At 34.0% G+C, this 57,919-nt stretch overlaps 4 protein-coding genes and 1 long non-coding RNA gene across 5 annotated transcripts; 2 read left to right on the top strand and 3 right to left on the bottom strand.

Moving 5' to 3' along the window:
- Positions 1 to 3,623: 3,623 nt before the first annotated feature.
- Positions 3,624 to 21,605, bottom strand: LOC138304651 (UDP-galactose translocator-like). Its single transcript, XM_069244831.1, has 3 exons — positions 21,289 to 21,605; positions 17,342 to 17,679; positions 3,624 to 13,344 (listed from the first exon to the last, which is right to left on the bottom strand). Exons 1-3 carry the CDS (start codon positions 21,389 to 21,391, stop codon positions 12,694 to 12,696), a joined length of 1,092 nt encoding a protein of 363 aa, XP_069100932.1. The 5' UTR covers positions 21,392 to 21,605; the 3' UTR covers positions 3,624 to 12,693.
- Positions 21,606 to 23,721: 2,116 nt separating this feature from the next.
- Positions 23,722 to 38,869, top strand: LOC138336012 (urocanate hydratase-like). The gene is made up of 21 exons (XM_069285272.1): positions 23,722 to 23,864; positions 24,974 to 25,104; positions 25,261 to 25,414; positions 26,440 to 26,568; positions 26,980 to 27,041; positions 27,304 to 27,370; positions 27,736 to 27,792; positions 28,278 to 28,364; positions 28,710 to 28,861; positions 29,325 to 29,433; positions 31,861 to 31,931; positions 32,457 to 32,554; positions 32,771 to 32,879; positions 33,059 to 33,147; positions 34,632 to 34,702; positions 35,016 to 35,114; positions 35,305 to 35,404; positions 36,012 to 36,093; positions 36,489 to 36,537; positions 36,951 to 37,001; positions 37,431 to 38,869. Exons 1-21 carry the CDS (start codon positions 23,739 to 23,741, stop codon positions 37,572 to 37,574), a joined length of 2,037 nt encoding a protein of 678 aa, XP_069141373.1. The 5' UTR covers positions 23,722 to 23,738; the 3' UTR covers positions 37,575 to 38,869.
- An 81-nt stretch (positions 38,870 to 38,950) lies between these two features.
- Positions 38,951 to 42,936, bottom strand: LOC138336013 (mediator of RNA polymerase II transcription subunit 20-like). The gene is made up of 4 exons (XM_069285274.1): positions 42,832 to 42,936; positions 41,785 to 41,927; positions 41,065 to 41,336; positions 38,951 to 39,756 (listed from the first exon to the last, which is right to left on the bottom strand). Exons 1-4 carry the CDS (start codon positions 42,843 to 42,845, stop codon positions 39,544 to 39,546), a joined length of 642 nt encoding a protein of 213 aa, XP_069141375.1. The 5' UTR covers positions 42,846 to 42,936; the 3' UTR covers positions 38,951 to 39,543.
- Positions 42,937 to 43,078: 142 nt separating this feature from the next.
- LOC138336089 (small nuclear ribonucleoprotein F) lies at positions 43,079 to 47,328 on the top strand. The gene is made up of 4 exons (XM_069285386.1): positions 43,079 to 43,228; positions 45,618 to 45,746; positions 46,087 to 46,151; positions 46,599 to 47,328. Exons 1-4 carry the CDS (start codon positions 43,223 to 43,225, stop codon positions 46,663 to 46,665), a joined length of 267 nt encoding a protein of 88 aa, XP_069141487.1. The 5' UTR covers positions 43,079 to 43,222; the 3' UTR covers positions 46,666 to 47,328.
- Positions 47,329 to 48,719: 1,391 nt separating this feature from the next.
- Positions 48,720 to 50,429, bottom strand: LOC138336090 (uncharacterized). Its single transcript, XR_011210388.1, has 3 exons — positions 50,288 to 50,429; positions 49,290 to 49,499; positions 48,720 to 48,949 (listed from the first exon to the last, which is right to left on the bottom strand). It is a non-coding gene; the product is annotated as an uncharacterized lncRNA (long non-coding RNA).
- Between the last annotated feature and the right edge of the window lie 7,490 nt (positions 50,430 to 57,919).

The following is a 57,919-nucleotide window of genomic DNA, read 5'->3' as shown; positions in this document are numbered from 1 at the left end:
GCTGTTTTACGGTCACTCAGTGATAAGCAAAATATTTTTACATGTATACTTTAGATACGTTAGAGTCAGTTGCATATTGTATGCTATTCAGAATATCCGATTTTTTATCTGCGCTCATGGTTATTTTAGGGGTCAAAGGTCAAAGGGTGAAAATTCACATTTTCATTGTTTAAATTCTAATTAACTAAATATCAAAATAGAGATGATATTTTTTTTAAGTTTTTGCATGTAAATATTGGGTTTGTGAAGTTCAGTTCAGAAAACTGATAAAAAAACTAAAAAGTAGGTCAAAGGGACCTAGTTAAGTATCTTTCCCATTTTAACGTTAAAAACTTAAATATTTTTGCTGGAAACTAAGGATTTTTCAACGATTTTGATGATATGAGCTTATTACAAGCAACACCTTCACTGCAGGCAGGAAGTTATGATCGTAAAAGGCGACTAAATTTGGAATCTTAATTTCGTGGGTACTGATATGAAAAATAAAACTTCTTTAAGTTTTCAACCATTTCTAACTTTTCTGGCACTAGATTTGTATTTTGTCACGATCTATTTTAGATAACTACATCCTAGGTTCACATTTGTGGGGTCACTTAAAAGGCAAGCATAATAGCAGTCCGGTGTTAAAACATTGCTTTTAGTTTTAATTTTTCAACACAAGTATGACATATATGTGTGTTTCGAGAAGCTGCATACAACTGAAGTAAATAGTTGCATTTGAAATGACTGAGCTGTTTCAAAGAGTGCATTGAACATTCCGTAGAACGCATACCACTCGTCGGTTACATTACACAGTACGAAATCGGTAGAGCAAATTCCGAAACAGTTGATGATATGACGAGTGAAAATTTGTTATTGTATCAAGAGAAGCAGGTATGCATCTTCCCTCTATCGCTTCAGTTAAAAGTCATTGTGTTTTCATAACAAGAGGCCCAAGAAGGCTAACAGACATCTGACTACCATGGCAATAGCCGTATAGGAAATTAATTAGATATGGTTTCATGGTAGCCATCTTCGATTTAGGATCAACCAGAGATGAAACAACTCTTCGTCAAGATCATATCAGGGCCATTCCAGGCAAGTTTGAACCAAATCACACCGGTAGTTCAAAATGCGTTTGCAACAAAACAAAACACTTTTTCGGGACCATGTAAGGATTATTCCATGAAAATTTTAGCCAGATCGCATGAGTAGAACTTAAAGAAGTTAAAAATGTGTTTTCAAAATGGCGGCTTTGACGAAAACAACTCTTTGTTGGGACAATGTCAGTATCATTTCACGCAAGTTCCAGCAAAACCGCACTGGTAGAACTTGAGAATAAGTTCAAAATATATTTTCAAGGTGGCGGGTCTGGCGGCCATCTTGGGGATTTCGGATCGATATAAGATATAACAATACTTAGTCGGTGCCATGTCAGGATCATTTGATGCAAGTGTCAACTAAATCCCAGTGGTAGAACTTGAGCAGAAGTTCGAAATTCAATATTTTAGAATATTTGATTCTCGTGCTACTATCAAGGTCACTCATTTTCTCAACTTTGGTAACCCTTTATCTCAGCATGCTTCTGTCTAAAGAATAATACCCTGGGTCTTCCGGCTAATTAGAAGAAGTGGTTAAAAGATATTAGCCTAATTGACACCTGTGACCTCGAAAGAAGGTGAGGTCATTCATTTTAACAACTTTGGTAACTCTTCATCCCAACATGCCATAGGCCAAATATGAGTCCCTTGGAACTTTTGGTTAGTTAGAAGTCATTCAAAGAATTATGCAAGTTCAAGGTCAGTCATTTTCACAACTTTGGTAGTCCTTCCACCCAGCATGTTACAGGATTAATATGAGTACTCTGGGCTTTACGGTTATTGAGACGAAGTCGTTCAAAGATTTTAGGTTATTTGACCCCTATGACCTTGAAAGTAGGTAAGGGTCATTTATTTGCACAAATGTGGTAACCCTTCATTCCAGCATGCTACAGGCCAAATTTGAGTGCTCTGGGTCTTATTGTTATTGAGAAGAGGTTATTTAAAGATTGTAGCCTATTTAACCCTGTGACCTTATAAGTAGGTCAAGGTCATTCATTTTCACAAATTTGTTAGCCCTTCATTCCAGCATGCTACAGACCAAATACGAGTACTCTGGACCTTTCGGTTAGTCGGAGGAAGTCTTTCAAATGTTTAGCCAAGTTGACCCCTTTGACCTCGAAAGTAGGTCAAGGTTGTTCATTTTCACAACTTTGGTTGCCTTTTATCCCAGCATATCACGGGCCAAATATGAGTACGCTGGATCTTTCGCTTATTTAAAAGAAGTCGTTCAAAGATTTTAGCCTTTTCGACCCCTGTGGTCTTGATAGTAACTTTGGTTGCCCTTCATCACAGCAGACTACAGGTCAGATTTGAGTACTTTAGGCCTTGCGGTTAATGAGAAGAAGTCGTTTTAACGAAAAATTTACACACGGCGCACGGAGAACTACGGACGGCGGACAACGACGGACGGTGCATGATGACTATGGCTCATCCCGAACCTTCGGATCCGATGACCTAAAATTGTACCATTTAACAAAGGTCAGAAAATATTGCAGAAAGAAATAAAACCTTTTTCTAATAAAACTGCACATATATTTCACATTACAACAGAAAAATGCCGATTTCTCTCTTGAAAATTACCACAATAAAGCCATTATGTAAGATTATAATACAATTGTATTACAATCAGAGACTTTGGTAATAAAGCATACCTTATACCATTATATTGCTATCTTTCTGTTTAAGAGAGGTGACGAAATGCAATCTAATGAAGTATCGAGTGTAGAAATAGATATAGGTATAACCCAAATCAAGACGAAGGAAACAAGATCCTCGCACAGTGGCAATTTTATAAGAGTCATCTTATGAAAAGGGGTACCAACTTACATTATCAATCGAATGTATGTTTATTGGAAATACCGCCTTTTCACCCAAAATACAACCGAATGATGACAAAACGACATAGCACTATATGCCATAACACGTCTCATGAAAGACAAAGTCTGTCCTAAAATGATTAAGTTACAATGATAACACAAGAGCTGTTCCAGAACAACAAAGTTCGTCTCTAGCAACCTTAAAGAGCGTTGACATGTGCATGTATGAATCGTGTTTTCTCTCTTAAAATCTTTCCATGTATATATACAAACAATTCCTGAAGAACAACTGCAGCTGGGAAAACGTTAGAGATCGATCGCAGATTTGTTTTAGTTTAGTTTTTTTTTTCGTTTTAAATTCCATCACAAGGATATTCAGCATAGCTTGCACCAAAGCATTAAGGTTATAAATTTGAACCATTTGTGCATCTTGAAATTCTCAAAATCCAGCTTTTGCTTCCTTAAAACGAATGCCGATGCTAAACACAATATAGTCTATATTAATGTAAAAATAAATGCCAGTTGTATTTAGCATTTCACAACCTGCATCAACACTATAACCAATGCCTAGGCAAAGGAGATACCATAACCCAACTCTTAGAGAGGCTGCATACGGCGTCAATTGTATATAGCGAAGTAAATTCATTATATGTCGTCATAAGAACATGACAAAACATTGTCGTCAAATAACATTAACATCGTCTCCAGAAAAAGACAAACTACTTCATAGTATTGTAATTTTCTTTATTATCATAAACCATCATGTTCCCCATGGGTTTCATCCCTTTCTATTTACAAATACAAAACTCTATGACAATAAAACGTGACTTCAATAAAAACAAGAAAATAAATAATATTTCATATATATTATTACTGGTAGCTAATCGTGTATTCTGAATTATATCGTTACCTGTGATGATCATTGATCACATTATCCACATGACGATGTTGAACGTTTGCTAATCTAAGATATAGTGGTAAATTCTCAGCAGCTGAAGAATCGGTAATTTGAAACCAAGTATGCACAACGGAACTAAACCATTCTGTAATGCAGTTATATATGATTTTTTTTTCTATGATATGAAACTGACCTTTATGTCCATGGTTTGCATAAAGTTGTAAATTGCCGAAATAAGATTATTAAACATATACTTGATTATATACCGTAGTCATTTTACTCCCCGCTAGGCTTCACCCCAAAAATAGCACACGAGTGCAGTTTGAATGAGAAATGATAAACGAGAAAACAGAATGATGTGGAAAGACAAAATAATACAGGTATTAAATCTGCTTAAAATAACTACATACATAGCAGCTAAACTATAACATTACTAAACTGTAAAACGTTTTTCTAACCCGTTAATAAACTGCAACGTCACACGCTTATTATATTAGCAGAGAAAAGTGCATTGTACTTAAATGTCATAACATAAATTGAATATGTTAGGCTAATATTGCAAACTGCTCTATATATGTTGACTCGAGAAGTTAAAATATATCAATATCTATCTTGATACATCCGTCAACAGCGCGAATTCGAAAGTACAAGTTATATTCAAAATACCACAAGGTTCTGTTGTGTACATACTGTAGTATAATATATCTAGTACATATAACTATGTCTCTTCAGATGTTAAGAGAAGACATGCAATGGAAATACTTTTTAAATGTTGCAACTAGACTGCACTATCAAATTTAGATTATACGATATTGAAGCGCTAGCTTATTGGTTATCCACATAACATGGCATTTCTATCTTTATACTTATTGTCATCCACATAAGCATGGCAATTTATATCTCATGCTTATTGGTTATCCACATAAGCATGGCAATTTCTATCTCTATGTATGGTTATCCACATAAGCATGGTCATTTCTATCTCTATGCTTATGGTTATCCACATAAGAATGGTCATTTCTATCTTTATGCTTATTGGTTATCCACATAACATGGTCATTTCTATCTTTATGCTTATTGTTATCCACATAAGCATGGTCATTTCTATCTCGATGCTCATTTCTATCTCTATAACGTGACTTCAACCAAAGTAGTTCTAATACTAACTAAGGCATTTACACAAATGACATGTGATAACTTCAAAATGTTTAAATTCAATCCAAATACTAATAGATGCTATTTTACAAAGCGTATATCATTTAATTTCTAGATGCCCTTACTGGGTTTTTTTAAAGCTGACACCGAGTGAACTGTGTACACCGTAGCGCATTCACAGTTAAACACATAACTGGCACGAAAAATGTGATTGTTTTCTTTTTACATTATACCCGCAAATAAAAAATGCCTTCAGCTCATCTTTAGGACTGACAACTTCATATTTGACGTCAACGTTGATACAATACTATGTCTAGGATGTGTTGTTGGTGATGAGGAGACTATATTGCACGGTATTTATGCAAATATCAGGTCCTTACCAAATACATTAAATGGCTTGGAAAAGTTAAACCCCACTTCAATACATATAACAATTACTGTATAAAAAACACATTAAGGTTGTATTCTTCTCAGGTTTCAGTCCCGTTGAAGTCTCGTTTCGACAAAGATCAAAGAAGTTATGAGATTTTCAAATAAAATCTATCAATATCTGTAGGAAGTTACCAGTTGCAAATTTTGTCAAAAAATTACATTTCTAGCTTTAGTAGATTTTTTTTATATGGGGATTTTAAGAAATGGCCCATTTGGCGGCCATTTTGAAATTGTGTCTTTTTTCGCTTTGAGTAGAGCCACATTTTACCATTTTTTACTGAAATTGTTTTTACTTAAATCATCACTGCGCAAGTATTTTTAGCTGTATCGAGGTAATTTTTGCTGTAAATCTCTACTGGGTTCGTGGTAATTAAAATATTTAGCATTAATGTGCGATATGATACACTTTGGCTCTTTATTTTTACATTTAATGGTAATTTGAGCACAATTATTTTTTACTCGAAAATACTGAAAAATAACAAATATTCAAATGGGGCAAAAAAGTAAGCACACGGACCACCCATTTTTCTGCCTGATTTAGAAAGAACAACCCTTTCTCTGTTGATATGCAAAATATTAACAAAAGATTAATACCAGAACTTTTTCTATAAAGGGCTAAATTTGGCAAAAATTGCTGAAAATGGTGCATTTTGAAGCTCAAAATTAAGGGGTAGGAGTAGCATATGTTGTTATTCTGAGAAAAAATGTAAGTCTTATTGGTCAAAACTGGTATATTTTTAAAGAAGACTACTAGAAAATAAATTCTACAAACATCTATACATATCAAACACCTCATTCGGAAATTATGGCTTTAATCTATTGTATATATGGTCAAAACGGCAAAATTCCCATAAAATCCAATATTTTGTCAATCAGGTATCTTTGAGTGACAATAGCTCAAAAAAGAGTACACGGACATATGTTTTTCCTTCTATTTTCTTTTATGGCATGAACTCCTATTTCCAAAAATCTATATGAGAAAAAAAGTTTAATACAAGAAAATTTTGACTTCTTAGAGGAGTACATCCTTAAAAGAGGGAAATACTATACGATTCATTCAATATGTTAATTAGTCTCACGGCCTGTATAATAGTAAGCGCTTCTCAACAAAGTTTGAATACTTTAGTTTCATTGATAGATCCCAATGATGATAGTGTTTGTATGTTAATACATTTAAGATCTTATTGTCGCCTTAGGTTATTTAATAAAGACGAAACAATAGTGAATCTCAAGAACGGAGCTGTCGACATAACTGGTAAGTATTTACACATTAATTCTCTAGACTACTAATACAAATCATAAGATAAGAAGTATTTTTATAATACTGGGAGGCAATAGAAAGCGAAACAAACCATAACTAATATACAGTTATCAGGACACCAAATCTAATACATGTTTATGAAAGATATTTCTTGCAATATTCTCCATGTAATTTTTGTGTCAATTTAAAATCCAAAACATGCGTACTTGCGTTGAAAGAAAAATAATAATTGTAAACAGCCAACCAAACACACAAACAAACATTAATAATTTTTACGATACTCAATCGAATTTCTATCTAAAGAAAACACTAATTACATAGTATTTAAAAAAAACAAAGCTTGTTTTGCTATAAAGCAAAACGATTAAGGACGCTATAGTCTCCATTCCTCATATGTCATGAGAAATTGTATACTTTAAAGTACATTTTCTTAGGTTTTTTTTCGTCCTACGAACGAGGTTATCGTCGGACAACCACGGTTCATTGCAAAATGCTACGCTATCTTTTACATACCTTTATATGTATAAAGGTAGCATAGTGTACGTGCATTGCAATGAACCGTGGGTATCGGACGCTGGGACGAGGTAGGATTTGGTCGTGATGTTGCTAGAAGTACCGGTAAACGTTAAGCGGCTTAATGTATACTAACCGTGTGACAATTTGTTGACTTCCTGGATGACATTCGTAAATTATTGCAATCGGTTTGAAAGTTAATAAAAGCAACTAAGACACATGTAAAACATTGCAAAAAAATTACATGTGATGCTCTAACTATATTTAATCATTTCATAGTGCAGAATTTTCTGGACATTGTAGTGCCATGTCATATATTTCGCGAAAAAAAACCCTTTATATTTGTAAACAAGCTATGGAAGAAATAATCAATGTATGCTCATAAAAGCAGATACTGGCTCACTCAGGATAAGACACAGTAAGTACGAAATATGTAACAAGTTATCTGGTGTTTAAAACGTGCATTTCATCCGCAACGTTTACGTACAAGACGACAGGGAAGTTTAAATTTAAATCCTGAAAAGACCTAAAAGATACCTTAATGAATTGTTCTTTTTAAGAATTCTAACCCCAGGTTTTTAAAACGTTAGCTTTGTATATGCATAAGTTGTAAACATTTGATAACGTAATCTTTGTATATGCAAAAGTTGTAAAATGTAAGGCAAATTGGATTTCCTATTATATGTATCTATTATCATTCGTTTCAATCTATTTGAGAAGTGATTCCAATGTAATGAAACGAAAGAGATTTTTTCAAAACCTAGATTTTACACAAGGAATACTAAATGCGTATCTCAATCTTTTTATAGTTTGTATGTATACATTGAGAACACATGTGATGATTGTCTTTCCTGCAATCTGAATACACATTAAATAAAACAGATAATAGCAGTATAAGTAGTTTAGCATTATGAATTAGTGTACAGAGATCAAACCCTGAACACAACAAAGTATGAAAAATAAAAAAATCAGATCAAGGAAAAAAATACAGAAAATATAAATAAAACATTTACAATCAAATCAAATTATGAAATCAAAAGATTGTGTTTTCGCTCCTTAAACATTATTTAGCTTTTAGTAAATGTAAGTTCATACTAAATTATAAGCAACAAAATGAAAACTAAAATCTTGATTCCAAACTGTCTCTAACTCGACTTGCAACAAACAGGTTATGATAACACAGCAACTACTTACTAATTCCTTTTTAGAAAGTTGACTTATATTTGGTATTCATAAATTCTAAAGAAGGCATTTCACAGTATTGCATTTTCATATCCGTTTTTGCTCTTGTGTTTAGAATATACTCAACATTAAACTTCCATACTTCATGTATTACAAATCTGAAAACTAGACTTCCCGTGAACAGTCTGTAGGCATGAACTATCATTCTGATTTTTTTCTCAAACAAATTAGCATCATGAAACAATTTGAAGCATACAATCAGAATGTTTTAACATTTTCTCTTTCTGCCGAAGTAATATATATAATATATATATAAGCAAAGTTACACTGTTGACAGTATTAACATCATTTTTTTCTGAAGTGGCCATGGCTGCTTGTAGAGTTATATAATTTTATGCATAAGATGTGGTATTACAATCATTGAACACGTGTTAGCCAAGACGGTTGTTGATGCAGTGTACTAATATTATGAGAACACCAAAAAGGGAGGAAAGTATATGCTCTTTACAGTTATCATATCTGTCAATAGTAATATCTAGTTTTGAGTTTTGCATGTTTACTCAAAAGATTGTTTGAAATAATTTATCTAAATTGAGGCCCTTATATTTTCACTTAACTCAAAATATATTACATCACATTCAGCACTGAAAATTTCTATTTGCCATGTAAACAATAAGACTTACACAATATATGAACATAAAACTATAAAAAAATAACATATATAAACAGAAACAAAGATATCAACTTGTAGCATTTTCATATACATTTCATACTATTTGACACTAAAATTTAATTAAAGAATATATAATATAATACGACAAATTAACAAATATCACTTATTCAACAGGGTAGTAATTATAGAGCATTTTGTAGATAACATATCTCTATAAAATTTGAACAAAATGCATTTCCAATCATACATTAATAAACAATAAAAACCTGGATTTCCTGAGACAAATCTTCGCTGTTTCAATAGATTTATAATTATCGTAATTGCTACATATGAAGATGCCTTCATTTCAAAACATTCATTGGTAATTGATTTATCCCTATATACACACCAGAATTCAATGTGTAATGTGCCAGTGTTGTAACATATATAACTTGCAAAATTAAATTTAATATTACTGTTTTCGACAGCCTAACTACAAAAGCAACAACATGTACACCATCTATGTTAATATGGTGTATGGTTTTAATATAGATTGACTATATATCTACATGCATATTCACAGAATATCTCAATTGTGGGGAAAGAAAGGGAAGTACATCTGTAACTCTACGACACCAGAATGTAGCCCTGAGATAGCAGGGAAATTGGATACTAAGGCACAGTATGAAACAAAATTAACTGCTTTTGAAATGTACAATTTATCTTAAGTTCCCTCTCTGTTATATCCTATATCAATTAGGATTTTTTTATTTATTTACTTTCATATTTACTTAATATTTTATATGCTTTCAGAATTTGTATTAAAAAAATGATGATACCAGAGAAACGTAGGATTCGTGAAATAAATTGTAGATCAAATTGAAATGAATTTAAATAATGAACGAAAAGGTCTGCATACAAAGATTGTCATTTTCACTCTTATCTTGAAGGAAAAAATAAACAGTAGAAAACTACTGGATGTAGAGCACAGTCGTTGATGCTTATGATACAAATATTAGGTACAAGCTTCAAATCAAGGACAACTATATATTGAAGTTTGAACTAGACTCACTAAGCTGTAGCTTCAGCTTAATGAGCCTAGTTCAATCTACAATATACATGTACTTTAGTTACAGACAGGGAACATTAATGCTACGTTACACCTAAACTTGCCATAGTTTAAACAAAAACAAACGCATATGCATATGATTTTTAGTTTAAGTGTTGCCATTTCAAATCAATACCATAAGCACAATCACCAGGATTCTTTTTGTAAACTTATCACGTTTATAATAGCGTATACATACAGTATTTGACCTAATAAGCGCCCCTCACCCATTTTGAAGCCTTGATTTTAATAGCCCAGGCATGAATAAAGACCAAAACTACACAAAACAGTATAGATTTGCAATATTTTCGTTTTATTAGCACCTTTTCATTCTTTTTAATTTGTTAAACGCCCTGGGCGCTTATTGGGTCGAATACGGCACTAGTAAACTTAAGCTTCATGTAGTCAACTATCAGGTATGTTATTCCATCTAGATGTTATCTACCCAAGTTACCAGGGTAGAAATGTACTCTTTAGAGTAATATCCAAAATAATGGGGACATAATTAGTTGGTACTTTGTAAGTGACAAAATATGGGAAAATATTGAGTCTAGAAAAAACTTGCATTGGGTTAATTTAATTAGTTAATTTTCACATGTTTTGTTTCCATCTCTGGAAGTGTTATTTGGGCAAAGCATTTTTTTATCTTGTTGCCGATGTAGAACAATTACAGTATAAAATAGTCTAGACCAAATAAGATACCAGATACGAAAGATAGCATGTGGTATCATTGTAACAAATAGAAATACTAGACTTTTAGTCTAAGACATTAAAATAGCTAGACATGTTGAGTTTTAGCAGTAATATTGATATAAGTATCAATCAATTGTACTATGTTTTTAAATGTTAGTAATTGATGAGAAATTAACAAAAGTGTTAAATAAACAAATGTAACGAACAACACTGTAACAATTACAAATACTAGAAGTGCCATGACAACTATAAGAGGAGTAATGTTACATGTACTTTAAAATTATTAGGCGATAGTTTGAGGAGGAGGGACATGGATTTACTAAATATTCTATCTATAATTGAAATTAAAAGCAAATCAAAATTTTATATCGATCTATATAATATTTATATGAGTGCACTACTTTCAGTCACTTAATTTAATTCGAAGCAAAACACAAAACATACCATAATATAATTATATGATATCAATATAGTACATTGTGTAATGATAATTACTTGAAAGTTTATCAGTATATTGTGCATCCATCACCATGACATTTCAATATCTGATTTTTATGCACAATAATAATTGTATATGGTATATGATATTTATTAATATTGATACGTTGCTACATTATAATAGCATTAATTTCTCTGATACATCTAGTGTAGAAGGATCTCATTTTATCCGTTATTCATAACAATACAAGCTAAATGCTCGTAGCCAAGGAATTACATTTTGAGACAATTAACATGTTTGCTGTAATATTGTTACCCTTCAACATTTTGTGATGACAGCAACATTTTTTTTTATCATTTCTTGGTTTTATGTAATTTTAATTATGTCACTCTAGGGAAGAATTGAAGTAATGAATAACTGTAATTATTAATATGACTAGGAATTTGGATCATGCATCACATTCATTAATTATTGTCATAATGCATGCTTATCTTTATATATTTTTTTTTTGTCCAGAATTTATTTTTGCCAATTTTTAACAAGCATCGCCTGTGGATCAATATTACAGCTAACACTGTAGTAACTTAAGTGTGTCAACACATTGTTGTTGTAAAAGGCTTATGATTATCTTCTCAACCTTATACATAGTCTAACAATCAACTTTAACAATTTACCAACTTCAATAAATCAGCTGGCACAAAAAGATTATCACAAACGATATCTAATAACAAAAATGTTCTAGACCCAACTACTGTAATCACACTATGTGTACGGAAATGGTTTGATTTATAAACTTAATAAACACAACTTGTTGTGTATTATTCTTGATGATATTATATTTACTCTAAATGCAGATTTATGTATCAATACAAGTGAACTTTATATGTGTAAGCTTGCCTAGTTCTTTTTGACCTTAAAGGCCCACTACCTTTCCGGAGCAAAATTTAAAGGTTTCTAAAAATCATAGATAACATAAGAAAATATATATCGATGGCCTAAGATGAGGTTATAACATGAAGCTTATGCAAGTTTTCCTGCGTAATATATGATGACAGTTGAGTTTCATTTCACTGTTTTGCCTTCTGGGGCAGTGATAGTCAACTACCGCGCGGCATTTAGGACGACGGCGGGAAACATAAGACGACCCGCGTTATGAAAATTAACATTTTATTTATTTAAATTAAATTGTTCATAAGGTGATGATAAGTGTAGCATTACCAGTAACTTGATAACTTTTGCGACTCTACAAAATTATCAATCTCGTTTTACATTTCTATTTTAAAAATTAAAAGCCGTTTTGGAAAGCTAGTGGGCCTTAAATATATATAAAATGAAATAGCATAGCTGTAAAACCTAGAGGCAGTACAGACTTGTAGTTTTATTCCTAGGAAAGGGAGAGACTTAAAATATATACCATATGTGAGATTTTAGTGAATATATAATTTTTTCAGAAGTTCTAGAAACCTATGCACTTGTCATTTTAGTGGAAGGTGCTGGCACAAATTTACTATACATATAAATAGAAACCATTACTAAAGATGCTCCAAAGGCAAACTGAATTGAGACATGGAAATCAAAGAACAATACCGACATGAGACATGAGATGATGATGGCCGCTGATGTGGCAAACCCCTTCAGAATATTGTCAGCATACTTCACCACCACTGCAACAAGGAGGCCGCCAAAAGCTTGAATGAAGATTACAATGAAAACTATCATATCATAACCAAAGAAGAAACCCTTCTCAGCTACCTTGTCGCCATCTTTGAAGTACATGGCTATAAGTCCAATGACAACACCAAGGGAGCCAAGCTGTACATTTCTGATCCATACCGACTGTTTGGTTCCCTTGAGTATCTTCTCGAAATAAACGCCTGCGAACCCTGACATGAGGCATGAGATGATTACTGCTACAAGTCCGATGGATGCGCTCTGCTCTACGACAGTAGTTCCTGTGGATGCTGGCTTGGATGCTGTGTTATCTGGCTGTGTCTGCACAATAGCTACCCCAATAAAGAGTACCACTAGAGATACCCACTGTAATCGACTCAGCTGTTTCTTCAGCATCGCCACCGAGAACAGGGCTGTTGTTAAAATTTTCAGCTGATAGGTGACCTGTAATCAAACAGAAAGTAAACCATCAAACATGCTCATTGAAATGTCCTAATGCAAATTGGTAAATGAATTAAAGGCTACCTTTCTGAAAGAAATAATAAAAGTTTCTTAAAAATACTAAAACATATGAAAATGTATATTGATGGCCTAAGATGATGCTACAACACAAAATAAACTCAAGCTCCCTGTGTAATCTATGTTAACAATGAAGATCCATTTCGCTGTTTTGCCATCTGGCACAGTGATATATCAACTAACGCGCTGTAATTAGGATGACAGTGGGAAATATAATATGACGCGTTATGAAAATTAACATTCAATTTATTTTAATTAAATTGTTTAGAAGGCGAAGCTAAGTGTAGTATTAACGTAAAGCTAATAAATTTTGCGGCTCTACAAAATTTTAAATCTCGTTTTATATTCCCATTTTAAAGATAAAAAGCTGTTTTCAAAGATAGTGGGCCTTTATGACTTTCAAACAAGTTCACAATGATGGTGACAAAGCAAAACTGTAAGTCAGATGCCAACTAGTTCTCCCTGCTACTCCTCATTTGAGACTATGGCAACCAGATGCCATGCTATTTTTGAAAAGCCAAATTGCATTAAAATTAGCTATTTTAATAGGCAGATTTTCATATACAATGTATTGTACTTTTGGAGTGTAAAATTATTAGTATAATTTCATCTTGTAGATCTATCTTTATTTTCAATTCAGGATTTCTCAAATGCTTTTTGTGATTTTTCTTTTTTTTTAAATTGTCAAATTCAAGATGATGCATTCTTGGAACAATCCATTAATAACAATAAAAACATCTCAATAAAGTGTTGTGTTGTGATAATGAAATTATGTTTAGTAATACAAAATAATCATCACCTATATATTATGAGGCTGGGAAAGAAAATTCTTCAACACCTCTTCAGGTGTCTTGCCATGTTTTAACCAAAAACAACTTGCACTATCAAAACATTCAAAATTTGGTGTGCTTATCATTATTAAACAGTGATGAAAATGTTAACCGTCTTCCAAAGTAAACACATATGTATACATATGCATGTGTATTTTACAGGGCAAATCTCCTAACATAGATAAACATGTAACATGAGTAGATTTTTTATTGTTTTGCTTACAGTTTCAGCCATTGAAATATATCTAGCTCTAGATGTAAATCGTATGCTAGCATCAGATTGCTGAGTGTCAAGACACATGATCATTGTGTGAAAGTTTTAGGTTGTAAAGACTGTCATGGAAAACTAGTTTTAATTATAATAGCTTATCTTTTTATAGAAACATGTAACATGCAGCCTGATTATAATAACTGTAGGTTTAACAACACTGTATAAAAACCAAATATCTGACCTGTATCTACGTTAAACCAGATAATATTTCAGCTTCAGTGGTATTCTTGTAAACATGTTTTGAAATGACTTCATTCATATGGAGATAAGATATATACAACACTCACCTTGTGTTGCTAAGCAATCGTATCAATAAACTCTGAAGAACTTTATATTTATACGGTGTGCTAAAATCATGTATTTATGGGAGCTGTATACAAGGGTGTTGCCTACTGGGGATAATGGCATGGGGTGGATACAGATATTGCAATCAGTTCATGATTAAGATATTATACTTTTCATAATGACTCAGTGATTTTCATACACGAAAATTTTACGGGCCTGTTAGGCCTACAGCATGTATATATCACCTCTATAAACAAGAATATCAGTCTGCAGACGTAATTCAGAAGTGTGTCTTTCACATAATTTCAAAAATGTACATGTATACCTTTTGCATTGAAAATATAACATTTTTCTCCAATGAAATACCATACGTAGCCATACTTCAAAGATTATTCACATGAAATTTTGAAAATACATCAAATTTGTCAAAGAGGAAAGGACTTCTTTAGTCACTGTTATCACATTAATTATCACATTTACATTATATTGCTTAAACAAAAAACATCTTCACCAGAGAATGACAGCATATATATAATTACTATAATTGAGCAATGTACTGAAAATGACATTATTTTCAAATACTATACACCCCATTAATTTTTAAAATATAACAAACATTGAGAGTTTTCAGGTTCAATAAATGTATCTCCATGTTCTGTGTCTCATACATAGAGTGTAGAAATATGACATAAATGTGCACTATTAAAGGGACAATTCAGTCGAAGAGAACATTAAAATTTGTACATATATCGGAAAAAAACCAGTTCTAATGGAAATTAGATCAGTCGGTTTTACTGTAATATGCTTGAAAAGTCCATGGTTGTGACATGTGTGTAAATGTTCAAACTCGCTCGCTGTCCGTCATTACACATTGTGGTCGAACTTCTTGTATGCTGAACCCTGTCCCTTGCTCGTAGAGTAATGCAACTTTTGTCAAAACTGCTTAAATCGCTCTGACAGTAGTGTGTTAACCTTATTAGGTGAATTGTCTTGCCTAAAAACCATTTTATCACCTTCTCAGTGGTTATGTAGTTTATTTGTTTAACGTGCCTGACTTTGGCTCGGGTATGGGTACAGCGTCCATATTGCACCTGCTTAGTCGTATTGATCAACGATTTGATATTTCATGTTATATGTTTCATAAGAAATGTAGAACAATACATTTATGCCATATTCTGCTTCTTTGTTATGTAAAAGAATTAGCCTGAGTGAATTGTCCCTTTAAATGTACATGAGAATTGTGATACTTTAAAAGAAACCCACAGCTGTATATGAACACAATGTTTTTATCATTGCACACGCTGATTCAAACAGAAATCAAAGTACAAACTGTATAATTCTGGAATTATATATAACATATAAATTGTTGTATTTAAAGATTTAATACATATATAGATATTAACAGAGAACTCTCTCTATAAACAATCAATACTTATAAAAGAGTAATACTATTATACATTTAAATAACTGAACATATGTGTCAATAGAATGAATTGATCAATATGAATATAAGTAATTATATAATGGCTCTTCATTTGGCTTAAACTGTGTAAGACATTTCAACCTCATGTTGGGATCGAGACAGAGATCTGTCGGGATAAAAATGTGATTATGAAACTACATATACAAACAAGGGTCTATTAGACCCGAATCGTTCAACTGTTATCTGATAATTATATGGTGCATACCCGGTAAGAGAGTTAGTATGAATTTCTATCTCCGACTCAAGGAATATCAGGTCTTTAGACCTCTTGGTTACTTACAAGAACTTGTCAAAAAAATTTAGTCTATTTGACCCCAAGTGTGACCTTAAATGAAGGTAAAAGTCATTAATTTGAACAAACTTAGTGGTCCCATCCACGGCCTTATATCATGTCAATATGTCACTATGTCTTATTTTTTGTATTGACAAGAAGGTGTTGAATGAAGGTCAAGATCATTTATTAGAACAAAATTGGTAGCTCTTCATCCCAGCAAGGTAAAGGCAATTATGCTGCACAGGCCATGCACACCCACTACAGTATAAGTTCACTCGCCCTTTAAATTTGGACAGGTGAGCTAAAAACAACAGCTCAAGTTAATGATCGAGATACTAAGATAAAGACATCCTTGATGTTCCAGGGGTTACTATTACTGTTGTTATATTCACCCCTGGACTTTCAAAGTAACAGTGAAGGCATTCAGGAGAAATAAACCGATCAATTACAGACCTAGGCCTATAGAGACTTCCTTTGAAGATTATACAGGGAGTGATGTCAAACTTCAAAATCATACAATGTACCATTCAATTTTACTATACTTTTGCTGTACTTCAAATAAAGGACCAAACTAGCTGTCTCTTCTGTTGTTGCCCACTGCAGATCGAGTCTTCAGTTTTGCTATGACATAGCCGTCTAGGCGTGGATATATATTTTAGTCACATTACAACAGTGATTATAAGTAATCCCTGGAATATCAAGGATGAGATAATGGAGAATTAAGATAAGTTAAAAATCCATGTTAAATTTGTAACTAATTCTTAATTTTTTTACCATACCTGGAATGTTGCAGCATCCAGGTTGGACACAGCCACATACAATAGGTTGTTTTGTAGGACATAGATGAGAGAAGGTACCGAAACATTGACACAATCCATTGGTTGACTGAATATATTGTCATATAAATGTTTCATCCAGTTCCTCACACTGAACTTTTCCTCGAAGAACACAATGACTAAACATGTTAGGCATTTGAGTGCTTCAGAGACGATGACAGCTGTGGTTGCCATGAACATGTCCCCCTGTCGAATTCGAACGTAACGCATGACCAGTATAAGAGCTGCATTTTGTAGTGTCAGCAACACCAAGCTGACAGTCTTTAACATTGCGTTGGAATCTACAAAAGAACAAAGGTACAGTTTGATCATCTAATGTATATCAATTACAGGTTATTGTCATTTTAATTTATAAATAATAGAAATTGAAAAAAAGTTTGCTTAAACAAATGAGAAACTTTACATATTGGATTCAATTGTTTCAATTGTCAATTTATTTCCTCTTCAAATTGGGTTTTCAATTTAATGTTTTACGCTAATTATATTAATTCAAACAATTATTACTTTATATAGCAAATTCATTTGGCATTTCATATTAATGCGCATGAGTTTTCAACTTGTAAAGTAATTCTAGTTATGAACGTACATGTATACATGTATATATATACTTTTTTTCAAGAAAACTTTGTGACAGTCAAGATTTATGTTGTCATGCTATGAACATTTAGATATATGTGTATCACAAACAACTGCCTAAATAATGGATCATACCAGAGCTTTTTCTTACTGCTTTGGGAATGGGGCCCATGGCTTTGAATTTGGGAAAATGTGCGGCGAAACCAAGATTTGGGAAAAATTATGAAATAGGACATAAAGTATAACAAATAAAATTTGTTAGTTCCAGTGTAGTTTATGTACTTTTCTGAAGCCAATTCACAAATATTTAAAGCCTTAGCCAACTAAGTTCATGCAATATTTTTGGATACATCAAGAAACTTTGATTTTGGGAAATTTAAGGCTTGAATTGGGAAAAAATTTAGAGGCTTTGCCATGGGGAATGCAGTTGAAATTCGGTCCTAAATCATGCTGAAAAAAAAGCCTTGCATAGCTATATATATATAGTTACCAAAATATCACAATAATTATGGTAAATAATTATGGTACATAACCACAATATATTAATTGTTAGCTTATTATCAGAAAACCATTTTATACATTACAGCATTGATGGTTTATAGCTAGTCCTCTTATAAAGCTGCATAGCAAGATAAACCCATCAAACTGTGAAAACTATCTTTGGACATTTTAAGCTTAAAATTTCCATTAAAAATTAGTCAAACAAGGGCAAACAAGGGTAAATTCATTCCTTTCTTCATCATAGGTTTCCATTAAAATTAGAGATCAGCTGACTACTTTCTTCCAAGGAGAAAGAATTGGCTTCCTATCAGAAAATGTGCAATACATGCAGTCTGCACCATGGGCAGAGGTACTCCTACAAATGTGTTTGTTCTGATTCCACCTGATTAAATGGTGATTAAAAAAAGGGTCTCGCTGTGTAAACCATTAACATTGTTGGAGAAGGAATGGAGTCATAGCTAGGCCAGTTTAATTTGCTCACTTGCTGGGATGTTTTCTAAAATCTAGAAGAGCTGGATGTTCAAATGAATTGAGCAATAATTGAGCAGGTCTGGAACATATTTCTCTTCACCCTTTTAGTTGTTTTTCCCATCATACAAACTCGTGATCAAAGCCCAAATTATATCACACTTTCATCCCTATAACCTCTTTGACTTTATATTCATCAACCATATGTCGCTTAAGAAGTAAGAGCAGAAAAATTCACAGCTAGTCCATGTTTCAGGCATCCACATTTACCCGATAAACAAGTGTACAAACATTATCAAAATGTTCCAGGTCACATGCAATTCTTACATTTACTATATTTAGTTCATGCATTATGACCATCGATAGTAATCCAATAATATTAGATGATTTTAGATCTCGATTTTGAGAAACTTTTAGACACGACGTAATGATCAAAAGTGTCTCGTCGTGCTATACCTCTAACATTGTTGGAGTACATTGATAGGTGCTATGATGGGACCGGCAATTGCACAATTTTCAGCAACGAAGATGAATGGATTTGTGCTGTCAATAAGAATAATATTTTTTTTTGTAATTGTGTGAACAGGTTCAAAAATCCAAGTTTGTTATTAACAGTCATTCAAAGGACACAGCTGAAATGATAATATCTGTTTATCAGCTGTAACTCGTTTAAACCATCCCAATACAACATCCGGAACGAATCCTCAAACATAACTATCCAGAAAGTCTCAACAGAAAAGGATCTAGGTGTGATCATAGATGAGAAGCTGAACTTCTCGGAACAAGCTAACATAGCAGCACAAAAAGGAAATCGTATCATGGGAGTAATTTTTAAGTCATTTACATACATGGACCAACATATATTCAGAACTCTTTAAAATCCCTGGTACGACCGCACTTAGAATATGCCACTACCATCTGGTCACCATTCCTACAAAAAGATATCATCAAAATCGAAAATGTCCAACGGAGAGCTACAAAGAGGATTAAAAATATCAAAGACTTGTCCTACGAAGACAGACTTAGAACATTGGGTCTCCCTACACTGGAGTATAGACGAAAACGTTGTGATTTGATTCAACTATACAAGATTATTAATAAGCATGATAAAATAGTCTCAGACACAATGTTTAGTAGTCGACCATACCAGTCAACCCGAGGAAATACCCACAAACTGTTCAAGAGACAGGTCAGGCTGAATACAACAAAAAATGCCTTCTCCAATAGAGTCGTCAACCACTGGAATGCATTACCAAACGAGGTAGTCAACGCCAAGTCAATCAACAGCTTTAAGACTCAGCTAAACAAATATTGGAAGACCAACAACAAGTTTGTCCTAAGTGAACATCCTTAGTGAGGCCGGTAGTGTAACTTTAAAATAGATTTGGTCTAAGGAAACTGCAAAAGAGACTCTATTAAACACATATGCAGCCTATAGACCAATTCTGACCGCCAGTCTACTCAGGTTTATATACTCATTTACCATTAAGTAGTACAAGTTGTTTGGGGATTGCCCCGCCACTTGTATCAGTGTTCCCCATTATATATCATTGTATCAATCTACCCTATAGATAGATCATAATTTTATGAAACTAAATCTATTAACTAGTACGTATACACATAGGGTACCCTCAATTCATTTGACACCAATATTTTAAAATGATACATATTTTCAGTCCCTATGACTGGAATTTATAGATATTTTATATTTTTTTTGTTAATAGTGATACTTTTAAATTTTTGTAAATAACTCTATAATATCTGTGCGTGCGTAGCCGGAACTCAAAAGTCGGTGTAGGAGGGGGAAAAACCCCTATCTCCACCAAGATCTATAATACCATCAATGCCTCTCTACAAGTGTGTACACTTTCAACGAGGCCGCCATCAGCGAAGTATCAGCGAAGTATTCATTCTCGAAAGCATCACTCATGAAATTATCTATATAAACGTGGACACATTTTAATGGTAAAGTGATACAGTACAGTACAGATCTAACGTTACCTGTAGCACATCATACAAAAATGTTGGGAGTTCGGCGTTTTGACAATAACAGAATAATACAGCCTTCAGATTTAAGAATATCCCTTCCAATTTAATCAGAATACACAGTGATAAATTGGAAGAAGTAACTTAGAAATGTTTTAATATCTCGACTACGTGGCTGCCAACCTAACAACGCTATCAACAACCAGTCGATGAAGATAAGACTTGCGACTACTCAGGTACATGCGATCGCAAGGAAATCATTAATCACATTCATGCTAAACTGTAGAAATTGACGAACGCAGCAACATATATTCTAAATAAAAGCAGGAATGAAGTCAATAACGATGTGCTAGTCTTACCCGACGGTTTGGGTGTCGCCATTGCACCGCTTGAATTACGGGTCGAATTATCTCCGGCGTTGTATTGCAACATAACTTCCGTTTCCTCTTTGCTTTGAGCCATGATTATGATTTGGAGGCGTGGCAAATATGGACGATATTTACATACCACTAGGTTCGATTGCTGTGTGACAGCTGTAATGAACTAAGAGTTAATACTTAGCACATCTGAATACACTGTTAATCCCGAATAAGTACAAAGTAAACTTCACACCTGTCACCTGTCTTCGTGTCAAACCGGAACAAAACACTAAACAATAAAATTAAAACCATGTAGCGGGCAATTTATCCGGAATTGACTGAAAAATACGTGCAGTGTATAAAAATGCAGTGTATAAAAATCTTAATTATTATTATTCAAGATCATTTCAAATCTAATCAAACACTTTGAATATTTAAATTTTATTATCTTAATTTTGGAAACATATTTTTAGTAATGAAATTTATTTCTAATATATTTTTAAATGTTCGAATAACAACATGTATTGCTATAAATGACTATGGTCTACTAAAAGTCTAACATATAACAGTCTTGAAAAATGATATTTTAGAAAGAAAGAAATTATCCATAAGATCTATACAAATTGAATTCAGGATTTTACAAAACACACAACATCAAAACCCTTTCCAGGCTGTAAAATATGCTGTATATTTATTCACATTCAGGAAGTGTATATTATTACAGTAATTTAACACTTCCACATGTACACATGCAATGTGTGCAACATGTGTAGTTGTTAATTGGGATATTAGAACGTACAAAGCATTTTAAATTACGTGTGATTGAATTCCACAAAGAAAAACCAAAGGGTTAAAAAATATTAAAACTAAGACATATATATAATAATACACTTGAAGTACCGTAGGCATTAATTAAGTAATGGTTTATTTTGTAGTGACACATTAACGTAAATCCAAGACCTCTAGATTGACGCAAACCAAATTAATAGCATATATTTACATGTATATGGTGCTTTAAAAAATAACTGGAATTAAATTCAATTCTATAAACATGCATTTCCCCACGTAAGACCAAAAGACAAATACTGGATAGATGTACCGCTACCGATGTGTGGTAGAAGCTTTGTCAATGCATGGTTGATCGAGAGAATCGTTAAATAATTAACATTGTACATATCGGCGTAATGAACATGTTTCACATTTTCATGGCTTACGTAACAATATATAATGACATTTGTGAGTATCATTGGTCAGCATGTTTTCAGTACAGGACATGCGACTACTGTCATATGTAGGCTGCCACTTTGCCTTCGACGAAATATATGTATAGAAAATATCTACATGTACACATAGCAAGACTCACAATGAGCCTCATATCCTGTTTGCCAAAACCTCTTTATTGCAAATTTAGACACCGTTAATCACCCTTGCAGTTGTGTAATAGGCGAGAAAAAAGTTGTTTTGTAGTGGTACATGTAAGACCGTGTTTCGAACCCGATACCTCCGAATACTAGCCGGCCTCAACCGTTTCTTATGAAGCCCTGCCTACTGCCAACATTCCATGATAGTAAAAGGCGACCAATTTTGGGATCTTATCCTTTCTCTTAAATTCCAAAATGACTTTCTTCTTCATCTAGCATCTCCCTTCATACCGCCTCGTTATTGTTCTTGAATTGAGGATTTGCCTCCACGAGGAAAGCTTTGGGCTAATTTGCCCGTTTTCAGTATAACATATATGCATGTGATCATGACCGACTGTGATGTGCTGTTCGGTATCGTTGGCGGCATATGCTTCAGTGATATAGCACTATAGAAAGGGCAAGTGTTTTACTATTGCAAGGAAACATACATTTACACTATGTAGCACGACTATACCACAGCCTCCCAAACCATACAGACATTGGCGCATACAGTGCATTGTATATAGGGGAGACCGTCCTTAATTGACCTTAATAATTGTTTGAAATAGGACATTTAGTATAGCCTATAGTTCACCGATTAACCAACCAACCACCCGACCAAGAGTTTTGCTTACATGTGCAATCATTTTATATATAGGGATCGATATTAACCATATATGCCACAAAATAAAAGTTTAATGCTTAAGAAAGAGGTGTTGGCAAGCCCAGCAATTTAGTACCAAAGGAGAAGAACATTTAAATGTTAGAGCGTGGTTTGAACCCTTGATCTCTGGAAGCTAGTCTGATGCTCTACCTGTCACCGATGACCAATCATTACGATTCTGCTACATACGCGCATTTTGATTAATCTAACAATACTGGGAGAGAGGTACGTCCCTGTAGTACATGTAAATAATCTAGAGTTAACCTTACGAGTAAATTTGGTTATCTTTACGTTAGTGAAGTCCATGACCGGGAATACACTACAGAGATAAAGACGAACACCATACAGGGTAAACACAAGGTTCAGACAACAACAACACAGAGCGAATGTCGTCGTTGAAAGAAATCTGTGAGGGTCTCCCGTTAGACCCTCTTCCTCCGAGGAGGCCTAGAGACGAATCCGTGGCTCATGCTCCCGTTCGGACTCCCGATTTGTCCCCCGCTGAACAGAGGGTAGGCGTAACGATACGGTTTTGTGTACATTTATATACATAAGTGTTATCCAAGAAGTTGTTATACAATGTTACAAATAATGTAAATAATAAACTTGTATATCCTATAATCATTTTAAATGTTTAGATCTCTAGTAATACTCTACCACTGTTTCAACTTAGGTTACCGATTGTCTAAATTTTCTTATCCTTCGGATCTTCCAGCTTCATAGTTAATCGTTCCGTCCATACCTATTACATGTAAGTGGGATTGTGACAGAAAAAAAATCATCAACATCTATCATAGTTAAAGGTATTAACACCTAGGAATATCCCGCCACTGGTTTGAAATCTTGTTAATGGATGCCTTTCTCTTTAATCCAATAGACAAACACGCTGGGACTTCAAACCTTCCTTTATCTCATTTCTTATTTAGCCTACTGTTTTCGTGGTAGGTTTAATGCCATACAAGAAAATCTCGTTGGGTATTTCTCTCCATGGACTTCCACAACATCAAGTCATATCTGTGTTTTAGAATTCATAGATATCTTACTTTACTGTTGCCTGTACTCATCAAGATAGCTTTAACGAATTATTTCGTCTCTCTTCGTCTCCATGGACTGGGAGTTTTGAATATATGCAGACGCCTATCTAAGATGAATCCAAGATGTTTATTGGCAGTGGAATTCTTGTGGAAAATATTTAGACGGCGTCATGATTTATGTGAAATCATACCTATTCATACGTGTATTGCGCTTCTGTTGTTACAAATTGATTTCCATTTAAGATTCTGACATGTAGTATACAATGCAATTCATATTTTACCTGGAATAGTTTGCTGGATGCTGTCGATGAAGTAGAAAAATCTACAAAATCGGACTCTATTAATCTTAGTATCAAGATTAAAAAGACCCAATGACTTAATATCATTTTGTCAGTTTAGATTACGTCATTTAACAATAACTTTGCAATATCTTTACCTAACTTAGTTTTGCCATCACACCATAATGATGATGTGGATTCTTGTTAAGTATACCACTGTTGGAAAAATTCAGCCTGTTGTGAGTCTCTCCTTTCCTTTGCAATGTATGTTTCATTAACTTTTCTACTGAGGTAAATTCATATTTTTAGTTGGCATTGGAGAACTCTTTGCGATATTTCCCGTCCGATCTACATGAGACGCTGGCTCCGGAGTTCGCCGAGGAACTACAAAATTATGGACACATATACATGTACCGATTTCTGCCCCAGATACAAATGAGGTAAATGAACATTTAATCAAAATCGAACAAAACAATCCAGTGATATTTTTAAATCAAATGCTTTGGCAAGAATGTGTAATTTGAAGCGTTTATGTTCTAATAGTCTAATACCTATGATGTTTCCTTTGAAATAATACTTTCAGTTTTTGTTTACAGAGCATTTCCTATCGGGGAAATTCCAGCTAGGAATCGACATGCCGCAGCCATTATGCATATGATATTAAATAACCTTGACCCTCGAGTGGCTCAGTTTCCACAAGAACTAGTGACGTATGGTGGTAATGGACAGGTGTTGTCTAACTGGGCGCAGGTAAATCATCATTGTTTACTAAAGTAAACCTGCCACAGGAAGGCCAATCAAGGTCATCAGATTTACTTATCAAGGGTTAAACCGTAGATAAAAAGAACCATTGTTAATATAGTGTGCAATGTATAATATTATGGAGGTGATATTATAACATGTGTTAAAATCAACGATACAAAAAAGCTCATTCTAAATAAAAGACTAATTTCTCAATGGCATGTCTATTTCGCTGTCAAAGACATGATCTTTCTGACAATACAATGCCGACGACAATCACCATAGGTATGACAATAAATGGTACGACAAGAATGTTGTCACCATAGGTATGACAATAAATGGTACGACAAGAATGTTGTCACCATAAGGTATGACAAAAATGATACGACAAGAATGTTGTCACCATAAGGTATGACAAAAATGGTACGACAAGAATGTTGTCAACATAGGTATGACAATAAATGGTACGACAAGAATGTTGACAATCACCATAGGTATGACAATAAATGGTACGACAAGAATGTTGTCAAAGGATAGGTTGGTTGGTTGGGCTATACATCAGATGAGGAATTATATATAACAACGAAAATGTCAAAACTGTCTAAGAATACACGATGACTGGTGCGTTATTATTTTGCCGCACTGTCATTCTACCGAAAAGCAGAGTTTCCAATGATAAGAGAGGTAACTAAAAGACGCAAAAGTAATTCTGTCCTTACTTCTAACACCTGAAAAGTCTATTCAGCCGATAAAAATCTGTTATCTTTTCAGCGGTTAATGAGTTTAAAGAGAGGAAATTGATATTAACTTTAGGAGAATGTCGACTCAAAAAAGCCAATATTTTTGCTGACTATGTGTGTTTACAGTAACATATATATGATTTATCATAATTTAAGGTAAGTTTTTAACTGTATGATCAACATCGGATAACTCGAATACCCTATTTTCCTCCAACTAAAAACCTGGTCCCTTGCAGTTCGAGTTATAGAGATGTCACTGTATGTTCCTTAATAATCTTTCTGTTTGCTTCGAAGTTTTGGCTGGTGATGAAGTACTTGTCAGAGATGACAGACGACCAAACATTAGTAATGAACTCCGGACACCCACTGGGCCTTTTCCCCAGCTCCACCTCAGCCCCACGTCTGGTCATCACCAATGGCATGGTATGTCACACCGAAGGATGTATCAGATGACAAAAGACTGTAAAACAAAATCTTTCCATTTATTTTAATAAATATGCAATTTTCATTTTTATTTTCACACACTTTGCACTTAATATTTTTTCAGACTGTTTCAATAATGATTTGTGTGTTGAAAAAAACCAAATAAAAAAAAAAAAAAAAGATATTATTTTGTAAAGTGTATTTTGTCAAATATGTTCTCTAATATATCTTTGGTTATATAATACACGTTAGTTCCGCGTATTGCAAAGTTTTCATTCATGCTTATTGGAGTTTTATACTTCATAAAAATAATACCTTTATATACATGTACTGTTTAAAAAATAAAGAATGCTTGTATTATTTTGCTCTTTGTCCATTACAATGTTACCAGTAATTATTCTTTATTGCTAGGTAATACCAAACTACTCGTCACGACAGGACTATGAGAAGATGTTTGCTTTGGGTGTCACCATGTAAGTTACTCTGTTATCATTCTCTAACAAACCATTTCACAGTAATGACATTGAAACCAAAATTGTGTACACATATTTATGCATGGCCTGTGAATTGTTATTACCGAATCTTCATATTCATTAAGTATTATTTCAAACATATTGCTATGTATTCATAAAAGTAAATATTTGTTCTAAACGTAAGTATATATTTAAAACATTTAAAGATATATTGTAAAAATAGAAATATTTCCATTCCAATAATTTCATCGTTTTACAATAGGTATGGCCAAATGACAGCTGGTAGTTACTGTTACATTGGACCTCAGGGAATAGTTCATGGTACCACAGTGAGTACCCCTGGTATAATAAAATTGATAAATTACATGTTTATCTCCCCAGGGTAAATTTTACAACAAATATATAGTAAGGTCTTTTATGATTTGATAAAAGGTTTATCCTTCACACAAACACACCTTCAGTTATCCCATTACTTCAACGGTCGTGAAATCACTTGGATAACGTATGCAGTGGATTTGTGATTAAGCATTTTTTTATATACAAGTATCAAATACTCTAAATACACCAAAATAGCATAATAAGACACTCGATTACGTCTCGTACATGTAAGCACAAGGTTTATAACTAAACGCTTTTTTAGGAGGGGGCCTATTTAAGAAAAGTTAAGTCCCTCATTTGTTGATATTTTTTTTAGCTTACAATACTGAATGCTGCAAGAAAACATCTAGGCGTCACAGACATGGCCGGCAAGGTAATACAAAACAAACATTTATATGTATTTGTATGACATTTATCACTGGTTTCCTAAATCAGTTTAATAGTGGTCAAATATGATTATGGTTGATATTTATTTTAATACAACAATGAAAACAATTCCTTAAATTCAAGTAATTCAGTTTTACAAAGGTCTACATATCAGTCTCCATTTACAGTAGAATAAAGCATATGTCGTTGTATCAAGAAGATATACAAATCTTTTTCACCAAACTTGCGAAGATAAAATACAGGTGTGTCTTTGTTGATAAATGAGACTTGTGGTCACTGTAAATGTGTGTTCGGGGGTCATTGCTCATGGAATCTATACCAGATTATGGTTCAATTTATAACCAGTGAATTCTGTAGCCCCTTTTAAACACTCTATATTACACGGTAAGCATATTCAAATGTTAGTAGGATTCCTTACTTTGTTGAGAAGCAAAGTAACGTCGGTGTATGGATTGCCTTCCTTGTTAACAGGTGTTTGTGACTTCTGGCCTTGGAGGAATGAGTGGCGCCCAACCGAAGGCTGCCACTATCTGTGGCTGTATAGGACTGGTGGCCGAGGTATTTACTGGAAATTGCCTTACATAATGCCGCTGCCCAATTCAGAGATTATGAAAGGCCATAATGGAGTTTTATTACAATAACAATTAATCACAATTTACTTTGGTAATTTCTTGAAAATATCGAAAGCCAAGAATGTTTTATAAAGCTGCAGTAACTCATTACTGATGACGTTATCTTTATTCTTTTATTTCAATAATTAATTCATGAAATACACGAAACTGTATTGATTGATCGTTATGATTTAAATAAAAAAAATAATATTTTATCGTTCCCAAGATAATAAAAGCATAACAGATCATTGCTGATTCAAGCACAATCATAGTGATCATATTTTTATTTCAGGTGAGCAAGGAAGCCTTGGAAAAGCGACATAAACAGGGATGGTTAATGCAAGTTACAGACAATTTAGACGAATGTATGACGATACTTCGTCTGGCTCGGAAGCAAAAGAGAACCTTAAGTCTCGGGTACCATGGAAACATTGTGGATGTTTGGTAATTTTCATTTATTATTGATATCTTAAAACATACATCGTTAATTGGTCTTTTTGCATATTGAAAAAAAAACCCACATCATATCAGTAGTAATTAACGAGATAAAATAGTAGATACAGATATAAAACGTGTATTCATTGCTATATGTCATTTCCTTATGCGGACAAATTATATACTTTGACTTCGCACAAAATAATGACTTCCTTTTCGCAAATGACATAACAAAATATGATATGCTCATTAGATAAATAAAACTTTTTTCTTATATTCAGTTTCTTATCAAGTCAAAAATTTAAATTAAGTTTTATTGCTCTTATTTTCTTAAGTTCACTTTGAGTGTTCTAAAAAAATATATGTTGTCATTGTCATTTTGTATTTTGTCATTTTATTGTTTTTCTGTCTAGTTGAAATAAAACAAAATTCTAGTAAAGATGATATTGAAATACATGATTTATGATTTTAGGGAAAGATTAGTGTATGAATATGAAAGTACTGGAGATTTGTTGGTGGACCTTGGATCAGACCAGACTTCCTGTCATAACCCCTATCTTGGCGGATACTATCCCGCGCAGGTAAGGTCATAGATCGTGACGTGCAGCACTGGTACATCAGTGGCCGTTATCTGTGATCTTTAATGTTTTATCCAATTAAGGAATGGTCATTTATTCATCGAGTGGCACGGGGATATCTAATATACAGAGGATCTTACATGAGTGGTTATGTAATATGATTTTTTTAACTAATATGCCACGAGCCTTCAGACGAGAGGCATAGCAAATTATTTAACGAGTTTAATCAATTTCATATTACGTACCCACGAGTGCAAGATTATATCTATCATATAACTAGTGTTTATGTAAATATAGACGAAATATACAATTTCGTGTCCGTATAAGAGTGGCGAAATCAGGCTAGGATTTGACGTTCCCTTTAACCAAGACAATAGCGTAACGTCATATTTTCATTATAACGTCATTCTTACCTGTGACGTCACAACAGTGTTATTACACGTGTGTCTTACGATATTCCTGACATGGTCATATGACAAGACTAATCGGACCAGTTATGTAAGCAATGAACAGTTGTATGACTAGTTATTGTGATGCGCGATACTTACCAAACCATAGATAATACTCGGCAAGTACTTTTAATGCATGGTCAATTACTTTGAAGAGCAAATTGATAATTTATCTAGAGATATTTTCCTAATGCTTGAATAAAGTACTGTAATTGTAAAGGATTCAAGGTACTACATAAACAGGCGTGATCATTTTCATTGAGGATGAATTCAATGACAATGTAACAAAGTACTGATTTTAAGGTTCACGTACAATGGACTACCAAAAGATAGTAAAGGTATGGTCTTTTACTGTGGGTAATTTAGCTTATTGTAACACAACCAGAAACAAATGTGGCCATTAAACACAAGATAGTACGCATTATACCGAACCAGTAGGCCAAGTACTACTCAGTTAAACGAACTTTTTATTACAGTAGGTACTGCCCATGTGACCAATAACCTCATGGGGGTTGTTATACTAATATGGCTGTTCGTTTTAAAATGTTGTCATACACATGGATATAAACGTCAACTTTTGACAATTTAAAATTTCACTATTTCACCATTCCCTGTTATTATCGTGACAACATCAACAATAGCTATGGTAATACCCAATATATGCAGAGCATGATTTTGTTATGTATGCAGTTGCTGAGTTACTACTCAAAGTATGGGCATTGGAAATGAGATATAAACTGTGTCGACATATGGATCTTTACCCGATGTATTACCCAGTACAGACCGACTTTATAATGACTTATATTCAAACTCATTATTGCTACAACACAAGCAGTAATAGTTTTCAATAAATATTTTACGTGTGCTCATTGATTTAAACAGCTGTTTTGATGTTTCATTGATCAGTCCTTTGGGCGAAAACAATTGATCTAGGTATAAGGTTTCAGATACAGAATATGTAAGTGATATACACTGTAGGAACTATGTATCAGATACAGAATATTAAATGTGATTTATGCAAATGATATTTATCTACGTTCTTTTACAAGTACATGCTAGCCTATAGGTAATCCATATCAACCATCAATCATGTCTGACTTTCAGTGAAACGGTGTATTCACATTACGCAAGCAATTTGTCTAAAACTATTTTACATTATTTTTTTATCAAATTAAATAATCGGCCTAATTATACCTGGTAGACATTCTCCGAATTTATGAACCGGTATAGCGCTCAGCATAAAGGGAATGAGACGACTGGTTTGCCCTGACACCAGACTTAGACATTATGACAGATGATGTCTGGTGTAGGGCCAAAGCGCAGTGCTATATCAAAAAGTGGAACTCGCCGACACATTTTGGTATCGGTCAGGTCATTACCAATTCAGACTGACCTCCGAGAAGCCCCTCTTATCTTGGTCTTTTTAGCAAATGAATAATTTATCTACCTAAATATAGCAATTTGTCGAGATCAGAGTCGATTTGCATACTATGAGAAAATGGCGACGGCGAAGAGGAAGATTAAAAGTTGCGTAAAGGAAACTACTGTATTGACATAATATATAACGTGCATGCATGCTTAAATGAATTGTTGTGGATAGATAAATTATTCATCTGTTGAAAAGACCAAGTTAAGTGACGCTTCTCGGTGGTAATGTTTTGTAAGCAGTCTCAATTGGAGATGACCTGGCCCGATACCAAACGGTGTCGGCGAGTTCAACCTTTTGATATAGCACTGCGCTCTAGCCCTATACCAGACACCTATCTGTCATAATATCTAAGTCTGGTTTCAGGGCCAGAGTATATCGGACTAGCTTCAGTGGGATAGCACTATACAAAGGGCACGAATTCCATTTTACAAAAAGTCACTTCAAAAACATACTGCAGTCTCCGAAACCAAAACCCGCACGTACTTTACACACCGCATACATGAAAGGTCATCCTTTAATGACCCATTTAAAAGAATATTTATTTCATTATAGATCTCTTACGAGGAGTCGCTGACACTTATGCACGAAGATCCAATACGATTCAAAAATCTGGTTCAGGAAAGGTATTGGTTTAAAATTACGTTTGACTTGTGTTCTTTCTTCCCACTTCACTAGATTTGATATACCATCAGTTCTTTAGTCTTTAATTCATACATGTATAAGTACATGATGGTATGATATATATAACTACAAACAAATTAAAGTTTCTGCATAAATGTGTCTCCTAATACACAACACGTACTAATTAACCATTCATTCTTTGACTTAGCGTTATTATGTTTTAAAACAAAAATACATCATAATAAAATGATGGTGGTCAAATACGCCAATTTATCAATTATGAATATTTGTAATTCGTTAATGAGCCATTGATAACATTGCTTTATGACTTTCATGTATATAAATATTATTTACATCAAATCACTATGTTGATGTAAGGTATCGAACTTCGAAGCCTACGTGGGACCATTTTTATAGTCGTTTGCTGTTTTTACCTTCAGAACCAACATCTGCTGATTCCTTGTACATGTAAATAAAGTAGTATTTAAACCAAAAAGACTTAGCTTAATCCGTCATTATGATTTCAGTCTTCGAAGACACATTGCTGCCGTAAATAAACTTTCCAACAGAGGGATGTTCTTCTGGGATTACGGAAATGCATTTCTACTAGAAGCAGACAGGGCAGGTACGTGCATATAATGACACCTGCTCCCTTTTCAACTCCATGTCTAACTTATGACATGGTCTTTGATTTACAGATCTCTTATTCATATTCTAATCATATATCTTATAAAATTGTTTCAAAACTTGTTACAGGTATGTATAAACGATCTTTGAAACCAATTACATATGATTATCTGAGGATTTTGTTCCTTAATTTTGTCAATAATGTTTGTTCCAGGAGCTGATGTAGGGCGACAGCAGGGGTTGAACGGAACACTGTTTAGATATCCGTCCTATGTTCAGGACATCATGGGGGACATATTCTCACTAGGATTTGGACCTTTCAGGTAGGATAATACGACGATAATACGACCATTATTAATACTAAGTATTTTAGAGGTAGGAATGGATAGGAAGACACTATTTTATGTCTGCAAGCTGTCACATCTCTTAAAGCATCACCCACCATCACAACTGACATTACAACTGATATTGACAGTATGTATAAATATTATAACACTTACAGATGGGTGTGTACTTCTGGAGAGTCGTCTGACCTTGAAAAAACAGATGAAATTACAACGTCAATTCTGGAGGACATCATCAACCAAGGAGGTATATATAGTAGATATAAGGTCAACTAGTCAACCAAGGAGGTATGTCATAGTAGATATAAGGTCAACTAGTCAACCAAGGAGGTATGTCATAGTAGATATAAGGTCAACTAGTCAACCAAGGAGGTATGTCATAGTAGATATAAGGTCAACTAGTCAACCAAGGAGGTATGTCATAGTAGATATAAGGTCAACTAGTCAACCAAGGAGGTATGTCATAGTAGATATAAGGTCAACTAGTCAACCAAGGAGGTATGTCATAGTAGATATAAGGTCAACTAGTCAACCAAGGAGGTATGTCATAGTAGATATAAGGTCAACTAGTCAACCAAGGAGGTATGTCATAGTAGATATAAGGTCAACTAGTCAACCAAGGAGGTATGTCATAGTAGATATAAGGTCAACTAGTCAACCAAGGAGGTATGTCATAGTAGATATAAGGTCAACTAGTCAACCAAGGAGGTATGTCATAGTAGATATAAGGTCAACTAGTCAACCAAGGAGGTATGTCATAGTAGATATAAGGTCAACTAGTCAACCAAGGAGGTATGTCATAGTAGATATAAGGTCAACTAGTCAACCAAGGAGGTATGTCATAGTAGATATAAGGTCAACTAGTCAACCAAGGAGGTATGTCATAGTAGATATAAGGTCAACTAGTCAACCAAGGAGGTATGTCATAGTAGATATAAGGTCAACTAGTCAACCAAGGAGGTATGTCATAGTAGATATAAGGTCAACTAGTCAACCAAGGAGGTATGTCATAGTAGATATAAGGTCAACTAGTCAACCAAGGAGGTATGTCATAGTAGATATAAGGTCAACTAGTCAACCAAGGAGGTATGTCATAGTAGATATAAGGTCAACTAGTCAACCAAGGAGGTATGTCATAGTAGATATAAGGTCAACTAGTCAACCAAGGAGGTATGCATAGTAGATATAAGGTCAACTAGTCAACCAAGGAGGTATGTCATAGTAGATATAAGGTCAACTAGTCAACCAAGGAGGTATGTCATAGTAGATATAAGGTCAACTAGTCAACCAAGGAGGTATGTCATAGTAGATATAAGGTCAACTAATCAACCAAGGAGGTATGTCATAGTAGATATAAGGTCAACTAATCAACCAAGGAGGTATGTCATAGTAGATATAAGGTCAACTAGTCAACCAAGGAGGTATGCCATAGTCACTCTATCACTAACAAACGTAACATTGCTGGTGGAATTTACATATAAATCCTCAAGATTCAAATTGTGTCACAACAGAGATTGTAAAATACATGTAACTATAAATTGTATACATCTACTCGTATCGTTCTTCATTAAATTCGGTTTTATTTGATTTATTTTAAGTTTATGTTCTACCGTTAATCTCCCGCCATCATCAATAACATTGACACGTGCGTGTCTTATTGTTTACCTTTCTGCTATGTAAGATTTTGATACTTTAAGATACATGTATATACTAACATATGTCATTATACAGTTCCAGAAGGAATCAAGCAGCAATACAATGACAACATACGATGGATAAAAGAGGCGAAAAATAACAGATTGGTAAGATGACACAAATAAATTCCGATTTGTCCCCGGAGATGAAAAAACAGAAGGAAAAATAAAATGCGTTTAATTTCAAATTGATTCACACCATCCTTTTATGACATTATTTCTAGCAAGAACACTTTGTAATTCGTCAGTATGAATCACTATTTTTTCTTATGTTGCCTTTGATGAGAAAATTCATTTTTGTCTAAGATTCATTATAAGTCATATGTGTTACCATGGGAATAATACAATATGATTATTGATATAATATTGCATGTAAACAAAGCCATAAATGTACCTAAAGTTTGTAACATACTTTGATTAGGTTGTAGGGTCACAGGCTCGAATCCTTTACTCAGACCAGAAGGGTAGGATAGCCGTAGCAACGGCTTTTAACAACGCCGTAGCAGACGGGAAACTGAAGGTACGGATTTCCAATTGTTCCTGTTAATATTAAGCTGATAACCGGAAAAATATCAAGACCATACACTGTATTGCTCATTCTTGTAAAAGTATCCATTGTAGCCATGCTTATACACAAACAAATGATCGATTATATATAGCAATAGGCTTTATAGATACTTTATAATTTCAATTGACTTGTACATTGGCAGGGTCCCGTGGTGCTGAGTCGGGACCATCATGATGTCAGCGGTACAGACAGTCCATTTAGAGAAACCTCCAACATCTTTGATGGCTCGGCCTTTACAGCAGGTACGATAATTATATTATAACATAATTTGATTACTCTGTCGCTTATTTACCGCAAAGCATGGCTTATGAATATACACAGTAATTTCCATGTGTTATCTCTATGAATCCATGTCGAATATGATAATATCATTCTTACTAGTATGCATATCTCTTTTGAAGTATTTTGAATTCTTTTTTGCCGTTACTAAATCACCTAATTATCCAAACTCAGATTATCTAAATGATTTCAAAACGATTTGATTAAGCATGCGATATCTAAACAGATACGCACAATAATTAATGCAAATCTATCAAGAGACATATACATATGTATGTACTTGGCTTCACAAACGATAAGCAAAACAGACAGCGTTCTTTCACAAGTTAAAATCAAGTATGAAATGCATGTGTTAAAGCATATTTAGGAAATTGTGTTAAATTAAATTTTGAATGGGCATCTGTCAAAATTTGCAATTGTTATATTAAACACATATTTTTCACATTTTACGTGTGGGTGCTTGATTTTGTTCATGCGTTCGCTTATTATGTAGAACATTGGTAGATGTGCATTTGATTTGACCTAACGAAATGCATCCAAGTGATAATTATTTTGTCTGAACTATATCAGATATGGCGGTGCAGAATGCCATTGGTGACGCCTTCCGTGGAGCTACATGGGTGGCGCTTCACAACGGCGGCGGAGTTGGTTGGTGAGTCGACATTCCTTTACATTAATATCAATGGTATACCGACATTATTGAATCCAAAATGTATAATCATACTGGCCACACCAAAGAGTCATTTAATTCGGGTTTGTGAGCTATTTCACTGACCGGTAAGGGTGAGAGAGATGAGGGCATAATAATGAAAATATTCCAATAAAAGTTATATTTATGTCACATACTTTCTTTAAATTAATTTTCTGTTACGGATGACAGCAGAGTGTCGGTGCGTCAGTCACGTATATCTTATCCATTTGTATAAATTAGACATGAAAACACGATTAGTATAACTCAAAATGTATCTGAAGCATACTTATCCTTTGATTATACTTGCTAGTTTCAAAGATATGAAAATATTTCCTAAAGTTAATTTTCACATACAGGGGTGAGGTAATCAATGGTGGATTTGGTCTCGTGTTGGACGGATCAGAGGTTAGTTTTTGACAATAAATTCTCATAGACTACAACGCTCTATTGAATTAATTGTTTTGGACTAATAATGTCTCTTTTTTCGATTCAAACATATGGCAATACCAGCATTGGAGTGTATTAACTTTGAATATTTTAATGTTATTATATATGACGTCTCTCCTACGTGCCAAGACCACAAATACCGGTATCATTGCAATGCATGGTCTTCATTCATGTCAATTAGTCAACAGCTTCCATCATGTTATCTTTGGTTGAAAGTTATCGTCCAAAAACAATATATATGTGAACTTTCCTTTTTTGAGATCAACTGCCGTAATATAAACAAAAGAATAACTTGGTTGTTATTTTATTATGAAATGCGTTTATATGATACAAGTATCGGTAAGATAACTACATCATATCTTTTATGCTAGGATGCTGGCCAAAGAGCAAAACGCATGTTAGCATGGGATGTGTCCAACGGTGTAAGTATCCTCAGAACACGATGGTCTTTAAATGGCTTTAATAATTGATTACGTGTAATTAGTTAATTCCAGACATTTCAAAATAAGCAATGCAGTGATATTTCCTTGAGTGCAAAACCATTTATAATAGATGCATACTTCTTAAATATTTTTTCATAACTTCAATTCATTTATTCAACCTGAATAGATAATAAATGTGAATACGATAACAGTGGCGGATCTAAAGTGTTCTTTTTGGACTTCAAAAATCCCTTTTCTTACGAATGCTCTTCCAACATCATGTGTTTTCACAATTGTCTTCACATTTCACACTCATGGAAACTAGGAATTAGGAAAGTCCCTATATAAATGTAATTCTCTGGATGGATCGGCCACTGACCAATGTGAAATAAGTGATAGATAAAGTACATTGGATTCATTGCTGTTTAGGTGGCGAGACGTTGTTGGTCCGGAAATAACCGTGCAGAGGAGACTATTTGTCGGACTATGGATGACAATCCTAAACTGAAAGTCACATTACCCAACCACGTGGAGGATAAAACTATCCTGGACAAAGCTCTCGGCAACTCGTGAAAGAGAATATGTCCTGATCTTATCATAAACACAATCATATTTTGGTTTGTGAGCATGAAGTCGAGCGAGAATGTATGATATTGCTCATGAATTTGTGGGTTTTCAACAAAATAATTAGTAATTTAGATATATGCTATTATTACAAAGATTTATTACTGATTATTAAAGATGCTCCATCGCTGACAGAGCATAAATGATATTCATCACTTTAACAATAATTGGTGTTTAATCATGTATATATGTGTCTAATTAACACAAAAAATAATACAAAATAATTTATTTTGCATTTGGTGCATGCGCAATCCGTACTTCATTCCATATAGAATATAGTGCCACGGAATTTTTTCTGGATGCAATTAATTATTTTTTGTAATTTTAACTTATAGTAAAATTCGAAGCTCAAACTTTCCAGAGGTGGTAATGGTGTAAAGTAAGTAACTTGTGTAACTGAAGAAAAATATTAAATCGTCTGCTGCTGTTTTTTATAGTGAAAAAATACCATTTGTCAGCGGTGGAGCATCTTTAAAGATTGTTAATGTTTGTGCAATTCCTAAATCATATGAAATGTTGTTTACACCATTCACACGTATATTGGAAGGAAAGTAGATATGAAAATCTTATTGACATTGTACAGCTTTTGTACGAGATCTATTGTCTTAGTGCTAATGTACTCATTTCTAATTCATGCATAGAAACTGAATACTATTGGCGACCAATTTAAAGGCCCACTACCTTTGCGAAACAAAAATTAAAAGTTTCTTAAAACAATAATAATATATGTATACGAAAATGTTTATTAATGGCCTAAAAAGATGTCGCCAACCAAATGCAAGATTCCACGCGTAAACTATGTTAACAGTGAAGATTTATTTCGCTGTTTTGCCGTCTGACATAGGGATAATCAACCGACGCGCGGTAATTAGGACGACGGCGGGAAACATAAAACGACCCGCGTTATGAAAATTAGCATTTAATTTATTTGAGTTAAATTCTTAAGAATGTGATGCTAGGTGAAGTATAAACGGCAAGTTAATATTTTTGTGACTCTATAAAATAATCAATCTCGTTTTAAATTCCCATTTTAGAAATTAAAAGTCGTTTCGGAAAGGTACGTAGTTACCCTTTTAGTAGTCTAAAACTGTGGAATCATTCTCTGATGTTGACATCATTTTTAGGCAATACATGTAATAAGTTTACACTTTCTTTGAAAACCAGCAAATAAAGTATGTATGTTTGTCAATTGTCTGTTCTTGAACCATCTGCATTTTTATATTAAAAGTAAATTGTATAGTTTATTTATTTTGACTTTGTTATCATTTCAATTTCAATTGCTATTCATAAACATTTTCTTCAAATCACCAACGACAAATAAATAGTAGACACGAATCTTACTTTATCGAGTCATAAACCATATCAGCAACTAGATGCTTATAGTTTACATTGAACACATTTAGGTACTCTACAATAACATTTTAAAAGCACAGATACATGTAGCATTTGTTGACATCATACAGCACATTTATGTCAAGGGCAATTTCTGCCGAAGATAGCACTTTTACTTTATACCCAAATCACAATGTTTGGGATCGGTGTTATTAAGGTTAGTGACAATAATACTAGTGTTGGCCTTTTATACCAACCATAAACACAATTATAGTCCACATACTGGACAGAAATCCTCTTTAAACATCAGTAATGAGTATCACGTTTTACATTTAAGTAGAATTTTTTTTTTCATTTTTGAAACAATATGTTGTCGTTTAAATCTCAAGTTTTGGTCAAAGAGATGTTGTTTTCTGCAATAATTTCAGTTCATTTCATGAACAACTACACACAGTGGTTTCATGTTCGAATGACAATTGGTCCCTTTAGGGAATGCAAGTGCAAAGGTTGTTTTATCTTCATTTTCACTATGAAAAATGTTCCATTCAGACACATTTGATTTGATTTAAAGCTGACCATGACTTCATCATCTGTTCTGCTGCCCTGGGGTGGCAGTTTTCCTGAACGCGTTGAAGTGTTCTAGGTATTGGTTTATGGTATCTGCTGGTGTGTATAGAACGTCCATTTTGTTCTTGATGTATGTCGGTGGGGTATCTGCTGTATTTCCCACAATACTCTGTAAAAGCTCCTTCATTAGATTCCAACAGTCATTGGGAACTTGACAAGGACAGTATTCAACCTGTAATGAAGCAAATATTTCTACAATGATGCATTGCATTAACCAAACCCTTCCTATGATATTTCTTTGTCAGAATTTAGTATATGATTTCCTGTCCAAAAAATAAAAAAGCAGGGATATTGTAAGTGCTCTAGTAAATCATCAATTAATATTAGTAACTTATAAATAGATTACTGAACAGTTAATTAGTACGTAGTTTTACTCCTTCAACTAAATACACATTTGAACTGTTCATAATCTGAAGGCTGAAACTTTGAATTTTTCTGTGTTGCCTGTTTCTTTTTATTTAGCTTTTTTATTTCTGCTGATTGCCCACACTGCAATATTTATAGAATTGCTGGTAATCTGCTATTTGTAATGTATCAGAGAGTAATGATAGAATAAAGAAGAAATTATCAGTAGGGTCATACAATGTAGGTGATTTTATTTCTGGTGAATATGCTTTGATGATCATCATTCACAAAAAATAGAATTGTGCATTAATTTTTTGACACAAATTTGGAAATCTGTTTGACATCAGATGTTGTGCAATTCACAGATTTAATATAGCTAGAGATTTAGACAATATATTAAAATCATCTATGTCTCTGATAAAGCCTATATTTTTCATGAACTTTAAAATAATATTTTATCAGGAACCCCTTTCATCTAATAGCTACATGTAGCGGAAGATAATTTCTCACATAGCTAGCCATGTAAGATAGAGTTGTCCCATAAAAGACAGCTATGTAAGATAAATCTATCTTACATAGCTGTGACGTCACAATTGCCAAACAATCAGATGACGTCATATCAGCCAAAGTTGACGTCAATTTTCTTCTATTTCAATTGATTTGCCGGATTTATTTACCATTTCATTTGTTTAATTTGCATTTCAAACCGTTTTACCTAAGATTTCTTGTTTATATATTATTAATATAAACCAAACTTTGATGAGCTCTTTCGAATGGCGTTCTTATTTTTAAAATCGATCAATTATTTAAGAAGTTAAGATTTTGTCACAAAATGGCTGCCTCAACTTTCGTGCAAGTAACTCGACAAGCAATGTGAGAAAATAACTCTTTCATATGTAAATTATGTAGGATAGAACTATTCCACCCTCGGGTACAGAATTTTGGGTCAGAAACCTCGGCAAGCCTCGGTTCTGACCCAAAATTCTGTACCCTCGGGTGGAATAGTTCTATCCTACATATGTACATATGAAAGAGTCATATATTCTTTGTGTTTAATATTGTATAGCTTGCATGCAACATACAAGTAATGTTAAGGTATCAAAATGAGTCTGACATCTTATTACTTTGTCCTTACCTCTATGAGAACACCTTTGAAGTTTGCAACAAGGGACACAGAACCAATCTTTATAACAAAGTCTGCCAACTCGTATCTCTGGCCTCGAGATTCTATTTTGAAACCTTTTCGCTGTTGAAAGAAGCCTTCACGTCCAGACTTGGCCTGAGTCATTGTATTCATAATTAAGTCAAATAACATGTCCGACACTAGCACTGTTCCTGAGTCCAGAACAGAAAAGCAAGTCGCTGGTTGTTCACTGTTGTGCAAAATGTGTATAGATCTTTGTTGAGCTGAAAGTGAAATCATGATAAGTTCAATATCTTATCATTTGTTTGTCCACAAATGCAACTTATGGAATAAGTGAGCTTTTAGTGAAACATCAATAAAATTATAATAAGCAGTCCAAAGTTTGTGGAAAAAGGACTATAAATGTGAGAAATATACTATAGATTAAGTGGAAAAAGATATAGGCATTATTTTGACAGTCAACCTCAATGCAATAAAATAGTTATTATTTATTCTGGATATTAAATTATAATATATTCATTACTGTAATCAAATGCTAAAATATTTTAACACCTAATAATTCATGAACTGTATTTGGTGACAAGATTACTGTATGAGCTGGTTTGATTTAATTTACTGCTTATCAAAATGATATTCTGTAAAGAAAAATTTCTGACAAATAAATTTGAAAATTCAAATTACAATTGAGTTTATATTTAGGACATGAATTACCATTTTGAGCATGAGATTGGTATGTTTCACAATCCACACAGAAATTGCCTGTTTTGGTTGCACCAATAACCTCCATCTGTTTTTGTAGTCTATCTACCACTTGCTGTCCACTTTTTCCCTCTGGTATGTTGTACGCATAAACACTGCAATATACATGTTATTGTAGACATAAAACATGTATTCAACAACCACAGTTAAACATCCAACCAGAATATAGATTTAATGTTTTAGATGTGTAATGGTTCTGGACCAGGTCAATTGCTGAAACCAGATAACTTAATAGGTTTTTCTAAGGTTCAGACTCTGAATCTCAGATAGTCTTTTTTCAGCTCTCTTTAATTTTTTGCTACATGTATATATGCATACCATACATTAAATTAACTGTATAATGAGAAATACATGAGAATGGGAAGGCATGGGGATACTCAAAAACCAGTTAGGCCATAAGAGTGTAACGATTCTTGATAGATGCTACCAACAAGCACAATACAATGTACTTGTCTGCATACAAATTGTACATATATAGGTCTACATGAACATTTTGTATGCATGCAAACACCGGCTGCTGATACATGAACATGACCTAAAATTGGTTCCCTTTCCAAGAATAAATTGTATTCCGATCAATATCCCATATCTAGTGTGCATCATTTGTGGAATTTTTATGTAAAATTGACTGCATGTACACACATTATTTTGCAACCCTAACTTCCACAGTCAATTCTTTTCTTAAATTAAAGCAACAAAACCCATTTAAAGTATTTTTAGATGTGAATATAGAGGCAATAGTTTTGGATGAGTTCATCACTTTACTTTTATTACTTATACTGTCTACTGCTATAAATACAAATGTATTATACATATAATACTAGTTCCGCTAAATATCTGTATGGTGATAGTGAAAGTAGAAGTTACATTAGATAAAGTCAGAAACAACAATCTTTTATTAGACCAAGGACACCAATGCGACCGCTTTACTGTCCTTTTATTTCGATGCGCGGATGATTCAAAGCTAAACAGAACGACATCACATGCACATAATCTTACCAAACAACACCCATCCTTAATTATAAAAGATCACTTCACAGTCGTCTTCTGCATGTATAACTGAAAACAATGGCTATAATATTCCATAACACGTTTCAAACGGAAATCTTTATTAGATTTTGTTTCCAATACAATTATTCTATTTTGTGCAAATATTTATCTTTCAAAATATTGAGTTCAGAAATAAAAAAAATGATTTAATACGCATATCTACTTTTGTATTTTCTTTTTATTCATTCTAGAGTATATTTTCTTTCCACTACATTCTTAATGTTTTAAAATGTATTAACCGGAAGCAATCACCGGAAGCAAGTGCGACGCATGTCATACGTTAAGACCACGCTTTTCAGCCAAAACATAAAGAAGATAGCTATCAACTACAGCAGCAATCATGACGGTAATTATCATTAAGCAATAGCATGCATATGTTTATCAGAATAGGTTACTTAACGACATAGCATGAACGGTTAAATATTTCGCAATGTAACGTTAGTCTTATTCTTAGCGGCCGGTTCTTAAGTAGGGGATGTTAGGAAAATTGGGAGGGGGGGGGGGGGGAGTCTATCGGTAAATTTTAACGTGCATTTTGCTATTCTTGCTACTCGGACTCGATACTAGTAAAATATCACTTTACTTTCCAGTGCATTGTTATCTTTCATCTTTGACTACTGAATTCACAGCATTTATAATTATTCTGTAATCGACGCCGGTACCGGTGTCCCCAGGTGATAGGTCTTACAAGAGTTACCTCCCTTCAGTCGTTACTAGATTTATAACTCTGTTGAACTGTTAATTTTCCTAATATTGGAATATATAATTTATATATGTAATATGACTGAAGGCAAGGCCTTAAAGGGCGCAGTCAGATGTTTCAGTTACCTTTAATTATGCATTGTTAAAAAGTTCAATTTATCAAAATAAAAGAGCCGAAATTTCTGTTTATTTTTTTTCTCATCCCTATTCACACACTATCCTTGTCCCAAAACCCCCATTTGAGAAGGAAATCCACATAAGAGAAGGAAGAAAATTTATCTCCGTAAAAGATATTCCGTTTTTGGTCAGCTGATTATATTGTAAGGTGGTCTATCACTTGAACGCTTTGCAAATAAAGAGCAATAAATGCTGAGCTTCCGGATGAAGATTTCGTTCGTCGGATCATAAGCGTTTGAACCGCTTGTTTATATAATGAGCTGAATTCAAAGCATTGCATTCAAGCTGATAGGATTATTTACATTGGGTCAAGAAATGGTGACCGCAAACTGAAGCTGTCAGTGTGTAGGATTGAGTTTTGAAGAATCAATGAAGATTGGTTTTTTAGCTCACCTGGTCCGAAGGACCAAGGTGAGCTTATGTCATACCGTGGTGTCCGTCGTCCGTCCGTCAACAATCGACTTCTTCTCCATAACCGTTGGTCGGATTTCAACAAAACTTGACTGGTAGCATCCTTATGGGCTACTAACTGAAAATTTTACAAATGATAGGGCTGACCCCCCAGTAGCTGCGATGACGTAGCTCTGAACGACGGATGGAAGATTTCTGACAGATGGTCGTCGTCAGAGCTACGATTCCGTCCCATTGCCCGTAGTGTTGCAAAACATCCAGCGGTGAAAATGTTGCATTTCATGTGTGTCATGTAATTTTTTAATTAAATTCAACAATATCAAACATTTTTAACATAAAATGATTATTTATTTACCCACCTCCATGTCTAAATTATGTTTTGAAGCACTTTTGAATGGCTCACATCTCCGACACGGCTCACTTGGCCGTCATGATGCTTCTCGTTAGAAAGTCTCGCGCTCCAAATATGGCACCTAGTACCATATATGGAATGACCTACAAATTTTCACTACGAAAGAAATAAATGTTACAAAGTTTTTAACATGAACTTTAAAAATTCTTTTTTGCTTTGTTCAGTTTCACCATATTTATTCTTAGTTTGTTGGCTTTTTAAAACTTTTAAACATATTTTACCTGTTGAGTGTTTCATTTCATCACGGTTTCCGGTAAATCAAACATGGCGGCATATTTGAACAGAATTATACATGTGTTGTGTTGCCTTGGATTTTACCACTAATAGTTGATGAAAGATTATAATCGAAAGGTTTGTGAATTGAATATTGATCATAGTTGTCAGAACAATACAGTTACATAAGGATAATACCCGAAAAATATATTTTTATCAGTCTCAAAGTGCCCGGTGTGGATCACATCGGGGCTTGCAACACTAGCGGCAACGGGGTGGAATTCATACCCTGCCGGGAACCGGAGTGGAGGCAGGGTATGATTATTCGTTCTAACCCCCCAGGAGCCTGAGGGGCAGGGCCAAAAGGGGTCAATTTGGCTATTTCCATTAAACGACTTCTTCTCTGAAACTAAGCATGGGATAGCACCCAAAATGCAATGGTAGCATCCTTATAGGGTGGGGATTCAAAATTGTACAAATGATGCATGGGGCTTACCCCCTGGGGGCCTGAGGGGCGGGGTCAAAAGGGGTCAATTTGGCTATTTCCATTTAAACGACTTCTTCTCTGAAACTAAGCATGGGATAGCACTCATAATGCATTGGTAGCATCGTTATAGGGTGGGGATTCAAAATTGTACAAATGATGGGGCTGAACCCCTAGGGGCCTGAGGGGCGAGGTCAAAAGGGGTCAATTTGGCTATTTTTTTGTTATATTTTCAAGTATGTGTTACCTTAGAAGTGCTTCGCCCTTATAAATATAACTAGTTATTAATGATAAAGTGTATGAGAAATATGATTTTTTTTTCAAATAATCTTTCAGTCGACACTTCCTATGAACCCAAAGCCATTTTTGAATGGTCTTACTGGAAAGCCTGTGATGGTGAAGCTAAAGTGGGGCATGGAATACAAAGGCTACTTGGTCTCAGTGGACGGCTACATGAATTTACAGGTATATCACGTGCACACTTATAATCCAAAAAATATACATCATTCTAAAATATAAGCATGTATAGATATCATGATATAAAAAAAGCATACAAGTAATTTTTTTATTATAACTTATTTTTTATTCAGTAAATGTTAAGTAACAAGTTGCATTTGGTTTATTAACTGAACTATCAAGCTTGCGTGCAACATCACATTTTCCAATTTTTAACCTAAGTTTGTAAATTAATAAGAGTAGGATACCATTTAATTCCAATTTACAAAACCGAAGAAAAAATAATCGATCAAACTTGCATGCATATCCTAACTATTATTTATACTTTCTTTTGTTTTTTTATTTACAGTTAGCAAACACAGAAGAATTTATTGATGGTGCACTAACAGGGAATCTCGGTGAAGTTTTAATACGGTAATATGGTGCAGCTTGACACAGTCTCTATAAATTTTACTTAATGAATATTGAATCAATAAACCAGTGGTTGCTATTTTACTGAAAATTTATATTGCTTCCAAAATTATTACAACAATAAACCAGTGGTTGCTATTTTACTGAAAATTTATATTGCTTCCAAAATTATTACAACTAAAACATTGATGAGCTCTAAGAATGGTCTCTCCTTAATTTGGTGAAATAATTTCATATGATGCACATTAAATTGGGCACAGGTAAAAAAAAGTTTTTGAAATTTGAATATCGAAGGATTTTGTGCAAGACATTTTTTCTTATTTAGGTCAAATTTTAGTTTTGGTTTCCAAATGAATTGCAAATTGGGTGATTTATTTACAATTTTGTTTTACAATATTTACTTATTTTATAAGTCCTGCATGTTGTTCAGGTCTTTTGTTTCTTTTGTAGATGTAACAATGTGTTATACATCAGAGGTGTGGAAGAGGAAGATGAAGAAGGAGAGATGAAAGATTAAACTTTGTTTAAAACTGATATTGTAAATTGTTATAAATATTGTGTACTGTGAGAAGCTTAGCAGTGAAGGCTATACTACAATGGCCGATGTGAAGAACTGAAATTATTTCAGAGGTGTAACATTGTCAATTGAGTCCCTGACTGATTGTCATCTGAAAATGGTACCAGTAAAGACTACATGTTATCTCTACCAGATGGAAGTGTTTTGTTATGAAGAAATGTGGATTGATCATGTTATCCATGTTTTTGTTATATGAACAAACTTTAACAAAAACTATGAAGAACTATTTTGCTGAAAATTAAACATTTACTTTTCAGATATTGATTTAGATCAAACTATAAATATGTTAAAGTTAGAAGTAAAAGCAGAAAGAGCAGCATTAGCTGGATAAACATAACTGCAATATTCTGTTTGTCTATGTTCAGATAAAAGATAAATAATTGTGAAGGAGGGGGGTAATTTTCTGATTGTCTCTGTTCAGGTAAATAATTCGGAAGTGGGGATGGGGGATTCTTTTATCATGTCTTTTGATATATAGCACCTGAAGTTCAAGTGCCTGTGTATCTTATGTGACCATGTTAACATTCATCATTCATCATTATTTTTTTTTAAATCATTGTTTTATTTTATCATGTCATTCAATACATAAATGATAAAATATCATTCATTCTTTGTCTTTATTTTTAGCCCACCATCATCAGATGGACTAATCAAATCATTGTCATCTGTCCTGCCATTATTCTATCTGTCCCTCAACAATTCATGTGAACACTAAAATTTCATATGTAGGCTCCCACTGGGCCTTGGTGAAATTGACATGCCCATTACATTTTGATCGGTGAACAAGATGGCCAATTGGCAGCTATCTTGGATTTTGATTGGGGAATATTGTTATCGCTATTTTTCAGAAAGTTTTGTATGTTCCTCTCTGGCTTTAGAAGTACCAATTCACCGATTGCAATTCGAGACCGATAGGCCAACAGATCACTATCTTGGATTTTGATAATTGAAGTTTATTGTTTATTCTCAAATTCCAAGCAGTTTCCCTAACGACCCTTATTGTCAATTCACTTTCTTTGTGCGTATTCAATATTTCAAAGGAAATGCAGAGAAAATATCCTCTTTTCCATTGACTGATATAGATCACTTTATGGTGGATGCCAAGATCTGGTTTAGTTTGTAAGATGAATTGCTGTTTCTTAAAGAGACAATTCACTCAGGCTAATTCTTTTACATAACCAATAAGCAAAATATAGCATAAATGTATGGTTCTATATTTCTAATGAAACATATAGCATAAAATATTGACAAATTCCACGTCATTGTTTAGTATTTTAATTGAGACCGTTGTAATTACAAATCGTTGATCAATACGATAAAGCGGGTACATTATACAATATGTATGCTGTACCCATACACGAGCCAAAGTCACGCACTTTAAACAAATGAACCACATAACCACTGAAGAGAAAAGGGTTTTTAGGCAACCTAATAAGATAAACATACTACTGTTAGAGCGATTTGATCAGTTCTAGAAAAAGGTTGCTTTACTCTGCGAGCAAGGGACAGGGTTCGGCATACAATATGCTTGACCACCATGTGTAATGGTGGACAGCGAGCGAGTTTGAACATTTCACACGTATTTCACCACCATATATGCTTTTCTGGCATATCACAGTAAAACCGACTGATCTAATTTCCCTTTGAACTGTTTTTTCCCCCCAATATATGAACGAATTTTAATGCTCTCTTAGACTGAATTGTCCCTTTGATACATGTACAATGTACCTACACAGGGTTATACATTGTATATATGTCTTTGCATATTTACCTCTGTCTCATATCCTGGGTAATTTCATTTTCCATTATATACTAAACCTGGGACATTCTTCAGTTACCCAGGCTTTTACTAGTAAACTTTGCAGGAAAGAAACTCACAACTGCAGCTTAGCTGTGTATAGTCATGAACATTCAACATTGTGTGCCAAATGGATCAATTTATGCACAGCTGCATATGAAATACATCTTATCAAAATAATGACAATCGAACACTGTTGTATAAAGATGGTATCCAACCATTTATACACATTTATTAATTAACAGTAATGATTTTAAAACAAACAGATAAATACAAGTTCACAATAAAGTACAAAATGCAACTACATAAAGTCACTATAAAGTATACAATGTAATGTTTGCAATTCACACTTAGTCCATTCATCTGTCACTTGGACACACAGTAAAACGTCATATTCTTTTCAGCATTTGCCACAGTCACAGTTGTCTGAAATTAGAAAAGAAATACATCTAAAACATATACACAACTCTTTATTGACCCCACTACAGGGTGATTATAAAACATAAATATTCTATTTGCACAATGGATTTTAAGGCATTTCACATATATTCCTGGGTGGATATGATATAACACATACACTTGTAAAATCCAGAACCCATTCGACCTTTTCTACTTTCTGTAATTCTGAGACTAAAACAGTTCATTATGGAATTCAGAGGATAAACTTATTTAGGCATTCTTTATCAATTACTAGAAAATATGTTTTAGGATTCCACTTTCTAAAAGAATGATTTAAATTCAGTTTATTTCATAATTAGTGTCTCACCTGATTTTCTGGAAGCAGACTGATGTATTTTTCAGGTACTATTAACTAGTAGCCAGCCGGGAGACCTCCCCTGCAATTTTTCCAGCACTGTCTACCACCTGTGCTGAAGCAGCTGCAGCCATTTCTGCAGCACCCATATCCTCGGCAGCTGCCATATCACGTGCAAGATAGACTGCTCCTAGGAACAGTCCCCAACTGAACACCAATTTCCTGTGAAAAGAATACAAGATACATACATGTACATGTAATTTCAACAGTTTGAACTGATCATTATAACATTTCTCTCATAACTGATCATACATGTGTCAAACCTGTAAACATATATACATGTACAGACATTCAAATAGAAAAATAGAAAATTTATATCCAAAAATAACCGTCAATAGGATTTACATGAAATATTGCTCCTCATCTAGCAGATTCCTTTTAACTTGATCTGCATGAACTTTTACATGAATGTAAAACCAATATTATTTGATCTAGAGAAAAAAATGATAAATGGCATCCTATGTTTTACATGGCACCATTATACTATATATATCTACTTCCTCTATCCCCCTTTACTCCCCATCCTCTATCCCATACATGTATAACATGTACATTGTACACTCAAATGGTCAGTCCATGACAAACATCGTCTCAATTATTATTTTCATAAAAGCCGTGAACTAAATCACCTCCATTACTTACTAGATTCTACATGGCGATACAATTAAATTAGAACGCAGGTAAAACTTATTCACACTAACGCACTACTCTACTCTACTCTTCATGCATTTTTAGTAGGGGTTAATTCTATCACTGTATGGACACCATTTGACATGCAATATTTTTCACAGTGTTCACATAATTTGCCAGTTTCATCATTCAAGATCAGCTGATCATCATGGCAAGGACAAATTATCATAAGTTAACACTGTGCTGTAAGTCGGAACCATTAACTTCTACTTCCATAGTGCAATAGACCTCAATACTTACATCTACCTGTCAAAACCTACCGTATAAAAGGATCGGAACAGCATTGCTTGATTGTATTTTTGATATTGGCCATGCTGTTTGTTGATAAAGCGTCACGCAAACACGGATGACAAAATGAGTCGCGTTCATGCAAACGTTTGATTCCAAGTGCGAGTTATCTTTCTTTGTTTGATTTGTGTCGCTTTTCAAAAACAACATATCACAACTCAAAAGTGAACCAAAATCGAAGTATTTTTTTGTCTTTTGTGCCTCTTGAAATTGTCAAAATCCTGCATTTCCCTTAAAAACAGTTGCCGAAAATATATTTTACAACACATATAATCTTATAAATCAATACCAGTTGCATTGTAAAGGGAAAAATCTACATGTACATGTACGTATCGTTCCTCTTAGAGTTTTTAATGTCCAAAACATTTTCTACCATAAAATGTTCATCGCCAATACCAAAAAAATAACAAATCCTATATCAATGTATAATTAGTGTAAATTGTCACGGATTACAGCATTTCACACGTTAATACGAGTATCAAAACCTCCAGGCCCACTCTACCTTTAGAAAAGGCTTTTAATTTGTAAAACGAGATCAATAATTCCGTAGTCATGATAAAGTTATTAACCTACCGTTATTAACACACTTATCATCTAACTGAACCTTCTGACAGATATCTTTTCAATATTCTTTCCACAATAGATCTAATACGTGCATGCTGTAAATTAGTTTATTAAGAAATTATTACAAAAGTAATGTATTATTCTAATTTCGATTGACGTTGGGAATCATGCATCCTCGATATTCCAGGGTTTACTCTCACTAACGCCAGTGATATAGTATACCATGTAGTACTAACAATTGTATTATCTATACTTAGTACCGTAATGAACTCTCATATATTCCCCATTTGATCACGGGCTATTGTCAATATTTGCTAACTCACTGATAAAATGCAAAAGATACGGATCAGCAGACTGCCACATCGTTCGATCATAGATCTATTACATTTTTCGTATCCTAGAGGTATCGTTTTCGCGCACCTAAAAAGTCTGGATTTAAAATATACAAAAATAAAAAGAAAGTCAAGTCTATCATAACCCATGTACATTTATCCAATGTTGATGATCAAATTAAGTCGTTTTAAGCTCTCTCCTTGTCATACTTTACTACCTAGCTGACGACAAAATGATACATAAAAATGCCTTTCGGTTGCGGAAGTCATCATTTTTCGCGCACCTCACAAAACAGCATTTCTAAGGTGATTCACAAATAAATTATGTGACAGTCAAATAAAGATATTATTTAAGAATCTAAGACACTTCGTGGCTTGGATAAAAGAAAAAATATATGATGTTAAAAAATATTAGTTTTGAGATATTTTAATGATTTTTACAAATGACAAAAACAATTCCATTAAAAATAAGAAACATCATATTTTGCAGTGTCGTTAAAAATTGTTATAATCGATACACTCGTCAATTTATAATTAACAGTTAGGTAACCCAAAACATTCCAGACGATGATATTTCCGCAGTTATAAAGTTGCCAGCAACGTTTTGTGCACATGTTAGGGCTGAATACTTCTCCACTTAAAGTAGCATTACAAAAATGATCTCCAAATATATATACTGTATTTGGGGGATACATACTGACTAGTAGATCGTTTCTCATAATCTTTTTGCAAATGAGTGTTTCGGCCAGTGACAGAACCAAAACAAGAGCCGAACCTCAACCAAAGGCTAAAAGTGAAAGAAACATCAAAATACACGTAGCCTAACAGTCATGTGCAAAAAGAAAATAAAAAAAATATATATATTGCAATGCACGATGAGAGAGAGCGCGATTCTTGCTCCCTATAGACGTAAAGAATGGAAGGAGGACAGAATGATTTTCACTTTAATCATTTTAAAAGGACTTGCCAAAATGTATTTTTAATTGGCGGTGTTCGAATTCCTCCTTGCATATAACGAATACGTCAATTCCCTGTTTACAGCGCACTGCATAGTATGGTTAATAAACGCACGGGACTATACACGAGAAGCTAGAACACACATTGCATTATTGTTGTACAGACATATTCTTTGTCATATTTGAGGTTAGTTCGCCGCGAATTAACTTAAGGTAATTAAAAACACACAGACAAACATGTTTGTGGCTGTGGTTTATTGTTAGTAATATGTAAACGATGTCAAGGCTAGAGAATGTCTTTGAGGTGACTATATAATTGTATATGACAAGTCTGATTGTTATTTATTCATGGACTAATGATGACCCGATAAGTTTATGCAACGAAACAGCCAAAAGAGGATAACGAATGGTTTCTGTTGATAAAATATAAGATTGGTAGCAAGATGGTGACTTGAAAAGTAAACTGTGTGTTTCCTTGCGGAAGGCTATGTAGTCGATGAGTCGGTTTATATCACTAATATTGTAAATTATGTTCTCTTTGGAACGATTATGTGAAGCTATAGCATAAGATTTAAGCCTATGACAGGAAATTATATTTTCACATAAGTTAATAAAATATCGATGTATTTTGTAAAAATCAGTGTTTAAAATTTGACGAATAACAATTGGTGAATTGTAAAGGTTGGCATGCGTTTAAAATAAAGATAGATTATACAAGTTAATTCATTCATTGAAGCATTTTGTATGAATGGGTGCAGTGGGGTGCGCTACTCGGTATCTTTTGAAACATACTTCAGTGAGGTAGCGAAATAAAACAAAAGACCCAATGGGCCTTACCAGTCATCTGACTTTTACTTAGACATTACATCATACAGTAGAACTGAAGTACACAGTAAGTCATTTATAGATGTTAGCCTATTTGATCCATGTGCCCTTGAATTAAGATCAGGGTGATACATTTTAATGAAAGTAGCAAGTTACAGCCCCAATATCAGGTCCCTAGACCTCTTAACTATTCACAAGAAGTTGTTTTAAAATTGTAGCATAACTGACCCCTGTGACCTGGAATCGATGTCAAGGTCATTCATTTGAACAAATTTGGTAACCCTTCATGCCAGCATGTCACAAGCTTATAATTAGCATCAGGTCTCTAGACCTCTTAGTTATTCACAAAAAGTCGTTTAAAGATTTTAGCCTATACGACCACCGTGACCTTAAATGAAGACCAAGGTCATTCATTTGACAAACTTGTTAGCCCTTCATTCCAGCATGTCACAGAACAAATATAATGTCTCTAGGCCACTTAGTTATTCACAAAAAAATGTTTAAGTTTTTGAACCCTGTGAACTTAATGAAGTTCAAGGCCATTCATTTGAACAAACTTGGTAGTCCTTCATCCTAGCATGCCACTGGCCCAATATGAGTTCACTGGGCCTTTCTGTTCTTGAGAAGCCGTTTGAATGAAAGGTTTACACACGTCGGACGGCACACGACGACGGACGATGTGTGATGACAATATGTCATCCTAACCCTTCGGGTCAGATGACCTCAAAAGAAGTCTACGCTATTACAACTTTAAAGGTTAGCCAGTTGACTGTTAGCATATAGCATTACTGAACTGGAAGTTGTATTACATATTATGGAATTGAAATTATACGTATTCGATATAAAATTGATTGATGTAAAGCATTGCATGTATTCTTTTATCGGTAAACGAGTGGTTAAGAGACAAGTGAACATATCTTTGGTATGCTTGGACTTTGTTTTCATCATCTTTGCTAATTATGATATACATTGAAAAAGAATTTTGTTTAAGTGAGAAAATAAAAACTTTTCTACATTACAGAATAAAAGAAAAGGAACAATGGAATCACCTTGACACACATCATGACATGTTCGGAAAAATCACAATGTTTTACTTTCCGTCAAGATTGTATTAAAGTAAAAGAAAAGTTTATGGGCAATTCTAGTGAAATATAATCAGCGAAAACCATCAAACTTATTGGAACTTGATGCGATATGTCCACAGTAATCATCTTTCTGGTATTACCATGCATCAGCCACATTACACATTAGTGACTAATCAACTGTAAGTTTTTGAAGATATTTTTTCTTGGAAGTTTTACTCCAGTTAAAATTACCACAAAAACTAAAGAGACCAGGACACTGAATAAGTTTCAACGTTTATTTGTGATTCCAAAATTATAACATCACTTTTTATTTTGTTCGACGCAGCTGAAAGGGTTTGATGATAATTAATTAATTATTCTTCTATTTCTTTATTTATATGTCTGTTGTACATAACTATTGCTCATCGAACATGTGTACTACAAGGAATTTCAGCTATTTACAGCTTATTCCATATTGATGGACTATACGGTTCACTGGACATTGGAAGGTGACCGGGGTCTGAGAATAAGTTACATATATTAATGCAGACACGGCAGACGGTATAACATCAACAAAGGTCAATAATTTTGATATCAAATATGTAATTTACGTTTTGGAAATGTCAATATCGTAATGGTTGATATGCAGAATAATTAAAAGAAGAACGATGGTATTAGGACACCACCCTGATGAACTCTACATTTCGGTAATGTGATGAGTTCACAAAATAGACTTTGTTTTATCAAGATCATGTTGATATGACCATGCATGAAGATAACAATAAATCGGATCATATCTAATTTGTGTGTATATTAAGCCTAGTCTAGTGTCCATTGATAATTTTTTTCACACTTTAAGGAGTCTAGACACAAAAGCATATCTCTTATAATGATGTACAATATAACATTACCGGTGTTTTATCCCTAACCCCTAAAAGTTTTTAATTGCGCATGGAAACTAGTAAAGGTCCAAATATGTATATTGTAACAAATAGGTCGAAGATCTTTGTATGTCATTAGAAATGTGCCTGCTGTCCATATTGCATAATCGTAAAAGCCGACTAAATTTAGGATTTGATATTTTCTCCTTTTCCAAACAGACTTTCTTCCTTGACATCACCTCACTTTTGAACTTTAGTTGAGCATTCGTCTATGTGAGAAAGGTTCTGGAGTATGTCCGATATATACTGCAATGTCTCTAAAAAGGTAGTTTCAGCTCCTGCTTAACGCTCAGCTTAAAAGAAGTGGAACGACTGGTTTTTCCGTTGTCAGTATAATGTGACCAGATGGGACGTGTTTGTTTATTGTCTTTGGCTGCATGCTTCAGTGAGATAGCACTATAAATAGGACAAGAGTTCATTAATTAAAAGAAAAAACACAACACGAGTTTACCGCAACCTCCTTAAACACGCACAACACACTTCACACACGTAATTTAATAAAATAAAAATTACAGAGGTTTCAATTTTAGAGACTTTTTATTGAGAACGCCAAATTATCTTAGAAGATCAAGCTATGTTCTTTAGATACCATGTTTGGTTCATGCCTATGAAAATCCACTTGTCCTCATGTCCCTATTCAGTGCGTTGACAGATTTGATCAGATAGTTAACCGATATGATCATCAGCTGTCGAAAGTTACCAGGAAGTGTGCCATGTGTAAGGTGTATATTTCATGCTGACATTTTATACGCAATAGATATTATCCAGGGCTTCCTGAACTATTCAGAGTTTAATGATGAATATATATATATCATTGACGTATAAGTTTTCATCTCCCTTTCACTCCCTGGAGCTGGTTCACAGCAGCAACAGTTAAACTACCAGTGTTTGAAATCGAGATTTTTCCAGATTAAAGTTACGTTTGGCCTTTGTTGAAATCATGCTGTTTCTACAACTTTCAGTGAATTCGGCATGCATTTTCAGACTAAAATGATAAAAAATATAACATAAATTTAACATAGCTCGAACTGTTAGCTGATCAATAGAAAACAACTTAATTCTACACAGAAATATCATATGCATGTTGACTGTAAACACAAAACCTATACAAAAATTGTCTACAGACGGATGACGGACCATGGACAAAAAGCGGTTTGAATAGCGGCCAACCATCTGATGTTCGCGGAGTCAAATATCAAATAAAACTGGTGCTGTTCGTCGGATTCGACAACGTTTCACAATTTAACATCAAAACTTATTGAAGTAGGAAATCGTCAAGAAAATAAGCAGGATGTCTTTTTTTAATTCGCGGAAGTCTGCTCAACAGTCATGCAAATTTCATTACATAGTTATACAGCAGCGCAATGAATAGGCGCAATATATACGGTAGTTCCAGGCATCAAGGCTTGGATTCAACAAATTATTCATGTATGTAGACATTCCAGGATTTATTGTGAAATTATTCGTGCTTCCCGTCCTTTCAATGTCATCATAGTTTTCTGTGTTTATTAAATAAGAGCCACAGACCTCACTGGTAATTGTCAACAATTCAGGTGTCGATTTTACTATAAAAATGCGCCCAATATCACACATTTACAGTGACCATTACCACCCTTTTCTCGATACTCAATGGGTTACTATCACTGACTTTATATTCACCCCTGCACTATCTCATAGTAAAACTTGGAGACAGTTCAGGAGAAAAGATCTGACCAACCATAGGCATGTAAACACTTAGTTTGTAGACTAAACAGGGAGCGACGTCCAACTTCAAAGCCACACAGTCAACCACAGTGTACCGTTATACGACTCTTTTAATGTACATCAATTGACTACATGACCTGTTCTGTTCTGTTGCCTTCAGTTTTACTATGAGGTAATCCAGGAGTGGATATTAACCCCTGGTAGTAACCTCTAAAGTATCGAGGAATTTCTACCCCACGTCTGTATTATTGTTGACTAAAACTAGTAATTGTTAGAATCTACTGACATTTAAGATATTGATAATTAATCAGTAAAAAGGGATAGTGGTGGCCGATATCCTACTATATATATATATCTAATTGTTTATACTCGCGGAGGTTTAATTATGCTAAATTCGCGGATTCATCTAAATCCGCGAAAATTAATATCTCGCGAAATTTATCACAATCATGGTTTTACATACCCGAACCCGTCGCGTGAATGAAGATTTCAAAGGCTATTGATATGTATCGCGGAAATAAGCCCCTGCGAAAAAGGTTCAAACAGTAAATTGTGATATTCAGTAATCATCTATCTTTAAGGTAAACTGACAAAAACTGTCAGCATCACGGATAATCCAGGAGTTACTTTAGTATCAATGTCGATATATATCAACCTCTGGATTAAATACTGGACGTATTGTATTTACATTTTCAATCGAACCTTTTCCACGTTGTGTCGGCACAGCAAAAATATGGCATACGCATAGTCATGTTCGATTCAACCAATGGTAACTTTCCTAATGGTTCTAAGAAATGGGAAAAAAATCCAGTTAGTTTTAATTTTGATTGTACATGGCTATGATAAAATCGCCGTTAACATTTTGTGAGTTTCACGCACATGTCTTTACATCACGAAAGGCTTGTTGGATCGTGATATGTAGCACGTTTTCAGAAATATCACAAAATCAGAATAGGAAGTGAAAGAGGAAAAGGAGGTTATGTAACAGGGTTGTTACGAAAGCGTACTTCACATTTAATGCTTATTAGCTAAGTCAACAGTCTAGTGCAATACACACCCATGTGTGTCGAGTAACAGGTTCCCGATTCATATGCAGATTTTGTAGAGATTTGTAAAGGTGATATATGCACCAGTGTCTTTCAAATTCGTCGTCAATAAATTCGAGTGATGCACGTACCTGTTTGTTGTATGTTTTAATGTAATCGTGTATTTGATAAG

Source organism: Argopecten irradians, chromosome 12 (genome assembly GCF_041381155.1).
Source record: "Argopecten irradians isolate NY chromosome 12, Ai_NY, whole genome shotgun sequence".
NCBI lineage: Eukaryota > Metazoa > Mollusca > Bivalvia > Pectinida > Pectinidae > Argopecten > Argopecten irradians.
The sequence above is the reverse complement of the archived record's forward strand: the minus strand, read 5'-3'. Positions and strand labels throughout refer to the sequence as shown.

Excerpts from the sequence above, each read along its gene's own strand:
- LOC138304651 (XM_069244831.1), bottom strand. The coding sequence starts at position 21,391 with ATGGCTCAAAGCAAAGAGGAAACGGAAGTTATGTTGCAATACAACGCC. Across the intron at positions 17,680-21,288 it reads GGCGACACCCAAACCGTCGG|ATTCCAACGCAATGTTAAAG; the intron begins GTAAGACTAGCA and ends GTTCTTTTGTAG. Across the intron at positions 13,345-17,341 it reads TGGATGCTGCAACATTCCAG|GTCACCTATCAGCTGAAAAT; the intron begins GTATGGTAAAAA and ends GTTTGATTACAG.
- LOC138336012 (XM_069285272.1), top strand. The coding sequence starts at position 23,739 with ATGTCGTCGTTGAAAGAAATCTGTGAGGGTCTCCCGTTAGACCCTCTT. Across the intron at positions 27,793-28,277 it reads TCACAGACATGGCCGGCAAG|GTGTTTGTGACTTCTGGCCT; the intron begins GTAATACAAAAC and ends CCTTGTTAACAG. Across the intron at positions 29,434-31,860 it reads GCGGATACTATCCCGCGCAG|ATCTCTTACGAGGAGTCGCT; the intron begins GTAAGGTCATAG and ends ATTTCATTATAG.
- LOC138336013 (XM_069285274.1), bottom strand. Across the intron at positions 41,337-41,784 it reads CCAATCTCATGCTCAAAATG|CTCAACAAAGATCTATACAC; the intron begins GTAATTCATGTC and ends TTTCACTTTCAG. Across the intron at positions 39,757-41,064 it reads TCAAAGGTGTTCTCATAGAG|GTTGAATACTGTCCTTGTCA; the intron begins GTAAGGACAAAG and ends GCTTCATTACAG.
- LOC138336089 (XM_069285386.1), top strand. Across the intron at positions 45,747-46,086 it reads ACGGCTACATGAATTTACAG|TTAGCAAACACAGAAGAATT; the intron begins GTATATCACGTG and ends TTTTATTTACAG. Across the intron at positions 46,152-46,598 it reads CTCGGTGAAGTTTTAATACG|ATGTAACAATGTGTTATACA; the intron begins GTAATATGGTGC and ends TTTCTTTTGTAG.